Raw genomic sequence first — 72089 nt, forward strand, 5'->3', positions numbered from 1 at the left:
CAAAATGTACATACCAAATATAACTACCGTTGACAAATTCTTGTAAAACATGTCTTACATTGCTTACATTTTAACCACAAAAGACTACCACAAAGTACTGCCCAAAATATTACATTACTTAAGCAAAATACTACCCAAAAGATTAAAACACTACCCAAAAAATTACACTTCAATCTACTACTTAGAAACCACCCAAACCATCGCACTTCAATCTACTTCTTATAAACCAGAACAAACACAAACAACATCCAATTGCATAACAGGTAACACTTGAGTCTTGTGTTTTGTGACTTCAATTTGTTGATTGACCTCAGCAGCCCAGGTATAATAGCTTTTGAACGTGCACACATTAGACCATCAAACCACCTAATAAATCGGCATTTGGATCGCTTCAAGATTGAAGAAACAAAAGAAGATTGTAACATGTAATGAGAGATTTATGTTGAAATAAAAAAAACATTTGCGTACCTCAGTAGGGCATCCCCAGAAGCGTCAACCTGGATTTTTGTCAATCTATGCGGTGCGAACTATGGCCATTTTACCACAAAAACAAAGCACCATTTTTTATTTTGATTTCTTGAAGAAATCGAAGACGATCGCTTTGTTGAAGAAGGCACAGCTGAGAACGATGACAAAGCAGGATTGGGATTCGTTCTTATAAGACTCTTTTATTAATATAAAATAAGGGGCATAAATACGGAATGACCAAAATACCCCTAAAATGACTAGTCAAAGATAACTTAACAGAGGGAAATAGACGGAAATTAACCATTTGGACCCAAGAAGAAAGAAAATGAAAACATTGAACTTGTGGCGCTAGCTCAAATTTTTCTGAACAAAAGTGGCAGTTTTAAGCAAACGACATGGACCATTTATACAGTTTTCTCAATAACAGAATGATTAAAAAAGGTTTTCGGTTTATAGAAACGTCCATAAGTAAAGTTGATCATTATCTTAATATTCGAATGCCTATATATAAACTTGTGATATTAATTGAGTCAAAGTTGACGTGTGCTATTATAGAAGGTATTTCATATTGTTTGTTTACAATGTATATTATGTTATTGTCTTTTGGTATAATCAATAAACTAATTTGAATGTTTAGATTACATACCGTAATATTTGGTTATTGTGGTTTGATATTGCTTATACACAATTTTGATTAACTTATTTTAATTGAATTTATTATATTATTTTGATTTTAATTTGCTACTTAAATAAATATTTTAAGTATATTGATTATACAAAATAATTTATTTAAAATGCAGCTTTTTATATTATTATATCCTACTTATTATATTTTCGTACCATATAAATTAAGAAACATTATTAAAAAAAATTGTTTTTAATAAACTAGGTGTAAAACTCGTGTATTATACAAGTTGATTAAATAATTAAAATATTAAAATGTAAATAATAAGTATTTTGTTAAAATAAAATTTTAAAATAAAGAATAAAGAAATTCCATTTATTAGAAATGATTCGTAGACCCATGTGTTACCGTATATCCAATCTAGTCTAATCTAATATGGAATATAATAAAACTTTTTGAAATTGGAAAAGGGTAACCTCATTTTGACGCGTGACCAAGTGAAATTAGTGGACTTTATTAAGTGGGAGTAGTGGCAATTGCTTGATATTATATTTTTTTAAGGTAAAACTAATAACTAATTTCTTATGCTTATTTTAGTTGCATTTCAACCAAAAATGACAATTGAGCAACCAAACGTTTATATTCAATCAATTGAATTAATCTAAACATCATTTAAGACAATAAAATTTCTAGTTATGTATTGTCATCGAACCGTTTATTTTTTCAATACTTCAAAAATAGTGCACGTGTTTGCATTTTTCAGCAAGCTAGTCAAAACCTCTTAAAAACCTAAGAAAGTCTCTTTCTTCAAGTGTTTATATATATATATATATATATATATATATATATATATATATATATATATATATATATATATATATATATATATATATATATATATATATATATATATATATATATATATATTGTTTTTTTTTTGTCCAGAAAAACTTAAAATGTTTATTTTATCCTTTTAAAATTTTTTTCCTATTATTTTTAATTGATTTACCATTTTTATTACTAAAAAATCTTCCACTCCTACCCATTTGTTCCCCCTTCCAAGATAACTCCCAAAACCAAATCCTTTCATCTTATCAAATAACCAATCCAGTCCATCACCTTGCTTGTTGCCGAGATCTATGATGATACGACCGCTGATTTCCGCCACCAGCCCCAACCACACATCAAAACCTTTTGCTAACACCTCGAAGCATTTTAGAAATGGAACAAGGGTACTATCGGAGCATATCCCTTAAACGCACACACTCATAATTACAGTTGATTAACAATAATAATCTAGGTGCAATTCATAAACCTGGAACTGAAAATCAATATACCAACAATTTCAACAAGGAAAAAAAACAGATGCATTTCATTTTAAGCAAATACACCCGATTAACAAAAAAAGCATTCTCAACATCAACTTACGTCTACCTTGATACCATCTTAAAACGCAAAACACACATGATTTCTCTTACCTCTACCTTTATACCCAAACTTGAATGATTACCAACTACTCCAAACTAGAATGATTTGAGCCCTAAAAATTGTTGGTGGTTGCGATCCATGTCAAAAATCAGAAATCAAACTAGTGTTTCTTAATGATATAGACAGTAGTGAACATCTACCAATATTTCACTGTACCCAATAACACACGATGAAAAATGTCATTTATCAACATACAATTCGCAAAAGCTCAATGCTACAATTGATGTATAAGGTAATATTATAAGTTATCAATTTCATACAATTGATGTATAAGGTAATATTATAATTTGGATAATACGCGTTAGATGTCTAACTCTCAGCACATAAGAGTAGCAAATCTCATCTCGACTACATAAGACATTGGCATAGTTTACACCTCACTTGAAATAGCCTTTATAACTGTCCGGTTAAGGATCAACATTTAACCACATCAAAGAAGAACACTCTCCACACTTAAGTCCCACTATGTATCCTTTTATCAAGTTTCACTCACGCCAACGATCCATGAGGTAATCTTGATGTGGGTCTGTCCAATACCAGTTCTTTAACAAGTACCTATGAATCTTGGTTACAACCACTTTCCTACTTTCATCTTGTAAATGTCAACTAATCTAATTCATATTAGTCTTACTTCATAATTTTTCCCATAATTTATGACCGACTATGAACTTTTAGAATAATAAGATTATTCATAGATTAAACTGTTAATATAGAAGACAACAAATATTAATGTGATGATCATATCCCTATATATCAAAACAGTACAATAGTTTTTGATACAATATTCCAATATCAAAATACAAAATCTAAATCAACTCTCATTTCTAGAATAACAAAGTTCGATAGCTCAAGTGTGACCATTCATGCTTAACTTAAAGGAAGGAATTTCTTAATAAGTTTGACTAAATTTAATGTTTGTGAATTATACGAATACTATCATCTCCATGTTTAAGCATAGTTAAATATATTGGAGAATATGATTGGTGTTCCGATGTGATTTATAGTATTTTTAGCTTTATTAAGTACACTCTTGAACTTATAAGAGATTTATAAGTCGTCCTTGAATTGTAGGATTTGACTTATATTTTCAATAAACTCATTTATCTAATCAAATTTGATTACAATTTCTGAAGCAGTAATGTATTCTGGTTTTGTAGTAGATTGTGCAATTATGTTTTGCTTGGACCTCATTCCAAAAAAAAAACTCACCCTTCATAATGAAGTCATAATCCAATTAATATTCATAATTATAATTATCTGTTTTGAAGTTAGAATCTTCTATAGCTCTTTTTATAATGATCTTCTTTTAAATTGATTAACTGATATACATTCTTTTACTTCTTCTTAAGTACTCTTAGATTGTCCTTATAGTCATCCAATAATTTTCCATGTATCTAATTTGTATCTTACGATATGTTCATAGCATGATTCCAACCTTGAATTAGTATGTCTCATTCATATAAGATTAGTAATGTCATGGTTGCTCCCACTAGTTCTTAGTAAATACATATGTTATCTTTATTTTGATATAAAACATATGTTGTGTTTTCATATTAAAATAATGATTCTAACCTTGAGATCTTTGCTTTATCTATTCAAATGGATCTTAAGGCTCACATATTTTGTTAGGATAACTTATATTAAGAAAACCTCAAAACTAAGCTATATAGACATCTTCAAGTAGGTGTCTATTAAGAAAAGTTGTTTTTTCTTGAAAACTATTTGTCATATATCATAATTAGAATATGTAATTATGGTAAAAAAATATCCTTGTTGATCTAATTAGCACTACTTGAGGAAAGTTTTGATCATAGTCATTTACATAAGTGTGGTTAAAGCTTTTAACAAGTCTTACTAATTGTGTATACATTTTCATGTATGTATTCTTTCTAAAAAATTATTTACTCACTTTGGCCTTTCTATACGAAGGAAGATTAATCAACCCATATCTGATTATTATGTTGGGAGTACATCTCAATTTTCATGACTATAACTCCATAATTCATTTATCAGGTTCGAGATATGATATATCATTTTGGTAATTGATGGATTTTCCAAAAAAACATCAAGAAGAAATCATCAATGAGAGATTCCATGTTTCACATAAATTTGCATTTATAAATAACTATTATTCATGTTTGACAATTTCTTTTTAAAACTAGTGGCAACTTGTGCTACATCAAGCTATGGTTCTTGAGGAACTTTAAGTCACATGTGCCTCCCACTTTCTTTGTCATTAGAAGCTTGCTTTCAAATAATTGGTAGGTTTGTATATAGCTAAAAGTGGAAGGACTAAAGGTGACAATGTTCAAAATTTGAACATTGAGCAACTATATAATGTCCCTAAGGGGGAAGAAAATTCTAGAGGAGTTATAGAGTTCTGGTGCCTTTCTTGGGCTCTAAGGAAACTTGGAAGGAAAGTAAAAGGATAAGGCTTATCCAAGGAAACCTGCCTTATCTAAGCCCCCTTGATCACCTATATAAACCCTTCATGATGTTCATATTTTCGGCCACCCCCTATACAATGGAAGAATAACAAATCCTCTCCCCTATCCTGTCTTTAATAGCCTCCAACTTCTAGTGTTTGGGTGTGACCCATTAGAGGCACGAGATTTCTGGTGCTGACTTTCTGAAGTTCTACAAAGAAGGAATTCAAGTTTATTTACAACAACAAACTTAATGATGCATTTTTATAATAACCCTTATCAATTTTGAAAATAGAAATCTACTTTAGGGTTCTTGAATTCAAATTGTTGTTTACGAATCATAGAGAGAACATAGATCCATTAGGGTGTATCAACCTTAGGGTTTTATTTTTCCGCCTAAAAATATGATTTTTTTATGTACAAAACCCATCAGTGGTATCAAAGTGTATGTTCTCTGTGATCTTGAACAAAAATGAACTAGATCAAAAACCCTTTTGATGATTTTCCATTCGGGAAAGGGTTTTAGAAACCCCAGTCTCCTTCTTTGATTTTCAAAAAATGCTAGGGTTTTGGTAGGGTTTCCTTGTTTTTATAGGTATTTGTTTTAAATGTCTTAAAATTGGATAATTATAAATTTGGTAAATCTCAAATCCTAATTTCGAAATTAGAGGGTATTGGATTAGGATTAAATTTACTTGATTAATTGATTAATAGTAGATACAATGTTTAATCCCTATTGGTTTAATTTAAATTGAATTTATTTTATTTATTTCGAAATTTATAAATTAAACCTAGTATTTTGAAAAGTTTCAAAATACACCTTATACCATATATAAAACTAAGTTTAATAATTACTATATGTATACTAAGTTAGTCAAATCGCTAGAATGCCTCATTCACGAAGCATACTATAAGGGGAGTTTAAGGAAGCGACCTATAAAATGACCGTCATTGGGTATCCATTCTTACCCATCGTTCTCTTGTATGGTGGAGGGTCGTTAGCCAAACTGATTTCATAGGATATAACCTCATTCATAAGTATAATCGTATTAAAGTAACCAAAAAATCTTTTTATAAAATCGCACTCTTAGTTACTTTAGGAAAATATGAAAAGTATTCTAATCGATAAAATTGCACATTATACTTTATAGTAGTTACTGGAGCATATGTGTTTAACCGGAACGCTAATAGTGACTATAAAGAGTAATAATGTGCATCTCAAAAATTATTATTGATTAATGGAGCATGTGTGGTTAACTGGCATGTTAAAATGCGATGATAAATGACAACAAGAGTGCCAAGCATATTTGTATGTTTATTCACATCTAGTTTTTGATCCTCGGTATCCCAATCACATACAATAGAGCATAATTTGAGATTAAACATGTCATTATAGACTCAATGAATCTCAAAAGATCTAGGAATTTCATAGTTTGAAACTGGTGAATTGTTTTTACCTACCTTCATAAATTTGCAATAAGATTATGACATCCCTCTTCTTAGTTGTGAATTGTTATTTTGGATCCTAGCTCTAATCATTTATTATGGGTTAAAATATTAAGGATAATTGTCATCTAACTAAAAAAATTCTTTTTCTCTATAGATGTCCAGTCCTGTTGATGCTTTTGCTCCACCATCTTTAACCTACCACTCAAATTTCTCTCTTCTTTCTATCGTGTCCAAAGTAAGTTTTGATGGCTCCAGTTACAATGATTAGATGTGCTGCATAATAATGGATCTTCGATTTGAGGTCAAAGAATATGTCCTTGAAGAGAAACTCGTTAATGTCAATGAAAACACTTCTACTCCTAAACAACTAGCCTCTTACAAAAAACACTGCGATGATGGAACAAAATTTGCTTGCATCATGGTAACCACAATGATTCCTGAATTGCAGAGGTTCTGTGAGGACTACTAGCCATTTCAGATGAACAATGACCTTGTGGAAATATACCACAAGAGAGCTTGTCAAGAGAACTTTGATGTGGTCAAGTCCTCTATGGCTTGTAAGATGAAAGAGGGAGAGTCTATCTGCAACCAAGTGTAGGGAATACAAAGATATGAGGGGCACCTAGTTAAGTTTAATATGCACTTTTACGAGGAGCTGGCCATTAACATGGTCTTAAACTCCTTGCCAAGTTGTTATGATCAGTTTATATTAGCTTATCATTTGGACATTAAAGAAACCACATTGGCCCAACTCCATAATTTACTAAATACTATTGAGTCAAGATTGAAGGGGAAGAATAAGGCCCCCCCTGATAATGATGCCATTCTCACCATTGAAAAGGGAAAAGGGAAGAAAAGGAAGGCTGCTCCTAAAGCTATCTGAAAGAACAAGGCTGATGCGGAGTCATCAAGCATTGGGTAAAAGGTGAAGCCCAACTCAGACATTCCAACTGTTAGTAACCCCAAAGACGCCACTTGTTACTATTGCAATGACAAGGGCCATTAGAAGAGGAGCTACACCAAATACTTGCAAGACATCAAGGATGGCAAGGTGAAGCCATTTTTGCCAGGTATATACACTATTCAACCTAATAACTCACCATCTACTCATTCTTGGGTCCTTGATACAGGATGTGGTTTACACATTTATTCTAATTTACAGGGCTAAAATAAAGTGAGGAGGTGGAGCACCGGAAGATGAATCTGATCATGGGAAATAGGTGATATTCTCCTATTACCAAGATTGGGACTTATCATCTTGTGCTTAGTAGTAATGTTAGGATCATTTTCATTGATTTTTGCTACTCACAGAAATGACACAAAACATTATTTCTTTTCATGCATTATTTAGATAAGGTTTTTGCTACTCTTTTGATGATTGAAATGGTTCAATTCTAGTGTATAAAAGTTGTGTTTTATATTTGAAGCTTTACCTTGTAATGGTGTATATGAAACTACGACTTGTACTGATAGCTTAGGTAATAGTGTATTTCATATTGATTTTTCTAATGGATTAGAAAAGGCACGCTTGTGGCATTGTCGTCTTGGGTACATTAAGAAGAAATGCATCACCTAACTCCAAAAGGATGGAGTTTTGGAATCATTTGACCTAAGGCCAAATGATGAATGTGAATCTTGTCTTTTGGGAAAGATGACAAAGTCACTTTCATCGGATGTTGTGAAAGAGGTGAAGGTTTGTTGGATATCATATAATATGTGTTTGGGCCCTTTTAGATCTACTACTAAATATGCTAATCGGTTTTTTGTAACGTCTACAAATGATTATACTAGATATGGTTATATCTACTTAATCAAACATAACTCAAAAACCTTTGTAAAGTTCAAAGAGTTTAAGCACGAATTTAAGAGCCAATTAGGCAAGAAGATAAAGATGTTCTAATATGATAGAGGAGGAGGGTATTATAGTATCGAGTTCCACGACTACCTCAAGGAATGTGGAATAGCTTCACAATTGACTCCTCCTAGGACACCACAACTTAATAGTGTGGCTCAGAGGCGTAATTGAACCGTTCCGTTGGACATGGTTCGTTCCATGATGAGTCGAGCCACTTTTCCCATTTCCTTTTGGGGGTATGCCTTAGAGATAAACACACATATCCTTAATCTTCTCCCTACTAAAAAGGTTGACAAAACACCTATCGAGATGTGAATAGGGAAGGTTCCTTCGTTGTTACATATTAAAGTCTAGGGTTATGAAGCTTTCGTTAGATGAGAGACTCATGAAAAGATACAAGCTAGAAGTTAGAGATGTGTTTTCATTGGCTACCCACAAACTTCACTTGTTCTATGGACCTAGTAAAAATGTGGTGTTTGTAGCACGAAGAGGAGTCTTTCGTGAGAGAGAGCTTATATGCAAAGAGGCCAGTAGGAGTACAATTGACATTGAAGAGATTCGAGAGTCAACCAATGAAGGATCCTTAGAAGACACTAGCACTCAACTAGAGGAAGAAATTCTAGTCGAGTCAACTGACAATTCATAACCTCTTCGTCGTTCAAGTAGAGTTAGGATGCCACCTGATACATCTATCAGTGATCAAACAAGGCAAATGGTGATACCTCTATCATTGATCAAACACTAATAAATTTGGATAAACCAGTTAACTACAAGGAAGTAATGGTAGGTCATGAGGCTGCTAAATGGTAAGAGGAAATGGGCAGCGAGATCAAGTCCATGTATGACAAACAAATTTGGAATTTCATTGATCAACAACCTGGTCGAAAGATGGTTAGTTACAAATTGATCTTTAAGAAGAAGAGCGACATGGATGGAAATGTGCGTAGTTTCAAGGCATAACTAGTTGCGAAGGCTATACTCAAACCCACATGGTTAACTATATTGAGACATTCTCACCAGTGGCTAAGATAAAAGGATAATGGTATCCATAGTTACATTTCATGATTATGAAATTTGGCAGATAGATGTCAAAACCGCTTTCCTTAATGGGAAGTTAATTGAAGAGTTTTACATGAGTCAGCTAGAGGGTTTTGTTGATACAAAGTTTATCAATATAGTGTGTAAGCTTGAGAAATCCATCTATGGATTGTAACAAGCATCTCCCAGCTGGAATCTTTGCTTCCATGAAAAGGTAAAGAATTTGGTTTTTTTAGGAGTGTGGATGAGTCTTGCGTGTATGTCAAAGCTAGTGGGAGTATATTAACTTTTCTAGTGTTGTTTGTTGATGACATACTACTCATGGGAAATGCCATTCCAACCTTGCAATAAGTGAATCTTAGCTTGAAAAGCATTTCTCTATGAAGGATCTAGGAGAGGCTGCCTATATTCTCGGGATAAGAAGTTTGAGTGATAGAAAGAACAGACTAATTGGACTTAGTTATAGTACATCCTTGGATATGGTACTAAAACAAAAATTACAAGAAAGGAGAATTACCTATTCAAAGTAATGCCAAGTTGAGTAAGACTCAAAGCCTAAGTACGGATGAAGAGATAGCTGATGTAAGTCAAGTCCGTTATGCTTCGGTTGTAGGATCGATCATGTACGCTATGACATGTACTCGACCTGGATATGTCCTTTGCTTTGAGCGTGGTCAGTCGTTATCAGGGAAATCCTAGAAGAAGACATTGGACAACAATTAAGAATATTCTCAAGTATTTGAAAAGGGCAAAGGACATGGTTCTAGTCCTTATTGGTAGTGATATGTCAAGAGTGACTGGGTTTAGTGATGCTAACTTTCAAAAGGATAGAGACAACTTTCATTCTCAATCTGGTTGCATATTTACATTAAATGGAGGATTAGTTACTTGGAAAAGTTCCAAGCAAGACACAGTGGCTAATTCTACTTATGAATCGTAGTATGTAGCAGCAAGTGAAGCATCAAAGGAAGAAACATGGTTGAAGAACTTCATCAGAGATCTTGGAGTTGTTCGAACCATTCAAGAACCAATGAAACTTTTTCGTGATAATGAAGGAGTTGTTGCTTTAACTAAAGAAACAAGAGATCATGACAACTCAAGAGATATCGACAGAAAATACCATTATTTCAGACATAGAGTTTAAGAAGTTCATATCATAGTGAAAAGAATGTCGTCAGAAGATAATCCTGCAAATCCTGTCGCAAAGGCTTTGAGTAGGAATAAGTACAGACATCATGCTAGGAGCAATGGATTGAGAGATGACATTAGTTTTTAGTAGTTAGATGATTAGTTTGAAACTTGAAACAAAATAAATGTAATTGACTTTTGGTGATTAAATAACAGAGATTATTTATGAGATTGGTTACTGCCTTTGTCAATTATTTATTCTTGTGTTTTGCTTTGCATTTTTACTTCCCGAATAATTTAGTTATTCAAATTCCATTGTCACTCATACTTTGGGAAGTAAGGAATGAATTAATACTGTCATGCATTGGATTGTAGATTGTCTAAGGGAGTTAGACATAGTAATTTTACTGCTACAACATTCATGAATACTTAGAAATGGAGATATAAATATTGGATAAACCAATGCTCAAAGAATTACTTCATGGAGTATATTACGAGTAATTCTGAGATGATAATATCTTATATTCTTGAAATGGAGATACATGAGTTGTACTTTATAAGTCGGTTCTGCATTGGTGTTGCACAAACACATCAATAACATGATGTTATAAAACACAGTGTCATGTATAATTTCGTGAGTAAAGGATACAAGCATATAATTCAAAGTTTATTCGTTCCTTTTTCCCTAATAGGAAAAGCAATATATTTGGGCCTCTTGGTCATTTGGTGTTGACTTATAGCGTTGGGCCCAACCAGGACTCAATTTATGTGTTCAATTTGAAGTCATGTATCGTCATCACAAATCGGGAAATTAGGTAACAAAATTTGGACAATAAGATTGATTCTAATCCATGTCTCATATCTATATGATATCTAGTAGAATATAGGAATATTCGATCATTTATCTAAGGACCAATGTCTGTTTAAATCACAGTTTGGCGGTTGCTTTAGAAAGCACACTTTGATGTTTAATTTGGAAGTTTTAATTTAGTTATAGACTTATCTAAGTGAGAGACTGTTAGATTAGTTGTCTAAGACAGTAACTAAATTATTATACACTTAAATTATTAACGATGTCCTTTTGGGTTCCCCTCAAACTGAGTATGAGGCAAGAATGGTATTTGAAGAGAGAGACTGATTTATTAGTTTAATATATGATTAACAACTTAATTAGAAATCAAAATAAATAGTTTCTTAATATGTTTTCATAAAAATATATTAACTAGAAAGTATATTGTTTAATTATAAATTAATCAGAAATTAATTCGAATTAATTTTAGGATTAATTAGAATAATTAAAAGTGGAAAGATTAAAGGTGACAATGTTCAAAAGTTGAACATTGAGTAACTCTAGAATGTTCCTAAGTGGGGACAAAAATTCTAGAGGAGTTCTAGAGTTTCTAGAGCCTTTCTTGGGCTCTAAGGAAACATATGGGAAAGGAAAAGGAAGAACATAATGAGAACATAGATCATTTCGGGTATATGGGCACTAAGGAAACTTAGGGTTCTTGAATACAATTTGTTGTTTTAAAATCTTAGTAAGAGCATAGATACTTTAGGGTGTATGCAAACTTAGGTTTTTATTTGTCCGCCTAAAAATGTGATTTTTGTTATTACAAAACCCTTCAATAAGATGCTAGCTAGCCTTTTAATCTTTAAGATGAAACCAAATGTGACCTAAATATAGTATGAAATCATGTAGAAAAATAACTCTAACACTTTGCAAGAGAAACATGAGAGAGAAATTGAGAATATGTGCATACAACTTCAACCAAGGTGAATGCACCCCTAATGAAAGCCTCCAACTAAGTCTATTACCCATAAGGTCTTAGAACTTTAGAGATACCATGTGCCTAGTCACCCATACTCCATTAGGTTGTCCATGCAAGCCTTTTTAGGGTGGGTTATTTTAATTAAAAAATTCAGTATCCCTTGCCTTCACTAGCTTTCTAGTTCTCGACAATCACCAAAAAAAGAATAAGAAGAAGTTTATATAAATCTTAGAAAACATTTATAAGTTACAAACCATAACCTTTGGCTAAAAGAAAAAAGCATTTCTAGTCCAAATGTTACACATGACTCAATAAATCATACTATATGATATTGTGTTATTTTCCATTGAAATTTTTTATATCCATGATATAAATAATTTCCTGTTAATTATAAGAGTTTATAAATATTTATTGAAATTAACTTCTAATAAATAATCAGTTGTATCGTGTTGCTTTTGGTGTGACCCTTTAGGATAATATGTTATTTAGAAATATCATTCTATTATGACACTTGAGCAAACAAGATCATTCAATCTTCCACATACGCAGGACTCTTATTAGATTGACAGAGACAATGGTGAACGTCTAGAAACAATTAATTGCCCCCAACAACATATGAGTTTGTGCCATTCTATCAACATCCAATTCCCCATAAGCCTAAAACTAAATCTGTTCTATAAGGTAAGTTTCCTTTTATCCCTTTATTGCAAACAACATGTTGAACATGAGATATGAATCTTGGTCAATCTCATTTAAGTGTTCAACATTAGATAAGGCCTTAGATGTCTAAATCTCACTGAATAGGAGGAACAGGTCCCATCTTGACTACATACGCCTCTTGCATGGCTTGCTTCATAAGTGGCAATAACTTTTATATCTATATGCTTAAAGAACAACATTTTATTACATCAAAGCATAACACTTCCCATACTTAAGTCACACACACACACACACACACACATATATATATATATATATATATATATATATATATATATATATATATATATATATATTGTTGAGACAAAAACTTTGAGGAACACTTGAACAAACGTTAGTACAAGATAATAAGTTGCTGAATAAGTTAATCTCAATGATCTTGTTAGCACAAAAATAATAAAAAGTTAGAAGTTAGACTATTAGATGCGTAAATGTAAGGAAATATAAATGACAACAAGTTATATCAAGTATACACTAAGTTGCTTCATAACAAGGTTTGCAATCAAACACAAGTTAGTAAATGTGATCAACATAAAATGAATGGGGACTCGGTTTATCGAAAGATAATAGATAGTGATGAATGATCTTTGTATTTCAATGATAGTTCAGAAAGATCGTGAAGGTGTGTTTGATACAATAAGAGGGAGTCTCTATTTACAGAGTCCTGAAAAGTTACATTGACAATAAACAAATACTATTCTACTGACTTTGGTGACCATGCGTGGTTCACTAGACAAAACAGAGTAAACACACTAAGTCAGTAAAGTTACAAGAAAGTATTCATCATTCATCTCTTCTATAGTAGTTGCGATTGTGGTTGCGGTTCGGACAAAAACTTTTTCAACTACGGTAGTTAACTCCTATCGTGGTATCACCAACAATTTTATGCTACGGTTCCTTTAGCTAAAACGTGTCACTTTCTGTATCAACAATTTCCCCCAAATTGACCTCTTAGCTATCTTCTTCATTTTTGAAATTTGAGGAACTCAATAAGAATCCACCAGAATTTTCTAACTTCGAACAATCACTGAATTCTTCTTGATATTTAAAATCTGCCATCATCCGTAGTATGCCTTGATCTTTGGACCGATGCTAAAGTGGTGTCTAGTTGCTTCTTGGTGAGTCGATGGATTATGGTCACAAAATGAAGTATTTCAGACTATATTGAGCCCTTTTGTAAATAAATCCTAACTGTGGATAGTTCGTTGCACCAAGTGACATTTCTTGAAACCCGTTAGTGTATGTTGGTACAAGCTCGAGTTCAGCAAAATCAAATTTCTTGGGTAGGACTGGATGAATTTCTGCATAAATATTTCTGAAATTGCATACCAAAGCCTTGAGAAATTCACAAGCTCTTTCACAAGGAATCTTCATCTTAGGATTCTTTTTAGCTTTGACATGAAACACTCGAGCTATGAAGAAAATTTCCTCCAGGTTCATGTTCATAAAATCTGCTTGAGTTCGGATGTATTCATCCCCTCTTCGGGTCAAGGCATACTGGTAGAAATCAGCCTTCATAAACTTTCTCACTTTGTAGCTTTTGCCCCCATCTGGTCTATCATTAAACCAGATTTTCTCGAACTCAGAAGCTTTCTTGGCATGGAAGAGGTTTAGGCACTCAAACTCCATTGGAAGTCTCTTTTCATTTGGAAGACTAGAATCAAAGGATTGGAAGACCATAAAGAAATTGGAGTTTAGGGAGATAGGAATGTCCCAATAGTCGTCTGAGGGAGGTGCAATGTAAGTGAGAATTGGCCTGTAATCATCATCTAATATGTCGCGGGTAGGGTTTACCGACGAGTTGACTAAGGATTTATCCATCATCGTATCGAAACCATGAGCTCTCTAAAACTGCTCAACAAATTTTGCTGCCCTCCAGTCACGTTTTCTTTGGGCTGTAGCTGAAAAGTCATCACAGTGCATCTCATGGGCAAGGTTCTTGAAACGTGGGGGAGTTTGTTGTGGAGAGCCTTGAGAAGTTGATTTTTATGGGGACTTTTGCGGTGAAGATCTTGGATTTGATGGTTTGTTGTGCTCTTCGGTAGGAGAAGGTTGAATTGGAGTTGGTAGTTTGTTTTACACTTCGGTTGGAGAAGGTTGAATTGGAGTTAGTGCTTTGTTGTGCACTTTATTAAGAGAAGGTTGAATTCTTACAGGTGTTTGATGTTGATGCACTGAAGGGGTCTTTGATCATGAAGGATCTTGTTCTTGATGAGTTGAAGGATCTTGTTCTTGATGAAGTGAAGGATTTTGTTCTTGATGAATTCTTGGAGGGCTTTCACTTCCCCCCTTTTGAGGAAGCAACCTCCTGTTGCTCCTGAAACCATTACTTGAGCCCATCAATATTGGAGAAGGTTTCATTTAATTGGTTCTTCATCTGTTCACACACTTGTTGATTATTCAGGATCTCCTTATTGAAGAGTAGTTGACAAATTTCCTTTGTAAGGCGAAGGATCTCATCAGCACTCAAATTGGCAGTGAGTGATCGCCATAACCCATTAATTGTCTTTTGTAGAACCGCAAGGCCAAATTTGTATGCTATGTGGGTCTCGTTAACAAGTTGCTTAGAATGATTTGCTTGTTTTTCAAGTGCTTGATTGAAATCATTCATCAGTGCAGTATCTCCTGGATGAGTTTTCCAGTAGTAGAGATGAACTCCTTGTGATTTGTAGTTCTTATATTGTCTAGGTCTCTTATACCCATTTCAACCCTAAGAAGCATTCACTCTGCGACCATTCTTTCCCTTGTTTCTGATCGTCTAACGAGTGACTGTGGGGTTGCAAATTCAATGCTTAGTGGTTGATTGTTAGATATTGCAGCCAAGATTTGGTCGATTTTGTTTTGCAGACTAAGAAATTCTTTTCTGGACACCATAATATTTTTATTCTTCTTTTTCTTTGGTTTGGAGGTCGATTGTTGAGATCCACTCGATTCATCATCATCTAGCATCATTATGAAGTCATCTGAGGGAAGGGGTTGATGAACATCATCAAAGTTATCTTCATCAAGCCCAAACATCAGTTTCTTCTTCCTTTGAATCGTGATCTTCTACATTTTGAGGGGGATTTGAGGTGCCAACAGTATTCTCTAGTTGATGAGCTTTTTAAACAGTTGCCTCCATGGTAGACGTCCATTGTTGAATGGAAACAATATCATGAACTGTTTTAGCATTGATGACGAAGTTAGCCCGATACTTTGCTACGGTTTGAGTTTCTTTCTCCTTTTGTTGTTGTTTTTACACTTGTTGCGCTTTGAGTGCTTGCACAACCCGCTTGAATTCCTCAAACTTCCTTATGCTTGATTCGGTATTTGGACAATAACGGGTGCAAGAATCGTCTGATCTGTAGCCGTCAAATCCTTGATTCGCCAAGGTGTCCCTTGGGTTCGTGGTTCCATGCATATTTGTGCTCCCCACGCCTAGACCACTTGTTCATAATGTCGATGTAATAGGATTTCTTGAGCTTCCTAGGTATCCTTCACCCAAAGTCAAGTATGGCCCCGGCTTAGTTCCGGCTACGGTTGACAAAGAAGTGCCCTGTAGTGCAACTTGTGTATCCAGTGTTTATATGACACAAAGTAAAGTGGACTCAGCTCCTTAGGATCAAGTAAGTGCAATCGTGATGCCCTGGAGACCATAAGGTGACTCGTAACAATTGGATCCACTTGGGTTCCAACTGGGGGCATGTGTCCATGATGTGATGAAACAGATACACTTTCTGTACCTGAGTGGTGAATTTGGGTTTTAGAGGGTGAGTCCGTGGTGACTCGAACGACTACCGGAGTCTATTGAGAGACTTCAATATGTTCGGTTTTGTACACATCCCATACACTCTAAACTAGGTAGGGAAAAAATCAAAACAACGATATACCTAAGTGTACATGCATCCTATGGATCTATGGTTTCATGCTAATTACGTCAACCCTAGAAAACAAAAACATAAGTAAGAAAACATACCTCTTATGTAGCCCTTGATCTCCATGCTTGAGATCTTGAACCTCCATGAAGTTGCTTGGATGAAAGGACCCAAACCAGAATCCCTCTAATGGTATCACGCCCAATGACACCAAAGAGTAGAATAAAAATAACTAGGAGAAGGGTCAATCTCACAAACCCAATGGGGTTAGAAATCATCCCTACGAAGGGGAGGAAGAGGGGTTGGCGAAACTTCAAGCCAAGGTGCAAGGAGGAATGAAATCCCTAAGGCCCTATTTATAACCTTGGATGCCTCCTTAGGTTTAGTACTCCTCCCCATATGGGATTGGAGCATAACCACGAAATTTCACTCCTTTCCCATGTGGTATGGAGTGATTTTCATCCAACCCTAATCCCATAAGGGTTCTGGAATATTCCTGATTAAGCAACTATTGATTGATAAACATTCAACCTTTTAATTAATTAAATTGTTAATTAATTCCCATAATATATTTTCAATTAGTTTGTAATTAATTATTAATCATAATAATTAATAAACCAATTTCTCCTTTATTTATTCTAATCAATTTGGGTCTTGAGGGCAACCCAAAAGGACCATGCTATTATTAGAAATATTCCTAATAGTTAATGACCTTGGACACTATACCAACAGTCTCCCAGTTGGACAAGTCATCAATTATATGAGGACAAAGACTTCTCTAATAATCAACAGAGAGTTAGCCATCCAATGCAACTACCGAACTCTTGATCTACTCAAGATTCATCCCTTAGATAAGTGATCAACTAGCCCTTCGTTCTATGATATATGTATGAATTTGAGACATGGATAATGGTTAATCTCAAGAATTCAAGATTATGTTTCCTGATATAGGTTTGTGATGACTGCATCTGACTAGTAAATTGAACACATCTATTCTTGTCAGGACTCGGCCTAGCACTTTAGATGTCAACACCAAATCATCGAGGGTCCCATAGATATCACTTCTCCTATTAAGGCAGAAGGAACGAATAAAATTCGACTACATAGTTTTTGTGTATTTCATCATGTCATACATGGACATACCCTTTATAACTAGCAGTTATGGTTAGCGTTGGAGTAGACCAATGCATAACATAATCATAAAGCAAAATCCCACATGTATCTAGGTTTGTAGAATAGAAGATATTATCGTCTTAGATTTACTTGTGATTGAGTCCATGAAGTAATATCTAAGCGTGGGTTGGTCCAATACTTAAATCTATATTAAGCACTCATGAGTGTTAGCATAATCACTATGCTATGTCCGATCATTATGGACAATCCACCAACACTCATGACAATCTTGAATCACTACTTACTTCCAAGAGTATGACAAACTGTGGATGTTTGAGTAAATTAATACTCGGGAAGTGGGTTCCAAACATGCAAAAGTGAGAACACAGTGATAGGCTAATTGAAATGATCGAAATCCATCATATATTAAGATCACCACTTAATAATCGCCAAATCAAATTTAAACTTATACCGCTTAAAGTTCTCGGGGTTTAAAGCAAACCAAACTAAGAGTTTTAAAGCCAATTCACTTGCAAATCTAATGCCTCTCGACTTTATCTAAGTGTCAGACTTGGTCAATGACATCGGCTTAGGAATGGATCGACAAGATTATCGTTCGATATAACATATTGACTATGATGTCATTACATTTGACTCACTGTCAAATGTGTTGGTACTTACTGAGTATGTTTCGTCTGAGCTTGTGTGACTTGGGATCCATACTCGAGGTAAGTTCACCCAAAGTCACAAGAACCTTCATAAGGACCATCAATGATTGAATTTCAACAAAGATGCCACTAATGAATCTCTTTTAGCTACATTGTCCACTTGGCAATTTAACCAACTGCAACATACTCTAAGTATGCTAAATCCACTATGGTGTATTACTTGATACTCTTTCAAGCTAATATATCACTATTCAGTAAAAGCATGCATTCTGAATGCAAACAGAATTGCATTTTTTTCAGTATGGAGCTTAGCATCAATGTAATTCTTACAATGATCTCTTCCATACTATCAAGATGATCCTTTCTGTCCTCTAAGGACACTTAAGATTGTTCTTGATCTCGATTCGTTGATTCTTGCCTAATTGATCTAATCTAACTTGTCATGCTCAAGACATACGAGTCATCAGATTTGGTACATATCATGGCATATATGATCGATCCCATAGCAGAATCATGTGGGACACGACTCATAACCTCTAGTAGAACTAGGACATTAGCATTGCTCAATGTCATGCCATATTAAGCACAAACCTTTCCAAGTTCTGCATGTAAAGTTTCCTCAAGATTTCATGTACTTTGGCTTAATCAAACGAATCACTTTGATCTATCTTCATAGATCCTTATTATGTACGTGTTTTGTATCTCCCATGTATATCATAGTGAAACAATTCTCATACAAATCCAAGCTTTTACACTTGCTAAGTTAGAATATAGTTTCATATGAATCGTACATAATCCATGTACAATACAAGGGTAACTACAGTGCTCCCACTAGCACTGACATATATATGGCTTATCTATGTTTCTCGAAATTCAAACTGCTTGAACTTTGTCATTGAAACAAAGATTCCAATTACTCCCACTAGTTTTGACATATATATGGCTTATTTTTATTTCTCGAAATTCATAAACTTTGAACATTCTCATTGAAATAATGATCCATCTTGCGAGATGCTTATTTTGGTCCATAAATGAACTTGTTAAGCTTACACATCCTTCAAAACCTCGTGGTTTAATTATGTGTTTGTTCCTATCCATGACTGTCTCTTCTTGAAGATCCACTTGCACTTAAGGGCTAAGGTGTAGTGCTTGATCTACCAAATTACAACATACATGGATTCAATCTCGCTTTCCATTGCCTCCTTCTATGTTGTAGCCTTCAGGGCCTACCATAGCTTCCGATAGTTGGTACACTCTAATTGCTATTTACCAGTGACTCATATACCTTAGTAATATAAACTCTTATATAACTAGGTCCATGACGCCGTCTATCAAATCTATAAGGAAAATATGTCGGTTTCCTTAATAGCTCTTTCAATTCCAAATTGAATGATATCTCCAACTTTAGGCTCTTCATTGGTTGACTCTCGAATCTTATCAAGGTCAATGGGGATCCCACTAGGCCCTTTGGAAATCAGCTCCCTCTCTTGGAAGACTGCCCTTTGAGAAACATACACTTTGTTCTCAGAAGGTTGTTAAACAATTATCCAAAATGCTTGATGGGTTCTCCAACGAGATAACACATCTCTATTTAAAGTTCTAGATTGTCGAGCGCTTCACGACAAGCGTAAGCCTCATAATCGTAGACTTCCATATATGGCAATGAGGATAGAATCCCACTTCACATATCATAGAGTGTTTCAAGAACCTACTTAGTTGTCACAAGAACAAAGGACTTCTTGTAACACTATTCATGGTACAATCCGTGAATTGTTAGTATGCATAATTCGACTCATCTAGTACAAAATAGATGAACGATTTGTTTCTTTATCCAACTAACACTTCCTAGTGGAAGTGTTTTGGGGAAGACAGATCGTGAAAGTCTTTCACAATTACTTAGATGATCGATAAAGTTTGGACTGAGATTCTCACTATGAGTGTCTCATCCTATTGCCTAATTGATTCTCAACTTCTCTTTATGGGAGCTCTGAACACCTGAAAGGTTCCAGACTCACATTCATATGAAGTTGGTCTCACCATGTATCTTGGTTAATCTGAACGGTCTATTAGAGAGAACTAATTCCAACAGATATTGACATCACCTAGTGTTGTATTCATCATCTATCTTGATAAACAAGATTTACATTTATCATAAGACTCGAGGCCAAATGATATCCAAAATCCAATCCAACTGGATATTTGGTAATGCATTTCTCATTTATGTATCGAAGCTTATGATTCCATAAATACATTTCACCCAAACCTTTGAATGTATTTGAATAAGTACATATTGTGATTAATCTGAACGATCCATTCACAGAAATACACCTTATTCGAATATTTGAATCAATTTTGAACTATTGTTACCATACTAGTTTCATAGTATAAATAATTTCAAATTATAACACCATAGACTACACATTTTGAAAAGAGTTGTCTTTTTGATCCTACGAATGTAGCAAGGGCTTGGTATTCATGATCAAATTATCTTCTCCATGTTTTAGTCTTCTTACTTCATTTTAGTAATTGCACATTCTTGCAAATCTTAGCACTAATCCTTAGTAAAATACTCAAGGTTTAGAAGTAATGTTTTGATGGCATTATAAATCCATATATTTGATTAGAAACTAAACATGGAAGAACAAGTTATCTTTTTGATCCTATGCAAAGTAGCACGGGCTTGTGATCCACGATCAAATTTAACATCTTCACGTTTTAGTCCTTTCACCTCAAATATACATTTGGGCAAGTTTGTTTTCTTAGTCCTTTTCTTGTTAAGGAAACCAACAGCTATCTGAACATGTCGTATAACAAGCCTTCTTTTGTCCTAGGTATTAGGGCCTAGATTAGGTATACTAATTGCCTTTTAAACCATGGGCAATTGAATTTCTTCTTCTTGACACTTCTATTCATGATAGTAAATTATGGGAGTGTTTTGAAGTATGAGTTTCTTTGATTGCCATGTTAGTTCTAAAAGGAAACCTCAACATGTTACACAACTCCTTCATCGCCATTCCATGTTATTCATATCAAAATGAAAATGAATTGATTATATGCACATGTTAGCTAGTTGACTAACCCTAGTCACCTTCTAACTCAAGGAAATTCCATTTTACTTCAATATGTCATTTTACAACTTACATTTGACAATTGCTCTTTCTAACACTTTAGAATGCAATGTTTGAAGTAACCTAGGAAGAGCTTTAACAAAGGCATGATCTTTCATTTCGTTTATGAGAAATATTCCCAAAATACGAATTTGACAAGATTGATCATCCTCATAGCTAATCCTTACAAAGGTTTTATATTAGTAGATTTTAGTGGATAAGGTTATAGACATCATTCAATAACAAATTCCATTATAGTTTGTTTTACTTAACCTTAGAAAATAATCACCATAAATAAAATTATTTTAAAAGGCTAGGATCCATATTTGGCTCCACGATGTGTAAAAGGATGCCGTAAACACACCATAAAGTTATTTAGATAGGCAAAGCCCTTTGCCAATTTCGATCAACACAAAATTCCTAGATCTTTGAGATTCATTGACTATCAATGGCATGTTAATCTTGGATTATGTTCATCTCAAATTCAATGATGGGGTCGCCGCAGATCACTGAACAGATGGTGAATCGACCATACAAAATCGCATGGTCCCCGACTCAAGTTACGCTTGAGATTTGTGAGTTCCACATCATTCTCTACCTATACTCTCCAATTGACGTGCCAGTTAACCACACGAGCTACATCAACAAGTTATAAAGAGATTGTGAAACTTGTATGGATAACATAAGATTCACATTAAATAGATTGAGAATTAACCTTGCAAAATCGCATGGTCCCCGACTCATGTTACGCTTGAGATTCGCGCGTTTTGTATCATTCTCAGCTATACTCTAGATTAATGTGTCGGTTAACCACACGAGCTCCATCAACAGAATATAAAGAGAATGTGCAATTTTCTTGGATAACATAATCTCACATTCTATTAATAAAACAGGATTTTGTTTTATACTTGTATTTAGAATACTTTTAGATTGACCGTTATCACTATCAAACCGTTTTCGATAACTCCATTCTTAAAATGCAATTGGGTGGTGAGGGTGGTAAGTGCGAAGCATATTAAAAATCTACCTCATTAGGAATCAAAGAGACCTCCTTAAACCCCTACATAGAACGGGTGAGCCTAGTCGAGGTAAGACTGACAATGTCAATATTTAAACATGCGAGGGCACATGTTGTAACTTTCTTATACATATAATAGACACAATTTTAATATATATATATATATATATATATATATATGTGTGTGTGTGTGTGTGTGTGTGTGTGTGTGTGTGTGAAAACCTGAAATTTTATTCCGTCACTATAACCCTTTGCCGCTAATAAAAATAATTTTTATTAGTATTTTTCGTTAACATTTGGGTTAGGCAAAACAATAAATGTTTTATTTTATTTTATTAGTGTCATAATGAAATAAATGAAAACACGTGAAATACCTTCCAATTTATTTGGAAAAAGTTTTTAATTACGACCATTTAATCGGGTAAAAATTTTAAACTCCGTTTAACATCGGTATGGGGTGGATCCCCACCTGGCTAGCAACTCAAGCCCTATATAAGGGATGAGTGGCTCTTTCCCATGAACTTTTCTCACTCTAAAAGCTTTCTCTCTCTACTTTCTCTCTCTACAAGTGGTTTTGTTCAAGAATCACCTCATTCAAGCTCCAAAATCGTAAGTAATACTCCCTAGCTTGCTGTTTAGCTTTGCATTCATACAAACTCGAGATTTAATCACCCAAACACCTTAAAAACTCAAGTTTATGGTTTGGGAACACTTCCCAAAACCGTAAACACCCTTAAGGGGGTTTTGAAGCCCCAAAATCCCTCCAAAACTCTTCTAATGCTCATCCTTGACTTAGAAACTTACATGCATGAAGTTAGGAAACCAAAATTGTGCCTTTAGGAGTGTAAACATGAGTTTACGGTCCATGAATATTCATGAACCATAAACACCAAAACCGTAAGCACCAAAAAGGGTGTTTTGGTGTCCCTAACTCCTTCCTTAGCATGTTAAATGGACTGGAAACTTGTATGATTGAGCTTAGGATCAAGAAACATGAAGGGAATAGTGTGTTAAAGGGTTTACGACCGTAAACCCTAGTGTTTACGACTGTCAACTCCCAAGGAGTGGTCCAAGGACCGCAAACTCCAAGGGAGTGGCCATTTTGAACCCTAACCACTTCCCAAGGCATGGATTTAACCTTAGAACCCTTATTGGTGATGCAAGAGACTTGAAAACACACAAATACACTCCTCCCATGAGGTCATGACTGTAAACACATGGGGGAATTGGTCCCTCAAACGTAAACTCAACGAAGGTGAGTATTTGAGGAGTAAACTCCAAAGTGAGGCCTTACACTCCTTCCTTGCAACCCAATGGCCTCCTAGCACTTAAAACAAAGCGTTTTCATGATTTAGGGTGTAATTACTTACTTATTTAGTGATTAGATAACTTATTAGACACCATTATGTGTCACTACATGTTTCATAGGATCCGTGTGAGTGTTCAAATCCTCATTTGACACCTAGCATTCTACCGGCAATTCCATCCCCTCAACTCACTACAGGTGAGTTCATACCCCTTAATTAACCTTTTCAAATGTTTTTACATGTTTTAGGGGGGGGGGGATACGAGTAAATGCAACAAGTTTTAGAATCAAATCATATGTGATTCATAACTTACAACCAAAAAGGGGTTTTCTATACTTTTAGCTATTTGTCAATAAAAACTGTTTTAAATAACTATCAAATGCATTTTCTAGGTTAAATTTTTGTTAAACTATTTTCAAACTGTGTTTAAATCTACTTTTCTTTTAAACTATATCTACACAATATATTTATATAAGTAAGACTTGAATGACTTATGACTACTGCTCGTTACCTTTACTACTATGATACTCACTACCATTACTACTACTATGAGATATTGCACATTGAAGAGAACACTCTATATACTATATTAAAAGTTTACTATGCTATAATACAAGAGAATACACTAATCCAAAACATGACACACTATCCCTCTATACGGCACTCTACAGCGCAAATACCATGTAACCAGGGCTTTCTGGAAGGAAAGCAGCACTACATGTATAAATCTATACAGGACAGATGCTATTACACCTCGACTGTTAACTAAAGTCCGAGCCGACTAGGCCTAGGGGTGGCACTACATCACTACACTACGTATGATCGGGAAGGTCATCGGGCTCTCTATTATCACTCAGTTTGGGTTACATGAGGAATTACATCCATATTCAGATTAGCACACTAAGAATTAAAGTCCAAATTAACTTCCTGAAGTAAATAAATACCTAATACTAATTGAAGTTTGGAACACTACTACAGCCAACTAGCAATACTTTTCCTCATCTACGTTACTTGTATGAAATTTATTACCTTATTTTTATAACTGAAAGTTTCAATGAAAATACTTTTACACACTCGAAGGATTTAACTTACAAAAGTACAATTCTGGAAAATATAGGATTTTCTAGGGATTTCTACTACTCTCAAACATTAATTTCAGCTGTTATATTACACGACTGTAAACACTTTTATACAAACAATGACACTAAAATCTTATGAACTCACCAGCTTTATGCTGATATTCGTTTTCAAAATAACTTGTATCCTTAGGTCAAAGATAGACAGGTACTGGTGCAGCTTTTAAGAAGATGGAGTGTATACAAGACCCATTTTTTTTGTTTATACTTTTGGTGTCTATTGACTGTACAGAACATGCTGGTATTTTCAATTACTATACTAATGAAATGGATGTTGTTGCTTGTTTTTACAATTATACAATTGTTATGATACTGTACATGACGTCTCCACCCAGAATGTATTCCGCCGTTCTCGGTTTTGGGGTGTGACAGATTGGTATCAGAACATTGTTTATAGTGAATCAAGTATATCAACCCATAAAAGATATACGAACTATAAACACTTCGGGACTAAAACACTCTGACCAAGAATATATACTTTTAAATACTAAAATATTTAATTAAGTATATATACATTCACCAATACAAAGGGGTCAATATCATACTAGAACAGAACAAAAGTATTAAGATTGTTGAACAACACAATTAGGCTTAGAGACATATAGTCACATCTGGGTGGACGTAGCCTGATCAACTACATTTTTCCAAGAGTGACTAGCATGTGCCTAAGAGTGATTGTGGTGTTGCAACAAGTCTAATAACTTACTAACACTACCACAAGAACACTAGAACAAGAATACTATAGGAGTATTCTGCATTCTACTAACTACATATGTGATAACAAAATGGGTCGTTACTAGTAGGGCAATAGTTGCTAAGTGGATACACCACGATTACATGTGACTAGGGCTCTATAGACTTAGAATCTGTGAACTTTGCTTCATTTCCTGTTCTTGTTTGATTAGGGATCTGGAGTTAGGGTCGCTTATTCGAAGGACTATCATACTTCGGTTACATGTAATTGGTATGCACTATGCAAGTATCTGGTCAACTAATAACGATCATCCTATAAGTATCCTAGATTAGTACGTCTATTAACCTTTCCTTCCCCATTCTCACATAGATAGCATGGCTGGCTTCCACCTTCCCGGCGATCCATATTATCTGAACCAAGGCAATGGAGGATGGCTCGATGAGGAACCATAAGATGATCACCCGATCCCTTTGGATGATCACCGTGGTGAAGGCTTTTTGGATAGCTCCGACTCCGAACCAGAAGTCAACAACCTACCCCCTGTAGCTCCAAACCCTAACCCCCATCCGACATTTCAAGGCCCCACCCCCATGTGGGCAATAACCTTGAACCGATGGAGCGATGAGCAGGGTCAGCCTGTACCTTTCGACGGAGACCAAAGCTTCTACAACATAAGCGAAGGAGGATCAACGGACCGAGTCTTGCCCATCATGGTCCGTAGGATTGCCAGGAACACCGAACAACGTCAAGCAGCCATCGGCAGAGTCGTGGAAATTGATGCCAACTCCAGCCTTAACACTGCCCGCATCCGCCAACTGGAAGAAGCCATAGATAGGACTAGGAGGACCAACGAGGCTCTTCCGCAACAGCTGGCTGCATCCCGAGCCGAGGTTAGGGAACTCCGAGCACATCAGAGGGTTCAGGAGAGACAGCTTCAGGAAGTCGTGCGCCAACTGGCTGATCTGAGGGTTCACCCAATGGACACCCGTCGCCAGTAGAAGACGTCTACTTATATTTCCCTTTTGTTTAAGGAATAGCCGTGTCTTTTCTATGCTCAGTAGAGCACTTGTCTGTAAACATTTCTAGCTCTGAAAGTACCTTACCTAGACTCCTAAGCTGCCAACATTTTCCCTTATGATTTGATGTAAGGCCTACTATTAGGTCACTTTTCCCGAACTCATATTACATCATTAATATCAGTAATATTGGCAGTTACCTACTTTGTTACTATAACTCTATCTGAAAACTGGACTATGATGATTTAGTCCATGAAATGCTCTCATCATATATGCAATTGATTCTCACTACTGTCATTATCCCTATAAACTTTCAGTAAAAGATGCCTCCCCGCAAGCGCCCGAACAAAGGCAGACCTGCAACTTAAACTCCACCTCCACCACCTCCCCCTCCACAGTTTGACCCTGTGATGTTTCAAACAGCTGTAACTGCATCTGTAACAGCCGCTATGGCTCAAATGCATTCTGGTGATGCCAGTGGAGCTGGAATAAGCGTCAAATCAAGACACGGTGAAATTCCCTCACGTACACAGGGGTGTACTTACAAAGACTTTATGAACTGCAAACCGACATTCTTCAATGGGACCGGAGGAATCCTTGCTTTGTCCCAATGGATTGAAAGGACTGAAGCTGTCTTCGAAATGTGCTCATGCCCCGAAGAAAACAAAATAAAGTTTGCTGTTGCCACTTTCACTGAGAGGGCCTTGACATGGTGGAATGGCCATGTCAAATCACTCTCCTTGGTAACAGCCAACGCTATGGGTTGGGACACACTGAAGGACCTACTGATGAATGAGTACTGCCCTAGGGGCGAAGTTCAGAAACTCGAAGAGGAACTTTGGAATCTCAAGATGAAGGGGACTGATATAATAGCTTACACTGCCAGGTTCTGTGACCTGGTAGCTATGTGTCCCAACATGATCCCTTCTGAAAGCAAGAAGATAGAACGATACATCTGGGGTTTAGTGCCTCCGTATCGAGGGAAAGTGTTGGCATCACGCTCTACGACTTTTGACAGTGCCAAGGAATTGACCCATAGGTTGATCGATCATGAAACTCCTCCTACTCCATCAACAACAACAACAACTGCCACTGGACAACCCAAGACATTCGACAACAAGAGGAAGCGGTGGGACAAGAAGAAGGATAAGAAAGCTCATCCCTCTTCCAAAAACCAACATATAGTGGCTGTTCATGCTGCCACCACTCCTGCTACTCCGGTACTAGAAAAAACCTATGTTAGAAACCTGCCCAAGAGCCCCAAGTGCCCTTTCCATCACAACGGCCCCTGCCGTGATTTGCACTGCACCAACTGCGACCGGAAGAGCCATACCGTCCGGTTTTGCAAATCCCAACCCAAACCTATCTCCCAAGTCTCCAGTTCGGGAGTAAGCCAGACCTGCTATGGCTGCAGTGAAGTTGGCCATTTCAAGAAAAACTGTCCGAAGGCCGGGAATACGGGAGGAACATGAAGACTACTCGCTATTGGCCACAATGAAGCAGTAGCGGACGCCACAGTAGTCACGGGTACGTTCCTTCTCAACAACTCTTATGCTTGTGTCTTATTCGATAGTGGTGCAGAAAGAAGCTTCATAAACCAAAACTTTAAACACTTACTTAAGCAATCCCCACAACCATTAAAAGAAACATTCGTCGTAGAAATGGCTAACGGGAAAACAGAGAGCTCTAACGAAATCTACATAGGTTGCACCCTCACGCTAGATGATCATTCATTCCCAATCGACCTCATACCAGTATCGATGAAGAGTTTTGATGTCATTGTTGGCATGGACTGGTTGAGTCTCTATCGTACGGATATCCTATGTTTCGACAAAGCAATCCGTTTGAATCTACCAAATAACAAAACTTTGTTAATCTACGAAGACAAACCCAATACGATCCTTCACATCATCTCGAGTATTCAAGCCCAGAAATACTTGCGCAAATAATATCGCGCATTCCTTTCACACGTTGTCGACACAATCCAGAAAATGAAAGATCTAAAAGACTTCCCCTTTGTATGCAATTTCCCCGACGTCTTTCCAGAGGAGCTACCAGGGTTACCTCCCAAACGTGAGGTTGAGTTCAGAATCGACCTAATCCCAGGGGCTACCCCCATAGCTAAATCTCCCTACCGTCTAGCGCCTGCTGAGATGCAAGAACTGTCCGGTCAACTTAATGAACTGCTCAGCAAGGGCTTCATAAGACCAAGCTTCTCACCTTGGGGAGCACCGGTCTTGTTCGTGAAGAAGAAGGACGGATCATTCCGTATGTGCATCGATTATAGAGAGCTCAAAAAGTTGATGGTCAAAAATCGCTACCCTCTTCCCCGTATAGACGACCTATTTGACCAACTGCACGGGGCGAGTTACTTTTCCAAGATTGATCTTAGATCCGGGTACCACCAGTTACGAGTGCTTGAGGAGGATGTTCCGAAAACAGCCTTCCGAACTCGTTACGGACAATACGAGTTCGTAGTAATGTCATTCGGACTGACCAACGCGCCCGCAGTATTTATGGATTTAATGAATAGGGTGTGCCGTCCTTACTTGGATCAGTTCGTCATCGTCTTCATTGATGACATACTCATCTACTCTCGAAGTAAGGAGGAGCATAGCGGCCACCTATGACAAGTCCTAGAAACCCTACGATCAGAGAAGTTGTATGAAAAGTTCTCAAAGTGCGAATTCTGGATCCGAAGAGTTGAATTCTTGGGACACGTGGTTAGCGAGGAAGGAATCCACGTGGACCCATCCAAGATCAAAGCTATTGAAAACTGGTCAGCACCGAAGACGCCTACATAAACTCGTTAATTTCTAGGCCTCGCTGGCTACTACCGCAGATTCATTCAGAATTTCTCTCAGATTGCGAAACCCCTCACCACGTTGACTCAGAAAGGCGTGACGTTTGATTGGGGAGAGAAACAAGAGAAGGCATTCTAAACCTTGAAGCGAGCCCTATTCACCGCACTGATACTATCCCTCCTTGAAGGGACAGCAGACTTCGTGGTATACTGCGATGCATCAAATCAGGGGATTGGTTGTGTTTTGATGCAACGAGGTAAGGTCATCGCCTATCCCTCAAGACAGCTGAAGATACATGAGGTCAACTACACCACGCACGACCTCGAATTAGGAGCGGTTTTGTTCGCCCTAAAAATCTAGAGACATTATCTGTACGGTAGGAAGAGCACAATATACACCGACCACAAAAGTCTACAACACATATTCAACCAGAAGAAGCTAAATATGAGACAACGACGGTGGGTCGAGCTACTCAATGATTACGAATGTGAAATTCGTTATCATCCGGGTAAAGCCAATGTGGTAGCGGATGCCCTAAGCAGGAAGGAACATTTTGTTCGAAGAGTCAAGTTGTTAACAATGACTATCCATTCGCATCTCTCCGCACAGATCAAGTAAGCTCAAATCGAAGCGTTTAAGCCTGAAAATGTGGCGGGAGAATCCCCGCGAGGAATAGATAAGAACTTCGAAGTCAAAGGTGATAGAGCCTTATATCTCATGGACCGAATCTGGACACCGCGTCACGGTGACTTCAGAGACTTGGTCATGAAGGAAGCCCACAACACTCGATACTCCGTCCACCCCGGATCAGATAAAATCTATCTGGATCTTAAAAAGTCATACTGGTGGCCTAACATGAAAGCAGAGATTGCTACCTTCGTAAGTAAATGCCTTACTTGCGCCAAGGTCAAGGTCGAATACCAGAAGCCATCAGGTCTTCTCTAGCAACCAGAGATACCAGAGTGGAAGTGGAAGCGGATCACTATGGATTTCATAACTAAGCTACCCAAGACAACGGGTGGGCTTGATACCATATGGGTCATTGTCGACAGATTGACCAACTTAGCACACTTCCTGCCCATCAAAGAAACAGACAAGATGGAGAACTCACAAGAACATACATCAAGGAGATCGTACGGCTGCATGGTGTCCCTATATCTATCATCTTCGATAGAGATAGTAGGTTTACTTCGAGATTTTGGCAATCACTGCAAAACGCATTAGGGACGAGGTTGGACATGAGTTCGGCCTACCATCCGCAGGCCGACGGACAAAGTGAGAGAACTATCCAAACCCTGGAAGATATGTTGCGTGCCTATGTGATCGACTTTGGTAAGGGTTGGGATACTCATTTGCCCCTTGTCGAGTTTTCCTACAGCAACAGCTATCACACGAGCATCAACGTAGCTCCATTCGAAGCTCTCTACGGCCGAAAGTGCAGATCCCCCTAGTGTTGGGCCGAAGTGGGTGAGACTCAGTTAGCTAAAGGACGAGTTCATGAAAGCGCTCTCATAGGTCCGGAAATCATTCGAGAGACGACCGAGAAGATTGTTAAGATTCGTGAACGACTAAATGCCGCTAGGGATCGAAAGAAAAGCTACGTAGACAAACGAAGAAAACCTTTGGAAGTGCAGGTGGGAGACCGAGTCCTTTTGAAAGTCTCACCCTGGAAGGGCACGATACGCTTTGGAAAGCGTGGAAAGCAGAATCCAAGATACATAGGGCCTTTCGAGATTCTCGCTAGAATCGGCCCCGTAGCTTTCAAACTTAACCTACCCCAGGAACTCCGTAATATACACCCTACCTTCTACGTCTCGAACTTGAAGAAGTGCCTATAAGACGAGACTCGTAATTCCAGTAGATGAGATCGAGATCAACGAGAGCCTCAACTTCGTGGAAGAACTTGCGGAGATCATGGACCGGTAGGTCAAGCAAATGAAACAAAGACGCATCTCAATTGTGAAGGTTTGCTGGAACGCCAAGCGAGGACCGGAGTTCACTTGAGAGCGCGAGGATCAAATGAAACTTAAATATCCTCATCTCTTTGCCTAGTTGTGAGTAATAACTTAGCTGCTAAATCCTAAATTACGGGACGAAATTTACTCTAACAGGGGGATGATGTGACAACCTGAAATTTTATTCCATCACTATAACCCTTTGCCGCTAATAAAAATAATTTTTATTAGTATTTTTCGTTAACATTTGGGTTAGGCAAAACAATAAATGTTTTATTTTATTTTATTAGTGTCATAATGAAATAAATGAAGACACGTGAAATACCTTCCAATTTATTTGGAAAAAGTTTTTAATTACGACCATTTAATCGGGTAAAAATTTAAACTCCGTTTAACGTCGGTATGGGGTGGATCCCCACCTGGCCAGCAACTCAAGCCCTATATTCCCATGAACGTTTCTCACTCTAAAAGCTTTCTCTCTACTTTCTCTCTCTACAAGTGGGTTTGTTCTAGAATCACCTCATTCAAGCTCCAAAATCATAAGTAATACTCCCTAGCTTGTTGTTTAGCTTTGCATTCATACAAACTCGAGATTTAATCACCCAAACAACATAAAAACTCGAGTTTACGGTTTGGGATCACCTCCCAAAACCGTAAACACCCTTAAGGGGGTTTTGAAGCCCCAAAATCCCTCCAAAACTCTTCTAATGCTCATGATTGACTTAGAAACTTCCATGCATAAAGTTAGGAACCCAAAATCATGCCTTTAGGAGTGTAAACATGAGTTTACAGTCCATGAATATTCATGAACCGTAAACACCAAAACCGTAAACACCAAAAAGGGTGTTTCGGTGTCCCTAACTCTTTTCTTAACATGTTAAATGGACTAGAAACTTGTATGATTGAGATTAGGATCAAGAAACACGAAGGGAATAGTGTGCTAAAGGGTTTACGACCGTAAACCCTAGTGTTTACGACCGTAAACTCCCAAGGAGTGGTCCAAGGACCGCAAACTCCAAGGGAGTGCCCCTTTTGAACCCTAACCACTTCCCAAGGCATGGATTTAACCTTAGAACCCTTCTTGGTAACGCAAGAGACTTGAAAACACACAAATACACTCCTCCCATAAGTTTACGGCCGTAAACTATTGAAGGAATTGGTCCCTCAACCGTAAACTCACCTAAGGTGAGTATTTGAGGAGTAAACTCCATAGTGAGGCCTTACACTCCTTCCTTGCAACCCAATAGCCTCCTAGCACTTAAAACAAAGTGTTTTCATGCTTTAGGGTGTAATTAATTACTTATTAGTGATTAGATAACTAATTAGACACCATTGTGTGTCACTACATGTTTCATAGGATCCGTGTGAGTGTTCAAATCCTCATTTGACACCTAGATTTCTACAGGCAATTCCATCCACTCAACTCACTGCAGGTTAGTTCATACCCCTTAATTAACCTTTTCAAATGTTTTTACATGTTTTAGGGGGGGGGGGATACGAGTAAATGCAACAAGGTTTAGAATCAAATCACATGTGATTCATAACTTTCAACCAAAAAGGGGTTTTCTATACTTTTAGCTATTTGTCAATAAAAGCTGTTTTAAATAACTATCAAACGCATTTTCTAGGTTAAATTGTTGTTAAACTATTTTCAAACTGTGTTTAAATCTACTTTTCTTTTAAACTACATCTACACCAATATATTTATATACGTAAGACTTGAAGGACTTAGGACCGATAACTCGCCTTATTTCCTGTTCTTGTTTGATTGTGGTCTTAGGGTATATTGTTATCCGTCTGAATGTCGTTGATTTCTTAGTTATATATCATGTATATTTGTGTTAGATATGAAAGTCTTCATCTTATTCAATACCTTTGTAAATCCAAGGCATGCAATCCCACACTCTATTTAACTATAATAGGTATAGTTAAGACTACTGCTCACTACACTACGTATGACCGGGAAGGTCATCGGGCTCTCAATTATCACTCAGTTTGGGTTACATGAGGAATTACATCCATATTCAGATTAGCACAATAAGAATTAAAGTCCAAATTAACTTCCCGAAGTAAATAAATACCTAATACTAATTGAAGTTTGGAACAATACTACAGCCAGCCAGCAATACTTTTCCTCATCTACGTTACTTGTATGAAATTTATTACCTTATTTTTATAACTGAAAGTTTCAATGAAAATACTTTTACACACTCGAACGATTTAACTTACAAAAGTACAATTCTGGAAAATATAGGATTTTCTAGGGATTTCTACTACTCTCAAACATTAATATCAGCTGTTATATTACACGATTGTAAACACTTTTATACAAACAACGACACTAAAATCTTATGAACTCACCAACTTTATGCTGATATTCATTTTCTAAATAACTTGTGTCCTTAGGTCAAAGATAGACAGGTATTGGTGCAACTTTTAAGAAGATGGAGCGTATACAAGACCCATCTTTTATTTTGTTTATACTTTTGGTGTCTATTGACTGTACAGAACACGCTTGTATTTACAATTACTATACTAATGAAATGGATGTTGTTGCTTGTTTTTACTCTTATACAATTGTTATGATACTGTACATGACGTCCTCCACCCCAGAATGTATTCTGCCATTCTCGGTTTTGGGGTGTGACAATACATACATACATATATATATATATATATATATATATACATATATATATATATATATATATACATATATATATATATATATATATATATATATATATATATATATGTATATATATATATATATATACAGTACACGGTTGTATTTACAATTACTATACTAATGAAATGGATGTTGTTGTTTGTTTTTACTATTATAGAATTGTTATGTTACTGTACATGACGTCTTCCACCCCAGAACGTATTCTGTCGTTCTCGGTTTTGGGGTGTGAGATATATATATATATATATATATATATATATATATATATATATATATATATATATATATATAAGGGGGTAAATTTAAAACTCTTTAAATTTAGTTGTCTATTATGAATCCAAATTAATTACAAGGATGCAATATCACAATTAATAAATCATGAGGGGTTACTATTCAAATTTATAAAACTCTATTATAAATAATATTAAAATAAATATTCAAATTTAAAATATGATTAAATAATATTTATCCATAAATATTCAAATTTAAACAAATACATTTAAATAATATTTAATTTTCCAGATCTAGTCTAATTAGGTATTTATCCATGCAAGATAATGCTTGAATTCGAAAAGTAAGCCAGATAAAATTTCGATAATTCTGATCTACTGAGTTCACGTTGTGAACCCAGATCAAGGTTTCACATTAAGAATTTTTCAATTAAAATTTCAACATTCAGTTCCAAAACAATATTTTCAGAAAACATGGATGTAGGGTGATAATAACCATGAACAAATGGCTCTGATACCACTGTTGGGTTTTCTACACATTAAATACCCTCTAAAGTAAGCAGCAGAAAAATCGAAACAACGGTATAACTAAGTGTACATGCATCCTATGGATCTATGGCTTCATGCTAATTACATCAACCCTAGAAAACACAAACGTAAGTAAGAAAACATACATCTTATGTAGCCCTTCATCTCCATGCTTAAGATCTTGAACCTCCATGAAGTTGCTTGGATGAAAGGACCCAAACCACTCTAATGGTATCACACCCAATGACACTAAACAAAAGAATAAAAATAACTAGGAGAAGGGTCAATTTCACAAACCCAAAGGGGTTAGAAATCGTCCCTAAGAGGAGGAGGAAGAAGGGTTGGCGAAACTTCAAGCCAAGGTGCAATGAGGAATGAAATCCATAAGGCCCTATTTATAACCTTGGATGCCTCTTTAGGTTTAGTACTCCCTCCCATGTGTTATTGGAGCATAAACACGAAATTTCACTCATTTCCCATGAGGGATGGAGTGATTTTCATCCAAACCTAATCCCATAAGGGTTCTCGAACCACAATCGGAATCTGTTGAGAGACTTCGAATGGGTCGTGGTTCGCATATGGTTATGATTGAGGGTTAACTTGAGTTTCTTCCTTCTAAAAACATCTCCTAGACTCGAAGACTCAGGATGAGTGTCATCAACGACATTGACTGGAGGGTCAAAGCATTGGAAGGAGAATGGTGTTGTAGTAGAAGAATCGACGGTCTTGGCTTTTCGTTTCAGAGATGGAACAACTCCCTTTTTCACAATTTTCTTGGGAGTCTTCCTTGAGACAACAAGAGGTTTAACTCTTTTGGGTTTTGGTTGTGTGTCTTGGTCTGCGGTAGTCTGAGGGTCCTGTGTTGTAGTAGGGGTTGCGGTAGGCTGACTGGGTCTTGGCGGGGAATAGTGATATGGGGCAATATCACTCGTAGCTATGATGTGTTTAACTATCTCAATGTTTGTGAGTCCAATGGCCTCCAAAATGTACATCGGTAAACATCTAATGGGTCCAAAAATGGTTTGATCTTTAGAAGCAGTGTACCTTTTTGAGATTACAGGTTGAAAACAGTTTCGTGTCATTGCGCATACTCAGCTTGGCCTCCTTGTGAAGATAAAAAATGCGAAGTGACCAAAATCGAGCAAAGGTGAGCTCGGTCATTCCTTCTCTTGGGGCATCTTTGGAGATGTATTTCAAAAAATCATCCCATAAGATCTGACCATAGTTGACCACATTGCCCGTGTATATACTCCATATGAGCTCCAAGAGCTTGATTCCCATATTCTCAGTACCACCAGTACCTCTAGAGAGGCACCTTATCACAAAATGGCACACAAACTATCAGACACCTTATTTTGGTAACCTATTTGATACAGAGTAGACAACACGTCGTTTGTGCTTGGGGGATAAAGCTTCGTTGATGATAAAATCCTATGATTGATTGCATTTAGAAACTTTTTCTTCGTTAACACCACCAGAGAATCATTCACCAGGTTCATATGAACTTCTTGCAAATTGTTTTTTTTGAAAGAGTACTTCGTGCAAATTGTTGCTAGGTCAAAATGCTGAGGAGGCGTACTTGAACAATACAGACAGAGGAACAACCTTTGTGAACGAATCGAAAGCGCAAAATAGTGTATGAGAAGGGAGAAACTTGATCATCAACTTTACAACTTCATTGTAGGATGGATGATCTTTGAAGACTGCTCTGAAATTTCTTGAAGAAATCGATGGTGTTTGATCTTTGATTGTGGACTCTGGACCGACTGGATGGGTTGAACCAGATGCTCTTGATTGTTTCTTGGAGATTCTAGACTTCACCATTGTTGCACAGAAATGATTTTGAGAACTTTTAGAAAATGTTTTTAACAAGAGGATGGAGAAGATGAAGATCGTCGAGAGTGTACAGATAGCGTGAAAGCTATCTTGGGAAGAATTGGGGCTTTTATACCTCCAAATTTCAAAAGACATTGAAATCACTTTAATTATAGATGTTAAAGTTAAAAATCCTTCGGTTTTTACCATTATCAATTGAAAGTAAAATAAATCAAAATTAAATTATTTTCGGGAAAAAGGAACATTTAATGCATTTGCAGTACCATCATTACATGCCGGATAAACGTGGGGTGGGATGTGCCATTATCTGTTGTAAACTGGGGAAGCAAAACAGATTAGACATTGTATGTCCCAAACAAAGAACCAACTAGTGATCAACAATAAAACAAATGATGAATCAAGCAAATTAGATCAAGAAGAAAGCATGTAATCAATCCAAAGGCACACGATTTTGTATTCAATGAATCGTCTAGTACAAAGGATCTTGAATTAGCAGCCTGACAGAAAACGCTCTAACCTAGATCCATCAATCTAGGACTCTATATATAGGGTACACAAAGAACATACATGTTTACAGCCGAAAACACCAAGGGACCGAAAACGGAACGTTTTCGGTCCAACCAACCGAAAACCCAATTGATGCCCCAAAAAGAACAAACAAAGCCTAACAGATAAATTCCTAGCACAAACAAACATAAATAGGTCCTAACAATCTCCCCTTGATTTGATGCTAGCTTGAACTCATGGCTTGTCAACGATCATCACATCTGAATCTTCCAAGGCACCTGCCCACATCCTCTTGTTGATAATTTGACTAACCATTCCAGTGAATTCTTTTGCAGCGATCTCTAGAATTTCATCGTTGACCACAACTTGATGTCTTGCCAAAGTACGAATATCACGATCACCAAAATGATGGAGATCCTTTGCTTCAAGAAGACGAATAACCCCAACCCGGATCATGATGATGGCGGTGGCTATGGCCTCATCAAATACCCAATATTCCATATTCTGCATATAACCATCAGGTAATTGTGGAATAATAGGAATTTGTTTCTTCTATTTAGTAGGAGGCCACATCAAGTTTTTCACAGTATGGTTGGTGTTGGGATGAAATACGCCCTTGGCTTTCTTGACAAAGGAATCAACAGTCTTCATTGCATCAAACTTTCTCTTCACTTGGTTCTCCAAGAAGAGCTTCAAATTAGTCCCTCGAGGATTGTTCGATGAGTTGTGGAAAGGATCATCAGCAAGTTCTTTAAGTTCTACTTTAGTCCAAGAGAAAAAATCATTTTGGTGCTCATAATACTCCACATTTCCACTGTTCCTTTTGACTGCCCATATTTTCTTCTCGGCATGAAATCCCCACACCTTTATTCTTGAACGATCTTCGTACTTGGTTTTGAACCTCTTTCTGCCAAGCTCAGTGACACTCAATTGCAGACGATCTCCACAAATGTTTTGATCAGAAATTTTAATGAAGAGCAATTTTCATTTTTCTTGAGATTTGACTTGCCTCTAAGCTTGTTTGAAATTATTCTGGGATCAGCTGAAGCAGGTTCTTTATCAAAACGATCAACAATACGAGTTCCACTGGTTTGGTGAGAAACATCTTGAGAAGCTGGAGCAGGTACACTTGGAGATGTACTATCTTGAGAAGGCTCAGTTATAGATGTTTTGAACTTGTCGCTAAATTCACTGATTAATTTTTTTTTAAATCAAAGTATCCAGCTGTGATAGCACCAAGATTAAGTTATAGATCAGAAATCCGCCTTGTCTTTTGAGCGTTCTCTCTCTCAAGCTTGGAAACTCTGATATATAGAGTTCCATTCAGTACGTCTTCGTTTTAAAGGTGGTTGGGAGGCTTGAGTCGCACCCAGATCACTACTCAGGGAGGAATCCTCGCAGTTGAATCCAGTTAAGCAATGACATCAGCCATCTGAGCGGGTGATTGAGATGGCAAGTAGAGAATGTTGGAGTCTCCCTCCGTCTTATTTGGAGAACTCCTAAAGTCATTGACATCATCAAAATCAAAGAACGAACTAATGTCATCATTACTAAGTTCAAAGTCAAAAGCAAAATCTTCATCATTGAAACCCATTGCATCATCTCCTTTATCAATCCCTTCTCCTTCATCCTCATCAACATTTTCAACATCATCATCATCATCATCATCGTCATCATCAACATTAAGAGCAAGCGCATGCCCCTCTGCCATAATTGCCACTGGGGAAGTGACAGCAGTAATAAATTTAGGACCAGAAATGAAAATATCCTCATCTACATCATTTGAACCATCTTCTGATTTTCAAGCTTCTTCTGTCTCAACAAATCTTCCTAACTTCACCAAAGGACTCGTCCCCTTAAACACAACCTTTGAATCCTTGCAGTTTTGCTTCATCAGGCCAAAAGTTTTTGGACCCAAGGATTTCAAATCCAAAGTATCACTTTTTCTTTCTAATTATGAATATTGATCATCAATACGTCCTTCTTATTCCATTGTAAGTTGTTCTTCATCTCTTTTAATACAAGCTTTGAAAAATTGAAGTCTAAGTCCATGATCAGAGCAACAATGGCACTGGTAGATGATAGAGAGATCTCATCTGCTCCTCCTTACCTGCCTGAGATACATATAAAAAAAGAGTGGACAAGAAAGCGCCAGTAAGGAGGAAGTATCTTCTTTATAGTTGGAGGAAAGGTTCCTTCATAACCCATTCTATCAAGAACCTCCGTGATCTGATCAATAGGAATTTCAGTTGGGGAGCCTGGCTGATCCCTAAATTGAAGCACTTATCAGATGGTCTGTTTGGATACAATAATTTTTCTCCCTTTGATAATTGATTCCACAGTGCCTTCTCCATTTGCTCCTTCTTTGTTGATGGAAGCTTTATCCAAAAATTCACTCAGTAAATCCATATAAATGATGGGATTTGATCGAAATGCGTGAGTAAGCCTGTAGTTGTTAAGTCCATGAACAATGGACTTAAACTCTTGATGGCTTTGAGGTGGATTAGACAAGCATGCAACAATGTTGTGATTTTTAGAAAACTTCATTCCAGCCATCTATCTACACCAAACGAGCCATGTGAGAAAAACAATATTAAGCAACTAAAGTCAATTTTATCAAAATGGTAAATTCAATTAAAGTTAAAACAGGTTTGAATGGCGTAGTGAAATACATCAAAATTAAATTTATTTTTACGGGGTTCAATTTTCAGTTAGATTCAAGTTTTCGGCCTAAAAAAACTAAGTTTCACCAAAAACCAAAAACCCTTGAATTTTGAGTTTTCAGCCAAAGTCATTTCACCAATGATAAAAAACATTCAATTTTGCATTTTCGGCTGAAAATGTTTCATCGAAAATAAAAAACTCATTAAATTTGGGTTTTCAGCCACAAACGTTGGGTTTTTCGGCCAAAAACAGTTTACAGTCATCGATTTTGACGTAAACTTCCATCAGAATCGCGTTTTTGCCACCAAAACCTGCAAAAATTGATCAAATCGAGTGAGAAAATAGTGTACAATGCTCGCCATCTGATTACCTTGAAGAATCAAAGATAAATTTTCTATTTAAAAACGAAAAAAATGATGAATCGACTAGATGATAAACAGAAAACGTGAATGAATAGGAGAGATCGGTGTTCTAAAAGGCGCGTCATGGAGCACACCAAGGCATGCCATGGCATGAGGCGTGGCTTCGCCGTTACGAAAAGCCCCATAACGTTGCTATTAGGTGTGACGTGTAGCAAGGCGTGATATGGCACGCCATGGCGCGTTATAGCGTGTTATGGGGCGTGTTTTTTCGTTTGAGACATGATTTTTTGCTCTTTGTTATATCTTTTATAATCGGAGATACAAGTATTGTGGTTTTTGTTAACTTTTTGTTATTGGTTATTGATCTAACACTTCTAAAAGTAGTTATATTTAATAAAAAATTATATTTATGTGGTAATATAATTTTAAATTAACACAAAATCACTGTCTTACATCACGCCTTGAAAAATGCCATGACTCGTTAAGCTTGAGGCTTGGCCTTGCTGCCACGACATGCCTCACACCATTTAGAACCTTGGGAGAGATAGAGAGAGAACAAGTATTTGCGGTTGAAAACATGGAAATGAGGTTAATGGCCAAAAACTCATTCCTTTTATACCCTAGTTCCATTTTCAGCCCATATTATAACCAGGTGTGCCTTCACCAAAAATCCATTTCCATTTTAAAAATAACCAATTTCCAAAATGAAATATTTTGAAGACTTTAAAATAAAATGAAATAAAATCTAAAATTTTAAATGAAACCAAATTTTAAATTTTTAGAAAATAAAATAAAATAAAATTTAAAAATAACACTAGCTGTCTTCAAATTTAAAACTTTAACATTTTGGGATCATAAGTTTTTGACACAACCTTAACTTGTTTTTCAGTACCTTAAGTCTCTTGAATAAATTTGGTCAATCACTAGTATTGTGGTCCACCTAAACACGAAGGATATTGACATGTTGGACATATTATAAATGACAAGATATTGTACCTTTATTCCTAAATGGACCATTTAGCTGACGATCACCAAGGATATTGTCGTCCACTTAAATTCAACAATGAGATATACATACAACCTTTTAAATAGTTCAATTTTAGATGTCCTAGAACGTGTTCCCCCCTTCCCAACATACCCCGACAATAAATAACTTCCAAAGAACTCCTTACTTTAGGTGAGTAGACAATCATTAAGAGAGAAGTCAGATTCGGAAATCCATAAGTTGTATACCTACGTCAGATCTCTTCCAATCACGCAGAGGGAACAACATATGACTCACCAGAATTGAGGGGTTTAGAGGTAGAATGTTGCATATGATGTGTTCCAGGTCGGATTGTTTCCAATATTAGAGAGGAGACAACATATGACTAACAGATAGAAAGAGTTTCATATAGAAGGAGATGCATAGAGATAGAGTTGCATATGTTGCAGTCCAAGTCAGATCTATTCCAATCACACAGACGATGCGATATATGACTGACAGAAAGAAAGCAAGAAAATAATTTCTTATAGACCTACTTTATCAGAACCCCCAGTCGCCCTATCCGTACAGGAATAAAGGACATGATTCCATACATCGAGGAAAAGTTAAGCCACAATTCTAGATACATATGACTTTTACAGTATCCCGTAGGTTCCCAGGTTTATCTCACTCTTCAATCTACCCAAGCGACGTATTGTCAGTACAAATAGAACTATCTAAGTCCAGACTGTCAGGTTCCTTCATTGTCAATCTACGTCTAGTCCTTTTAAATCCTTCGTTCCTACCAGCGCATTAAGCATAGAGTCTAGACAATGCAGATTTAGTACATTACACTTGTTTCAATTGCCTGTTATCACTTTCTCTTGATATCACTTCCCGATAATACCTACAATCAAAAAAACCATAAGAACATATTTTTGGATATTTGTTTTTATAATGTTTTGTATTTTGATTTCTCCCCATAAATTTGTACATAGGAGAGAAGAAAATAAAATAAAATGTGCAAATTTAAACTAACTAAAAAACTTAGTTTTCAAAACTAATCATTTTAAGAAAGCCCACAAGCACATCGAATCGAGGTTTACTCAACGGTTTGGTAAACAGGTTTGCCACGTTATTATCAGCATGGATCTGGTCCAAACGGATAAGCTTAAGCTCGTAACGGTCTCGAATAAAATGAATTTTGATGTCGATGTGCTTGGTTTTGGAATGCATGGGATTTTTGGCAATTTGAATCGCAGTATCATTGTCACAAAATATGGAGGTGTCAAGAAAGTTTAAACCATACATCGGTTGGTGTTGAATCTAGATGACCTGAGAGCAGGATGCTGATGTAGCGACATACTCTGCCTCAGCTATTGAATTGGACACTGTCTGCTGTTTCTTGCATTGCCAAGACACCAACCTCTCTACCAGAAACTAACATCCGCCTGATGTTGATTTCCTGTCAAAATCACAACCTCCATAGCTGCTGTCAGCAAAAGCGTATAGGTCAAATTTTGAATTTTTAGGATACCATAACCCTAATTTAGCACTACCTTTGAGGTATCTATAAATCCTTTTAACAACAATCATATGAGAGAGTTTAGGATTAGCCTGATATCGAGCACATTGATAGATGGCGAACATGATGTAAGGTCTGCTGGCAGTCAAATACATAAGAGATCTGATCATCGATCGATATTCAGTTTGATCAACGAAATCTCCTTCTGGATTAAGTCGCAGCAAAGGTCTTTCAGGCATGGGAGTAGAGGCAGGCTTGGAATCTTTGAACCCAAACTTTGCAAGCATATCCTCCACATATTTTCCTTGATGTAGCAAGATTCCAGAAGAGCCTTGACGAACTTGTAATCCCAAAAACGTCGTCATCTCACCAAGCGAGGTTATTTCAAATCGTTTCTTCATGATTGCTTCAAACTCGTTGCGCAGCTCAGGACTCGTTGACCCAAAAATGATGTCATCCACATAAATCTGGACGACAATCAAGTCTTTATTCACATGTTTTAAGAATAGTGTTTGATTGATTAAACCTCTTGAGCAGCCATGTTCCAACATATGATCTGTCTAGGTAGCATACCAAGCTCTGGAAACCTGATGTAACCCACACAAAGCGTTATCTAACTTGTAGACATGATTTTTAAATTTTGAACTGACAAACCCTAGGTGTTGATCAACATAGATCTCCTCTTTCATGACTCCATATAGGAAGGTGGTATTGATGTCCATTTGATAAACAGTGAACCCCATGTAGGAAGCATAAGCTAAGAAGATATGAATAGCTTCCAAGCGAGCTACAGCAGCATACACCTCATTATATTCAAGAGCCTCAATCTTTCAGAAACCAAAAACAACCAAACGTGCCTTGTTTCGCACAATCATCCCGCTATCATCTTGCTTATTTCGGAAAACCTTGCGAGTATCCAATGACTTCTTTCCTTCAGGTAGTTCAACCAGCTTCCACACCCCCAACTTATCAAATTGGTTTAATTCCACATGCATAGCGTCCACCCATGTTGGTTCATTAAGAGCCATGTCCAAATTTTTCGGCTCTATCTGAGATATGAAGCAAGAGTAAAGACATGAATTGACATCTCCACTTTGACTTCTTGTTTTAGCGCCTTCAACCAGTGGACCGATGACATTTTCTATTGGATGATCTCGTTGAACTCTGGTGGGGATTTCATGGTTGATGTCACTGATTGAGACAAGCAGGTTGTTGATATTGATGAATCTGTCTTCTGTTGAATCACTCGCCTTAGACAATCTGCGACCGTGAGAGGTACTTACCACATATTTATTTGAGATAGGATCAGGAAAGAGAAGCACCATTAACGATTGTGCAGCAGCAAAGGTATCCCTAGACATAATTTCTCTTTCTACAAGGGAAAGGGGAGTGACTTGAGCGTCAGAACATATCCTTTGACTTGGGGAGACACATGAGTCACCAAAGATGGTCCGTGCACAACTTCTTCCTGTTCATCTTCAACAATACCACTTGTACCTAAGCTGGAGCCAGAAATAGTATCACAAAATACATTAAAGGATTTAAACAATGATGCATAATCAAACAACCAATCAGGTCCAACTCGAGCATCTTTCTAGATCTCTTCCAGCCAGCGCATGTCGAATGACTCCACAATCTTCTTAGTGGTCTTGTTGTATACACGATATATAGTATGCCAGAATATCCCACAATAGCAGTCATCGACTTTTAAGTTGAACTTGGGGGTGGATTCCAGGTGAAGGAGGGTGCAAGGACATCTATAGATCATGAAGTGAGCGACCGATGGTTTGTGATTGTATAGAATTACGTACAGGGTCTTCATCTGAGATTTGTTGATCATAACTTGGTTCTAGACATAGTATGCAATGTTGATGGATTTAGCCCAGAAGAAGACCGATAACTGGGAGTCACAAAGCATTGTCCTTGCAGCGTCAATTAGAGAATGATTTCGCCTTTGGCAACACCATTTTGTTGAGATGTCCGAGCAGCACTGTACTGACACAAAATACCCTTTTCGGCACAAAAATGATCTAGAATAGCATTCTTGAACTCCGTGCCATTATCTCTTCGAATTGCTTTCACCTTTGCATTGGTCTGATTTTCAATCAACACAATGAATTTCTTTATTAGATCAGCAGTCTCACTCTTGTTGGATAAGAAGAAAACCTAGGTAAACCGTGAGTAATCATTAGTGATAACCAAGTAGTGAATTCTTGTTAATGCTGAGAACATTGATCGGACCGAACAAATCCATATGTAGTAGCTGAAGAACAGAGCTGATTGAGTTGACATGTTTTGGAATATGTGGCTTGCGATGATGTTTTCCTTGATTGGTAAATCACACACGATTTCATTTTTTGCAAGACGATTGAGGTTCTTCGCATTTGCGTGGCCAAGTCGACGATGCCATAACATAGCGTTGTGTTCAAAAACCTTGGAGAAAAGAAAAGTAACTTGCTCGGGAATGTTATGATCCATGTTAATGATGTAAGCATATCCGTTCCTTTTTAACCTTACCAAAAATCCAATCTTCTAGAATGATGATTCCGGGCTTCAGAATGAGACATTCTTTGTTCGTAAAATTAGTTTGATAGCCTTTATCACAGATCTGAGATACACTCAGCAAACAGTGTTTTAGCTCGGGAGCATAGTTCACATTCTCAAAGCTAAGCACGCCATTAGTTACAGTAACCTTTTGAGTGATCTTTCCACCTTCTCCTCCCGCAAAGGAAACATAGCCCCCATTAAAGTTTTGAATGACGTGCAGTTGGGAAATGCCTCTTGTCATGTTCCCGGAACAGCCACTATCGACATTCCAAGGTCTGACGATAGTCCTCCATAGCTGTTCCTGCACGATACACATGATTAGTTAGATTTTGGAACCCATGCCATAGAAACACTAGGTTTACCTGTTCTATTAACATAATTAACTTTTTCACTTTTAAAGTCAGGTTGATTACCAGATTCATGCAACAGACTCTGAGGTGATTAGATTGATGAGCTTTTAGGAACCCATTGTAATTAGGCTTAGAAACATTAACAGGTGATTTTGATTTTTTTTGATCTTGATCGTTTGGGTGTCTGTTTATGACTAGATGAAGATCTAGACGATGACTTTGGCGAAACTGATCTTGGTTTAACCAATTTCGGTTTCGTTAAAGTACCTGTTGAATTTTTGTTCAAAACCTATTTGTTCTTGTAAAGTTTGGTAGCCTGATTACTATCCTTATTAATGTTCCAATCACCATCAATTGAATGAGATCTTGAGGACTTTCTTGTCACACCCCAAAACCTGAACGGAGGAATCGTTCCGAGGCGGAGGACATCATGTACATTATCACAACAAAGCATAATAGTAAACAGGCAACAACATCATCCATTGCACTAACAATATAATTTAATACAAGTGTGTTCTGTATAGTTATAAGACACCAAAATATGAATCAAAATCAGAGACGAGTCTTGAATGCTCTGTCTTCTCAAAACCTGGCATCGGTACTTGTCTACTGATGACATGAGAATACAAGTTATTTAGAAAGAATTCGTCAGCTTTAAAGTTGGTGAGTTCATAAGCATTTTAGTGTCATTGTTTGTATGAAAATGTTTGTAAATGTTTGATGTATAAGTTTGTAAATGTTTGATGTATAAGTTTGTAAATGTTTGTAGTAAATGTTTGTATCTCCTAGAAAATCCTATATTTTCTACTAAAAAGTAGCCTTCTACCAAGGCATCAAATGTTTTGTATGTTTGTTTCTTGTAAAAGTGTGCCTTTTACCCAAATGTGACTATCATTAACAAAATATAGTTTTTACATTACCGTTTATGTGAAAAGATCACAATGTGAATGAAATGGGAAAATAATAAAGTACCATAGTGTTTTATATAGTAACTACTGTTGTACTAACAACCTTAAACCAGTTGTTAATTAAGGTATAATGTGATATGATTGTAACCATACTTGATCAACTAGTAAAACACGACGCTCAAAGGCGTCGAAATGGTATGACATTCGTCACCCGTAGACCTGCAGGTCCCATTGTAGCTAGCAGCCAGGTGTAGGACGTTCAATCCCGTATAGATCTATATACAAATTCAAACTCTCCCTCCAGGAGACTCTGGTTACAAAACGAGCCATAACAGTGATGCCATGCCTCGAAGTAGTGGCTCACATTTATGTTATAGTATTCTTGTATATGTATTGTGTGTACTAGTGTAGTGTATGTTCTATCTATCTAATATGCAGTATGTTCTCTAGTGTATAGTGTGTAGTATGTATTATTTCTCGTTATAATATTCTCTATTTGTTTCTCTTTATAGTGAGTATTGATTCTCGTTATAATATTCTCTATCTGTTTCTCTTTATAGTGAGTATTGTTTCTCGTTATAGTATGTATTGACTCATGTATGAACTGACTCTTTGTATGTTTCATTGTACTAGAAATAGTGAGCAGTGACTTCCTAAACTATACCTATTATACTTTACTTGTAGAGTTGTTTGTATGAATGAGTATGTTGACCTGAGATAAAAGCTTTTAGGTCTATACAGATATACATAATAGATAACTAAGGATCAAATGACACTCGGACAAACAACAGGGTACTCTAAGTCCACAACCAAACAAGAAAAAAAAATAAAGTGAGTTATCAGTCCTAAGTCGTTCCAACCTTACTTATATAACTCTATATGCATTAAACATGGTTTTAACAATATATAAGTTTAAAAGAGAGTTAAGAGAAAGGTTTGGCATATAAAAACAAGTTTGATAAAGAGTTTAGTATGTAAAAGAGTTTGGTAAACATTTTGAAGCATTTGAAATCCATATGATTGATAACAGTTTGAAAGTAATAGAAAATCTATCAGTTTGTTCTAGTTATTAATCACATGTGATTGATATAATAACTAGAATGTATCCATTTAATGTATATAACCACTAATGGTGATAGGGAGATGCCTTAGGGACATAAAAACACTTAGAATTAAGTGTTACCAACACATATGGTTGCACATAAGGGGTGTATGGCCCTATATTGGAGTGTAAGGCCATAAAAGCATGGGTTTTATGTGTGTGTGCGGCTAGAGTGTGCGGCTACAAACTCACTATGAACTGTGCCAAAAATGTGTTTCCAAGCCTTAGGAATGTTCTAGGGAATGCGTTTTAACCATTTCTTATCTTAAATAGGAGTTTAAAACCATGTTTGAGCCTAAAAAGATTGTGTGCGGCTGTACACACTTGTAGATAATATGAAATGGCATTTTCATGCATAAATTCAAGGGTCCTTAGTTTATATCCAACTATTGCAAGTGTATACTTGATTTAGAGGCTTAAAAGTGTAGTTAAAGGCCAAAAAGTAGTGTGTGTTCTTGGTGTTTTTGATGATCTAACACCAAATAGGTGTTTTCATGGATCAAATTAAGGGGAAAGGCTAGTTAGAGCCTTGTATTAATGATTCAAGGAAGCAACACTTATTTCCTTTGAAGGTTTAAAGAGAAAAGATGGTTGATACTTGAGACAAAACGAGTTCTAGACTTGAAGAAGTGGAAAAAGTGTTCAAAAATGACCAAGGACCATATATATACATGGGAGTGTGCGGTTATATTAAGTGTATGATTGGGTATGCGGTTGGGATGGGTTTGTGGCCGCACACACCTTGTGTTATTGTGTTTGGCTCATTTTGCAAGGTGTTACAGTAACAAATACTCATACCAAGACCCATACCTAGAGTATACTAGGCTTAGAACACTCAAATAGACCATAAACTGCACTAAAAGATAGCAAAACAAGTCTAACTTTGAGAGATTTGAATGTTTGTACAAGCTAGAAATTTCTGGTTGTCACATCATCCCCCCGTTAGAGAGAATTTTGTCCCTAAATAAGAGTTTAACCAATTAAGTAGTTACAAATAACTAAGTAAAAAGATGAGGATATTTCAATTTCATTTGATCCTCGCTCCCAAGTGAATTCAGGTCCTCGTTTGGCGTTCCAGCGAACCTTCACTATCGGGATACGACTTTGATTTGTTTGCTTGACCTCTCGGTCCATGATCTCTACAGGTTCTTCCACGATGTTGAGGCTCTTGTTGATCTCAATCTCGTCGACTGGGATTATAAGAGTCTCGTCAGATAGGCACTTTTTCAAGTTCGAGACGTGGAAAGTAGAATGTACGTTACTAAGTTCGCTGGGTAGGTTGAGTTTGTATGCTACTGGGCCGATTCTAGCGAGAATCTTGAAAGGCCCTACATATCTTGGATTGAGCTTCCCACGCTTTCTGAAGCGTACCAAGCACTTCCAGGGTGAGAGTTTCAAAAGAACACGGTCTCCCACCTGAAATTCAAAAGGTTTCCTTCTCTTGTCAGCAAAGCTTTTCTATCGGTCTCTAGAGGCTTTCAATCGTTCATGAATCTGAACGATCTTCTCTGTCGTTTCCCGAATGATCTCCGGACCTGTGAGAGTGCTGTCAGGAACTCATCCTTTAGGTAGTTGTGTGTCACCCACCTCAGCCCAACACAGAGGGGATCTGCACTTCCGGCCATAGAGGGCTTCGAATGGAGCAACCTTGATGCTCGTGTGAAAACTATTGTTGTAGGAAAACTCGACAAGGAGTAAATAAGTATCCCATGCCTTCCCAAAGTCGATCACACAGGCTCGCAACATGTCTTCCAAGGTTTGGATAGTTCTCTCACTTTTTCCGTCGGTCTGTGGATGGTAGGTTGTACTCATGTCCAGCCTCGTTCCAAGGGAACTTTGTAGTGACTGCCAGAACCTTGAAGTGAATCTACTATCTCTATCGGATATAATGGATATAGGAATACTATGTAGTCGTACGATCTCCCTAATGTATGTTCTTGTAAGTTTCTCTATCTTGTCAGTCTCCTTGATGGGCAGGAAGTGTGCGGACTTTGTTAACCTATCAACGATCACCCAAATGGTATCGAGTCCACCCGTTGTCTTGGGCAACTTGGTTTTGAAATCCATGGTGATCCGCTCCCACTTCCATTCTGGTATCTCTGGTTTCTGTAGTAAACCTGAGAGTTTCTGGTATTCGACCTTGACCTTGGCGCAAGTAAGACATTTACGCATGAAGGTAGAAATCTCTGATTTCATGTTAGGCCACCAGTATAGCTTTTTAAGATCCAGATACATCTTATATGAACCTGGGTGGACGGAATAGCTATTGTTGTGCGCTTCGGTCATGACCAAGTCTCTGAAACCACCGTGGTTCAGTCTCCAGATCCGATCCATGAGGTATAAGGCTCTGCCACCCTTGACTTCCATGTTCTTATCCATCCCTCTCAGGAATTCACCCGCCACCTTTTCAGGGTTCAAGGCTTCGAGCTGAGCTTCCTTAATTTACGTGGATAGGTGTGAATGGATAGTCATGGTCAATGATTTGACTCTTCGACCAGAATACTCTTTCCGACTTAGGGCGTCGTCTACTACGTTGGATTTACCCGGATGATAACGAATTTCGCATTCGTAGTCATTGAGTAGCTCGACCCACCATTATTGTCTCATGTTTAGCTCCTTCTGGTCGAATATGTGTTGTAAGCTTTTGTGGTCTGTAAAGATAGTGCTTTTCGTACCATACAGGTTGTGTCTCCAGATCTTCAGAGCAAACACAACTGCTCCTAGTTCAAGATCGTGTGTGGTGTAGTTTACCTTGTGCGTCTTCAACTGTCTCGATGCATAGGGAATAACCTTTCCTCGTTGCATCAGAACACAGCCGAGCCCTTGGTTGGATGCATCACAATAAACCACAAAGTCATCTATCCCTTCAGGGAGGGATAGTATAGGTGCGGCGCATAAGGCTCGCTTACGCTTTTTCTTACTTGTTTTCCCAGTCAAAGGCCATTTCCTTCTGGGTCAATGTTGTAAGAGGTTTCACAATTCACAAGAAGTTCTAAATAAATATGTGATAGTAGCCAGCGAGGCCTAGAAATTGATGAATTTATGTAGGCGTGTTCGGTGCTGACCAGTTCTCAATGGCTTTAATTTTGGAAGGGTCCACATGGATACCTTCTTCGCTAACCACATAACCTAAGAATTCAAATCTTTGGATCCAAAATTTGCATTTAAAGAACTTCGCGTAGAGCTTCTCTGATCGCAGGGTTCTTAGGATCCGTCGCAGATGATCACTATGCTCCTCCTTACTTCGAGAGTAGATAAGTATATCATCGATGAAGACGATGACGAGCTGATCAAAGTAAGGACGACATACCCTATTCATTAAGTCCATTTATACTGTGGGTGCATTGGTCAATCCGAATGGCATCACTACGAACTCATAGTGTTCGTAACGAGTTCGTAAGGCTATCTTTGGAACATTCCCCTCTAGAACTCGTAACTGGTGATACCCGGATCTCAAATCAATCTTCGAAAAGTAATTCGACCCTTGCAGTTGATAGAATAAATCGTCTATGCGAGGTAAAGGGTAACGATTCTTGACCATAAGCTTATTGAGTTCTCTATAGTCGATGCACATACGAAACGATCTGTTTTTCTTCTTTACGAATAAGACCGGTGCTCCCCATGGTGAGAAACTTGGTCTAATAAAGCCCTTGCTGAGCAGTTCATTAAGTTGACTAGATAGTTCCTGCATCTCAGCTGGTGCTAGACGGTAGGGCGATTTGGCTACTGGGGTAGCTCCTGGGACTAAGTCGATTCTGAACTCGACTTGGCGTTGCGGTGGTACTCCTGGTAGTTCTTCTGGAAAGATGTCGAGAAAGTCGCGTAGTACTGGGATGTTCTTCAGGTCTTTCGTTTCTTGGCTCATATCGATAACGTGAGCAAGGAATGAACGATATTCCTTACGGAAGCACTTCCAGGCTTGAATACTTGAGATGATATGAAGGCTTGTGTCGGGTTTGTCACCGCAGATAATAAGGGTTTCGCTAGACGGAAGGTTAAGACAAACAACTTTTTCGTAACACATGATGTCGGCGCGATGAAGACTCAACCAATCCATGCCGATAATGACGTTGAAACTTTTAATTGATACTGGCATGAGGTCGATTGGAAAGGAATGGTTATCTAGAGTTAGAGTACATCCTATGTATATACTACTAGTGCTCTTAGTTTTTTCGTTAGCTATTTCTACAGTGAATGGTTCCTTAAGTGCGCGAGGTTGTTGTTTAAGTAAGTGAGCAAATTTCTGATTCACGAAACTCCTCTCCGCTCCGCTATCAAATAGTATGCATGCATAAAAGTTTTCAAGGAGAAACGTATCAGTGACCACTATAGGGTTGGCAGCTGCTTCCTTGTGGCCTATAGCCAAAACTCTCCCCACTCCACCGGCATTCCCCATCTTCGGGCAGTTTCTTTTGTAGTGCCCCACCTCGCCACATCCATAACAAGACTGGCCCACACCAGCGCCGGGGACCTGGGTGATTGGCCTTGCCAAAGATTGGCAGAAACGGGCAGTGTGCCCCCCTGTTACAGTTAGAGCACTGCATTTCCCAGCAGGTTCCAGTGCGGTGGAAGTTGCATTTGTTGCACTTCGGCAAGTTTCCAGCTTACTGCTTTACCAGAGCAGCAGCGGCATGTGTTATCGCAGTGTGAACCACCACGACCTGCTGCTTTTTGGCAGCTTTTTGCTTCTTCTTGTCATCCCAGAACTTCCGCTTGTTATCAGCAGCCTTGGAGGGTTCTAAGATGGCTAGCGTTGTTGTTGTTGATGGGCTACGGACCCCATGGTCAATGAGCCGTTGTGCCAATCGCTTGGCACTATTGAAGGTAACGGGGTTTAAAGCGAGTACATTCCCCTAAAATGGAGGCACCAGCCCCTAGATGTACCTTTCCACCTTCTTTGCTTCAGAAGGGACCATTCTCGGACATAACGTTACCAGATCGCTAAATCTGGCAGTGTAGGATACTATGTTAGAGCCAATTATGGTTAGACTCTAGAGCTCCTGCTCCAGCTTCTGAACTTCTCCCCTCGGGCAATACTCCTAGATTATGAGCTCCTTAAAAGCATCCCAACCTATAGCATTTGCCACTATAGGAGATAATGACTTGACATGGCTATTCCACCATGTCTAAGCTCGGTCCGAGAAGGTACAGGCGGCAAATTTTACCTTGCTCCCTTACGTACAGGAGCAGATCTCGAAGATCGACTCCGTTTTCTCGAAGCATTGCGAGAGGGCAATAATTCCGCCAGTCCCATTGAAGGCCCTAGGTTTGTAGCTGGTGAAGTCTTTATACGAGCACTCCCTAGAGCGCACTGGAGCTTTGACAACAGTGGGAGGCACAAAAGTTTCACTCCCACTAGTACCAGTCGAGGTGAATTGTGCTAAAGCTGCTCTAACAGCCGCATTTACCGTAGCTTAGATAGCGGCCAAATTATATTGTGGAGGAGGTGGTAGTGATGAAGTTACCGGAGGATCGCGTCTCGTTGATCGGTGCGGAAGCATCTTTTAACTAAAAGTTTACAAAGATGAACATGATTGTAAGAAACAATTATAAGTATAGTGAGAGTGATCCTTGGGCTAAATTTCCATAGTCCAACAGTTCAAATGAATGTATGTTTGCAATAGAGACACAAGAGTAGAGCTGGAAAATACAAGAGCAAGGATTTTCCAACAAATTAGATAACTGTCAATATTACTGGTATTATTGATGTAACAAGTTCGGGAAAATGACCTAACAGTAGGTCTTACATCAAACCATAAGGGAAAATGTTGACAACTTAGAAGTCACATTATAGTGTTTGAAAGACAGGAATATATTACAGAAGAGTGTGTATTAGAGCACAGATAAGAAAGGCTATTCCTTAAACCAAAAGAAAAGATGATTCAGACATCTTCTACTGGTGACGGGTACTCCTCGGGTGAACCCTCAAATCAATCAGTTGACGGACTGTGTCCTGAAGATGTCGCTCATGAGCTCTCTGACGCACTCGAAGTTCTATGACTTCAGCTCGAGATGCAGCAAGTTCCTGCTACAGAGCCTTATTGGCTCTCCTAATCCTTTCCTTAGCTTCTTCGAGACGGATAATGCAGACCGTGTGAACGCCTGAATTGGCGTCAATTTCCATGACTCGGTCGATAGCTCCCCGACCTTACTCAACATTCCGAGAAATCCTACAGACCATGATGGGCAGGACTCGGTCAGCTGAGCCTCCCTCGCTTACATTGTAATAGCTTCGATCTCCATTAAAGGGTAAAGGTTGACCCTGTTCATGACTCCAATGATTCAAGTTTGTCGCCTACAAGGGTGTGGGGCCTTGAAATGCTGGTCGGGGGTTGAGGTTTGGGATTTGAGCCTCTTAAGGTAGGTTGTTGACTTCTGGTTCGGAGTCAGAACCATCCAAAAATCCTTCTGTGAGGTGATAATCCAAAGGGATTGGATGATCCTCTTATGGCTCTGCTTTGAGCCATCCAACATTGCCTTGAGTTGGGAAGTACAGGTCGCCATGTGGTTGGAATCCGACCATGATATCTACGCGAGAGAAGGGGTATAAGAATCTTATATATAAATAGACGTAATACCTAAGATAATTATAAAATGATCCTTACCAGTTACTTCAACATTTTCATAGTGTGTACTAGTTATATGAAATCAAAACAGAATAGACCTTCGAATAAGTGACGCTAATTCCAAATCCACAACCAAACAAGGAACAGGAAGTAAAGTAAATATCATAGATTCTGAGTCTACGACGCTTTAATCAAATATAATCTTAGCGTACCCACTAAGCAAGTATTGACCTACTAGTAAAGACCTTTTTAGTTCTCAAATAAGTAATTATAGTAACACAAAATACTCCTACAGTATTTTAGGTTTATGTTCTGTTCTAATGTTCTCATTGTAGTAGTGTTGGTAAGTTTTTAGAGTTGTTGCGACCTCACAACCATCCTTGAGCATATGCTAATCACTTCTCAGACAAACACAGTTGACCAGGCTATGTCATTCCCAGAACTGACCATACATCTCCGAGTCTACTTGTGATGTTCAACAATCGTAATACTTTTGTTTTGTCCTAGTGACACAACTTTTAGTATCAATGCAGGTATGTTTACTTAGTTAAATATTTTATTAATTAAAAGTATAAACTCTTGGTCAGAGCATTTTAATCTCGTTGTTCTTATAGTTTGTATATCTTTTATGGGTTGATATACTCGATTCACTATAAACCTGGCTCTGATACCAATCTGTCACACCCCAAAACCTGAACAGCGAAAACATTCCAGGGCGGAGGACGTCATGTACAGTATCACAACAAAGCATAATAGTAAACAAGCAACAACATCATCCATTGCATTAACAATATAATTAATACAAGTGTGTTATGTATAGTTATAAGACACCAAAATATGAATCAAAATCAGAGATGAGTCTTGAAAGCTCCGTATTCTCAAAACCTGGCATCGGTACCTGTCTACTGATGACCTGAGAATACAAGTTATTTTGAAAGAGTTTATCAGCTTTAAAGTTGGTGAGTTCATAAGCATTTTAGTGTCATTGTTTGTATGAAAATGTATGTAAATTTTTGATGTATAAGTTTGTAAATGTTTGTATCTCCTAGAAAATCCTATATTTCCTACTAAAAAGTAGCCTTCTACCAAGGAATCAAATGTTCTGTATATTTGTTTCTTGTAAAAGTGTGTATTTTTCCCAAATGTGACTATCATTAACAAAATATAGTTTTTACATTACCGTTTATGTGAGAAGATTACAACGTGAATGCAATGGGAAAATAATAAAGTACCGTAGTGTTGTATATAGTAACTGCTGCTGTACTAACTACCTTAAACCGATTGTTAATTAAGGTATAATGTGATATGATTGTAATCATACTTGATCGACTAGTAAAACAACATGCTCGAAAGCATCGAAATGGTATGACATTCATCATGCGTAGACCTGCAGGTCCCACTGTAGCTAGCAACAAGGTGTAGGACGGTTAGTCCTGCATAGATCTATACACAAATTCACGCTCTCCCTCTAGGAGACTTTGGTTACAAAACGAGCCATAGCAGTGATGCCATGCCCCGAAGTAGTGGCTCACATTTATGTTATAGTATTCTTGTATATACATTGTATGTACTAGTGTAGTGTATGTTCACTCTGTCTACTAGGTGTTAAAGTCCAAAAAGTAGTGTGTGTTCTTGGTGTTTTTGAAGATCTAACACAATAGGTGTTTTAATAGATCAAATACAAGAGGAAAGTCTAGTTAAAGCCTTGTATTAACGATTCAAGGAAGCAAGAGTTACTTGATTTGAAGATTTGAAGACAAAAGATGGTTGATACTTGAGAGAAAATGAGTTCTAGACTTGTAGAAGTGGAAAAAGAGTTCAAAAATGACCAAGGACCATATATATACATGGAAGTGTGCAGTTGTATTGAGTGTGCGGCTGGGATGGGTGTGTGGTCGCACACTCGGCTGTGCGGCTGCACACACCTTGTGTTGGTGTGTTTGGCTCATTTGCAAGGTGTTACACTCGCAAATACTCATCCCAAGGCCCATACCTAGATTATACTAGGCTTAGAACACTCAAATAGACCATAAACCGCACTAAAAGATAGAAAAATGAGTCTAACTTTGATAGATTTGAATGCTTGTAGAAGCTAAAAATTTCGGGTTGTCACATTTCTCTTAAGAGATCTTCTTCATGACTCATTCTTCCTACCTTGTGCATAATAAGGAACATATGCATAGTTTCTACAATTTCTTGCGAGATGTCAAGGAGTTCCACAATGGAAACATGTCTGTTTATTCATATTAAAGCTGGTACCGTTCGATCTATTGTTTCCACAAGCACACGTGCATTGTTTAATCCGTTTAGTTGGCATAGGTGGCTTGTATTTGCTAGTGACTGGTTCATTACAATTAGTTTTCTCAACCACACCAACACATTTATTAGAAAACAACAGAATTATTAGTTTTGAAAATAGAATTATCAAAAACTACAACATCATTTTTCAAAGTAGTATAAACAGAAACATAATTGTTTAAATCAGAAACATCTTTCACAGAATCAGTTTGCAAAAAAAAATCATTATCAAAAACACTTTCTTCAGCTGCCTGCTTGCCTTGAACTAAGGATGAATATGTATATGAAGTATAGACATTAGTATCATTCACCCTAGAGATATTTTTGCTCATAACCACAATAGGTTTACCATATTGAAGATGTGCTTCCATGTCTAATTGTTCTTGTGTCATAGGGATAGAGGTGTAGTTATGATTAAAAGGAGGAGGATCACTATCAAACCCTAGACCCTTTTGCTGATTATCTTTAAATTTCAATTGATTTTCAATCATGGACTCAACTTTGTTGCTTAACACATCAAACTTTTTGAAATTAAAGTCTACATTTTCAAATGTATTTTTCAATGTGTCAAGCTCGTTAGTCAAGCTAGTAAGCTATTTCTTAACATAGTTATAATTCTCACATTTGTTGCTATATTCCTCTTGAAATTTTCAAAAGTCCTTGGTTTTGGCCTCTAGTTGTTCTTTCAAAGGTTTTTGACTCTTCTTAAGGTTATAGCCTTCGTACTTTAGGTCCTCATTTTCTCTACGTAATAAATCAACTTGTTTGAAATTTAATAGTATCCATACATTTTTAGAGCAAGAAGGTTTACTGACCTCTTTCGTTTCAGGAGTGGTGGATATCATAAAGGCAAATTGCAGCTGCATCATTTCCGCCTCTGCATCTTCTTCAGCATTTCGATAAGGAAGCTCACTTCTCTATACCAGGTTAGCAGTCTCAGGCCTTGAAATTTTCAATGCCTGAATCTGATATTCCCAATTAAAATTATGAACCACTACTACTAGGTTTGAAGTTTCACTGTTGGTAGCAGCTCCTCGATTATTCCCAACTGGCACCATCGTCCTATCATGGTTCACTCTTCTGTCTTGCTTTGGACACTCACGAACAAAATGTCTTGGATCATGACAATTGAAACACCTCGCCTTGCCTCTATTAAAACTAACCTTCTTTTCCCCATTCATACCCCAACTATTCTTCCCAGTCTTCTTAGCAAACTGCTTAGCCCTGAATACAACCATTGCAATTTTCCATGTGATATCCATTTCTTCCACATCTTCTAGGTGAATTTGATTAAGATCTACAAATGAGATTTGAGGAGGAAAATCTCCAGCTAGAAAAGCATTGTAATAATTCACGAGGCCAGAAGCTAGGGCCATGTTTTCTTCAGCTTCCTTAGGAGTTGAGATTGGGACATATGCTTTTGAGGAAGCTGAATGTTATTATGTTGTTGCAAGGGATTTTGAGGAGGAGGTAGAATGTTGATAAGACATAGTAGGTGGAATAGCTTGGGTTTGTGGAATAATGAATGCTTGAGTCTGTGGAACAGTGAATGATGAAAAAGCATTGTTTGATGAAATTCCGAGGTTTGATGTGGAGTAGGAATTCACATGATTTATCTTACGGTACTTATCATCCAAATCACAAGCTTTGATGATAGCTATAGTATTGGAAAGAGTAAGTGATCATTGGTCTTCTTAATTATTGAAACATTCATGTCCCATGATTTGGGAAGAGAGTTCAACAACTTCTTGTTTATCTCCGAGCGTGGTACAGAAATTCCAGCAGTACTCATTTTAGTAGTAAGAGTGATGAATCTCTGCAGTTGGGCATCAAGAGTCTCCCCAAGAACATGGTTGAACATGTTGAACTTTTGACGGATCATGTCCTGTCTGCTTTTTTTATATCATCATTTTCTTCGTAAACCTCTATCAAGGCTTCACAAAGTGCTTTTGAAGAATCATATTCGTTGAATCCTTGAGCAATGCTAGGGGATAGAGCCATAGTCAGAGTTGCAAGTGCCTTTTCCTGATCCTCAATTTTCTCAAAATCCTCATTAGTGTAGCTTTCCACTTCTTTGTCAATTATAATTGCATTTTCCAGCGTAGTGGTAATTCTAACAGGGCCTCTATGTATGCTTCTCCATATCTTAAAGTCTTTCATCTTGGTATATTTCTCAATCTTGTATTTCCATTCTGGAAACCTATCGGCTGATAAAAGTTGTGGAATTCTCGTAGTAGTTCCCATGATGGAATCCAGTTCTTGATGCATTGAACTTTGTTGAGGTTCCATAATTTATGTTTTGTTTTTGTTTTTTTGTTAATTTTTTATTTTTCTATAAGAAATGGCACACTAAAAACACAAAAAGTCAACAAACGAGATTCGCCGAAAATGAGTTCTCTGTTGAAAATATTGTTTTGGCCGAAAACGTGTTTGCTGTCAAGAATAATGATTTCAGCCGAAAATTATGATTTTGGCCGAAAACGGGTTTTCTGCCGAAAATGGAAATAAAATACACTCCACCGAAAATGCCCAAATTTACGATTTCAAACAAAATTTTCGAATTTTTTGCTTTGAATCTTCGATGAACACCAAGAACACAATTGTTAGACGATGAAAAATCAATTTCCAATAACAAAATCCAACAATCTTGATCACAGTTGACACTAGTTTGGCTCTGATACCAATTGTATGTCCCAAACAAAGAACCAACTAGTTATCAACAATAAAACAAATGATGAATCAAGCAAATTAGATCAAGAAGAAAGAATGTAATCAATCCAAATGCACACGATTTTATATGCAATGAATCGTTTAGTGCAAAGGATATTCAATTAGCAACATGACCGAAAACGCTCTAACCTAGATCCAGCAATCTAGAACTCTATTTATAGGGTACACAAAAAACATACATGTTTACAGCCGAAAACACCAAGGGGCCGAAAACACAAAGTTTTCGGTCCAACCAACCGAAAACCAAATTAATGCCCCAAAAAGAACAAACAAAGCCTAACAGATAAATGCCTAGCAGAAACCAACATAATTCGGTCCTAACAGACATCCAACGGCCGTGTGACATGACTCGTTAAGAAAAAAATTTCTTCAAAATATTGTGTTTTATGGAATAACGATTTATTTGAATTTTATTCCAAAATGGACCAAACCGAGGAAAGCTTTTTGAAAAAGAATGAAATATCATGTGAGACAAAATGAATGTTTTTGAAGAATGCTTTTATTAAAGTCCATTAAATACCACACAACAACTTTTAAGGGGCTTTTATGAAGTAATGACAGTAGGCTCATTTGATTCAACTACGGTAGGATTAAAGTAACTATGGTAGCATGCGATATGACTGATATACCATTAGCTGAAAACAAACTTAATCATGAAGGATATAAATAAAAGAAATAATAGCCTCGAATAATGTATTGATCATATATGATTTCACTATACAAATTATACTAACAAAATATGAAGAGTATATTATTTAATTCAGAAGAACTGTAGTGAAGGAAGTGCTTCAAGAGTTTTATTTTAAAAGAAAAGAAGCAGTTCATTTAGCCTTGGAGACTTGATATGGTGCACGAGACTTATTATTTCAAAAAGAACTACGAGTCTGGGTTCATCATTCCTAACATTTCCAACAATCCTTTCATTTTTGTAGCATCGAGTGCTTTAGTGAAAACATTAGCTATTTCTTCATGAGTGGGCACACAAATGAGTTCGAAGTTAACTTTGAGGATGTGGCCTTTGATGAAGTGGTATTGTAGTTTAATGTGCTTCGTCTTTGAGTGATGAATAAGATTATGAGAAATCGATATTGCACTCTCTGAATCACAGTAGATTGGCACCCGCAACATCCTGTAACAGTAGTCCATAAGTTGAGTCTTCATCCAAAGGAATTGGGAACAACAACTGGCTGCGGCCACATATTCCGCCACTGCGGTAGAAAAAGAAACACAATTTTTTTCCTTATAGACCATCTAACTACTCTTCTTCCTAAGAACTGGAAACCACTAGAAGTACTTTTACGATCTAATATACACCCAGCATTATCCACATCAGTGAACATTGAAGATTGAATTGCCCGTAGGGTACCAAAGGCCCATCGCTTTACTTCCCTTTAGATATCTGAAGATTTTCTTGACTGCGGTTAAGTGAGATACTTTAGGGTCAACTTGTTACCGAGCACATAAACCTATTGCAAATACAATATCTGGTCGACTAGCAGTGAAGTATATCAATGACCCAATCATTCTTTGGTAGGTTTTGTGGTCAACTGACTCTCCGGTAGGGTCAAGTAACTCTCTGGTATCAACGACTGTATGGCCTTTTGGCTTTGGTACCAAACATGTATTCTGGATTGCAGGTGATCTGTGGTTGCGGTACCAAACATGTATTCTAGTTCCCACTCGATTTGAGAACAACCCGCAAATGAGTCTTGGTTAGTTGAAATGGGGTCTATGGTAGGTAAAAGAAGTTCCCCTGGATTGATGACATGAGGTCCCCCTGAACCATAGATGGTTCCCCCTAGACAAGTGATGTTGGTTCCCCCCGAATTGATGAATGATGAACAATCCTTGGGTCTCTTCTTGTATCTATGTTTTCATTCTCTTCTTCAGAGTCTTCAAAAATGTTTGATTGTGTGGTCGGTATGCGGTAGGGAACTAGAGCATTATCTTCAAGTACTGGATCGTCGGCACTTGTTACTTGCAAAGGAACCGATCTTTCCCCCTCAACAGAGGTGGTGGAAATATTGAGTGATGTTCCTTCAGACAGGATAGGTCCAGATACTACACCATGTTGTTTCTGTGCTACCATAGACACCAGGATTTCTGAAAGGTGAACTGTCTCTGCTGGATCGAAGAGATCAACATAGTTGACTTCAAATATGTTCAAAGGATCTGAGGATGTCAGAATATGACTTTCCATGATGTATTTGGTTTTGGTAGATGGAGCAGTGTTGTGTACATAATAGTCATCAAACTTAACATCAAAACTTTCAACTATTAGGCTGGTACGTCTCACTAGAACCATGTATGCAACTTTATTGCTTAAGTAACCAGGAATATGCCTTCATCAGACTTCAGTGTAAATTTTTTAAGATGATCAGTGTTGTTGAACATACACCATCTGCAGCCAAAAATGTGAAAAAAGCAAACATTGGGTTTGCGGTTGTTAATAACTTCATTGGGAGTCTTGTTGAGGCGTTTGCAAATGATGCTTCTATTCTGAACAAAGAATGCAATTGTTGCTGCTTCGGCCCAGAAGTAGAGAAGTAGGTTGGAAAAGTTTAACATAGATCTAGCAGCTTTGACCAATATGCGATTTCTTCACTCTACTACTCCATTTTTATAGGGTGTAGGGTCCCGAAAATTTGTGGCTGATGCCCTTTGAGATCAAGAAACTATTTAATAGTTGATTTATGAACTCAGTCCTGTTGTCACTTCTTATCCTTCTGACAGGAAACTTGATTTGGCGCTCTATTTCCTTGATGAAGTTGATCTTGATCTGTTGTGTCTGATTTGAGTCTCAAGAAGAAGACCCAAGTGAAGCGAGTAAGGTCATCCACTATAACTATAATGTATTTTTTATGGTGAAGACTGGCTACGATAGATGGACAACAAAGATCAATGTATAGAAGATCCAGAGGTTCAGCAATTGAAGAGTCGATGATCAGAGGATAGCTACATATAGACTGTTTGCCACATTGATAGGCAGGGCACTGAGTATCATTGTTGTACTTGAGAATTAGTAGACCACGAACCAACTCGTCGGTGACCAGCTAATTGATGTATCTGAAGATAAGATGAGCTATTTTCGGTGCCACAACCAACTCACTTCAGACACTGCTTTTGTGAGAAAGCACAACCATGGTTTCCCGATGATTAGAGAAACATCTAGTGGGTACATCGTCCCTTCGGCCTAGATTTAATGAAGCATGTGATTCAATCACTCGTCATAATATAACAATACTCATTGTCGAATCCAACCCGATGGTCTGCTTTACACAACTGCCCAACACTTATTAATTTTTCCTTGAGTACTTAACATAAGCAAGTCACTGAATTGATAAGCTCCCCATAGTTAATATTCAATATCCCCTGATGGTTACATTTGTGTTGTTCCCAAAGGTGAAATATCTACCACCACTGATTGGCCTGAAGTCTCAAAGGTATTCTAACCTTCCCGTCATGTGCAAGGAGCAGACACTATTAATTGGCCATTCTTCTTCTTGGTCCTCCTTGCACATTGCCTACAAATCAGAGGGTTAGTTTGGGCACCCAAAGAAATCTGGAGCCTGGTGTTACATGAGAACTTTTCTTAATGGATGCGTACACATGAGACTTAGGAAGATATTGATTTTCAAATTTTGATCCTAGTTCAGGGTGTTTCACAACTTTTGGAGTTTTACGAGGTTTGATTGGACATGATGTTTCTATTGGGTAAAATCCAAAGGCGAGATTTTTATCATTTATCTAGACACCATATTTTGTCAACGGTTTGGAGGGTGTGGTTGGGGTCTTGTGACCGGTCCTTGGGCGATATTGAGTTGTGGTGCCCTTAGGAATTGAAAAGGTTTGTTTTGTCGGAGTGGTCTTGGAACCCGAGAAAGTTTTGTCATGAGGTTCGGTCCTAGAATTTGACTTTATGATCGACTGAGGTGTTTTAGACATTTTTGGTGTTGGCAAAATATCCTTCCAATTTGGATTTGTTAAGGTATTTTGTGAAAGTGATCTGACTTGTTTTTAACCTTTTGCAAGATTATTACGAAATGATTTTGTAACAGTGGTTTTTTTATCCCTCGACTGCAGTCATGAGTTTTCCAAAATCCTTTGCGTTTGACATTGGATTTCTAAAATTCTTGTTTTTGACCATAGTTTTCCGCCTTTACTTCCGGATCTGATTTCTATTTGAAGAACCATTTTTGCTTGGTATTTTGGTTATACCATATCAAAAACATTTAATTGTGGTTTTTTGAGATTCTTTGATTGAGATGAAAATCAAGGACTTGAGTCATCCGAATACAAGAATAAGTGTTTTGAGAACACTGGCCAAATTCAAAATTGTTAATGAGCAATTTTGAATTTTGTTGTGGACTTGACTTGAGTCTACGGTAGTGAAGATTGGAGTACCGTAGAGTAAGTCAAGGATGACTTTTGAACTGAACAAGTCTTGGAGGACAGTGGTGGACAGTCTGTAGTTAGTTCTGGTCCTTCTAAGATAATTGCTTCATTAACAATGGAAATTGATTGGGAGCTAGGAAAAACTATGTCAGCAATGGGTATGGATTCATCTAAATTACCTGAGGATTTAGGAAAAATTTCCTCAATGACACAGTTGTTGCTAAGTTCACAAATTCTACTGAAGTGACACTGAATGTCTTTAGGATATGTCTTACTATTGACTGGGAATTGAAAAGGTCTATCCATTCGGACATATGGACGTTCGACATTGATTCGGGGAGAGGAGGTCTCAGTGGCTGAGAACCCAATGGACCATCCCCAATTATAAGTGTTGTCTACGGTCCCATTGTTTACAAGATTTTCAATAGCCTCATTTTCAGTAAATAACTTTCCAATTAAAAGGTTTAAGCATACAATCTCCTTGCGGGCAAGATCCCATTGATTTAAAGCAATATCTAGTTGAGTTTCCTTTAACAACCTAGCATCATTTTCTAAAACTAAGTCATTTTCTAACATGGCGACCTTTAGCCTTTTGTATTTTAGTCTTCCTCTCACATGGTAAAGTTCTTGGAACGTTATATTCTTTTCGTCTAGGGCTTTGTTGTAGTCTGAAAGGATGGCAACACAAGTGTTATTAAGCCTTTAAATGTAAGGCTCACAATCATGCATGCTGTAATTGTTAGATTGAATCATGATTTTTTACTTTTCCATGATGTTGAGAGTTTTGTCCTTGGCCATGTAGTAGTAATTATTCTGTAGTTTTGAAGATCAATCTTCATCACTTTCTGCAATGATGCAAATTTTTCCTTTGCTGCGGTAGTCGTCTATGTCTTCTTATTCATCTCTCGAGGACCAAACTTAGTGATCCCTTCTTACATGAGCAATATATGCTCTTGCTTTCCCCTTTTCACAATCCTCTACTTCTTGAGCCATTCTAAGATAGAATGTTTTGTCTCTTACCACATTTACTTTGCATTCTTTAGCAAAGTGGTTTTCTTTGTGACATTTGTGGCAGATCAGAACTTCGTCTTTGACTTCAATAGGAGTACCAGAGTCTGAGGTTTGATTGATCTGCTGAGTCTCTTTTGTTTGTGGGGCATTTTGTGAGTGATGAGGATTTTTAGGATATATGGGATGGTGAATTTGGGAATTGAAGTTTCGGTTGAAAGGTGGTTTGGTGAACTGTTGATTCTTTCGAAAAGATGGCAGTGGGAGTATATTAAACTATTTGTTGAGAAGAGAAATGGATTTCTGGACCTCTTCCTCGTCATCTAGTTCAACATCGGCTTGATATGACTGCGGTGGATTGTCATATGAGTGTTGGTATGATGATTCTGTGATATATGGGTACTGAGGTGGTTTGAAGCGTTTGAGCCATCAAAGAAAGTGGTCCTCCGAAGTCTCCACAGTCTTTTGACACCGTTGACTCCTGTGCTTGTAGTTCACCGTAGAGCTTGAACAAAGAAAGAGTGGGGATTTTTTTGTCTCCTTGGACTATCATTTTGGTAGTTGTCTAATGTCTTCCCAAACTATTCAGAAACTGTATATTTATTTTATGATTACTTCAAACAGTACCAGCATTTGACAGCTTTGTGACAATGAGGTTGAATCTTCTTAATGAATCTTCAATACTTTCACCAAGAAGAGCTTTAAAATTGTTAAGCTTGTTGAGGTCAGTGGTGAGCTTTTTTTTTTCTTGAGCTTGTTCTGATCCTTGATAGAGGTTCTTGAGTACATCCTAGATTTATTTGGCAGATTTGTAGTTGATGATGATGTCAAAGTTATCTGGAGCAACACCACATGATATTTAATAGAAAGCTATGGCGTCTTTCTCTATTTTTTCAAGATCATCAGTTTTTAGTCGATTCATAGCTACCTGAGCTCCTCCAATTCGTTCCTGAGCACCATCCACTTAAGCAGGAGTTAGAACTAGAACATGGGTTCCTTCTTCCACAGACCTCCATACATCCCTACCGAGCCTCTTAAGATACCTTGCCATTGTTTGAGACCAATGGTCGTATTCACTTGTAGCAATTATTGGAGCTCTATTAGAGCCACCAACGTTGTTGGAAACATTCAATGATAAATCTTGTTCCATATTTCCTTTTTTAATAAAAATGAGCTTTAGTGGTATAAAAGGTTTTCTAAAATCAGAGTTTTGTTTAAAAAACAACCACTTTGGCTCTGATACCAATTGTTGAGAGAAAAAAATTTGAGGAACACTTGAACAAATGTTAGTACAAGATAATATGTTTAAGAATAAGTTAATCTCAAGGATCTTGTTAGCTCAACAATAATAAAAATTTAGAAGTTAGATTGTTAGATGCGGAAATGTAAGGAATTATAAATGAAAACAAGTTATATCAAGTATGCACTAAGTTGATTCATAACAAGGCTTGCAATCAAACAAAAGTTAGTAAATGCGATCAACTTAAAGTGAATAGGGACTCGGTTTATCGAAAGATAATAGATAGAGATTAATGATCTTTGTATTTCAATGATAGTTTAGAAAGACCGTGAAGGTGTGTTGGATACAAGAAGAGGGAGTCTCTATTTATAGAGTCCCGAAAAGTTACATGGACAATAAACAAATACTACTATACTAACTTCAATTATCATGCAAGGTTCACTAGACGAAACAGAGTAAACACGCTAAGTCAGTAAAGTGAAAAAAAGTCTTCATCATTCATCTCTACGGTAGCAGTTATGGTTGTGGTTGCGGTTCACACAAAAACTTCTTCAACTTCGGTAGTTAACTCCTACTATGATATCACCAACACTTTTAGGATGTGGATCCTTTAGCTAAAGAAGGTCACTTTTTGTATCAATATATATACATCTCAGGTATTAATGATATATATATATATATATATATATATATATATATATATATTACTTTTATCGAGTATCATTCATGACATCGATATATGGAGTGATCTTGAAAGGGTCTATCCAATACTTATTCTCTAGTAACTACCTATGAAACTAGTTACAATGCTTTTTCAACCACTCCAATTCATATTATTATCACTTCATTATTTTTCCCATAGTAATGTCGACTATGGATTTTAGAGTGAATAAATTTACTCGAGGAGTACACATGTTAATGTGCATGGTCTTCTTATGTGATATGGGTTCTTTGGCCAATGCAATAGAAGCCTCAATGTAACAAAATATTTCTAAGGGATCCTAAATGGAAGTAACAACACTTTGATCTCCAATAGATTTCTTCATCCGAACAACTTATTGTGCAACTTATGAAGAAACGATGTATTCTAACTCTATAGTGGTGATTGTACTACAACACGTTGCTCCGCATCCCCATTAATAATGATAACATATTCTGATTTTGACTTACAATCATCTGGATCTGTATTGAACAAAGAATTAGTGTAACACTTTAAACATAAGTTTTCTTGCATACCTCTATAGATGAGGAACATATCTTTAGCTCTTTGCAAGTACTTAAGGATGTTCTTCACATCTATCCAATGCCTCTCCCCTAGATTTTTTTGGTACTTGCTTGTCATAATCATTGCACAAGTACGCACAAGTCTAGTTTAATTCCTAACATACATGATGGATCCAACTGTCAAATCATATGAAACATCTTTAATCTTGTATAGCGCAAACTTTCTGCTAGGACATTGAGATGAACTTAGTACATTGCCATTGGTAAGTATCCTCTTTTGGAGATTTTTATCGTGAACCATTTCAAGACTTTGTTAGTTTATGTACTGTAGCTTAAACCTATTAATCATTTCGATATATCTCTATAGATCTTTATACCAAGAATGTATGATGCCTCACCAAGATCCTTAATTGAGAAACACTTTCCAAGACAAGATTTTACACCTTGTAAATTCGGAATATGATTTCCCTTGATAAGTATGTCATCCTCATATAGGACCAGGAAGGCCACCAAGCAACCATTAGTTCTCATGTGAAGACAAGGTTCATCTTCATTTCTAAAAATCCACACTTTGCGATTTCATCACCGAAACAATGATTCCAATTTTGAGATAATTTCTTTAACCCCTAAATTTATCTCTTGAGATTAGACACCTTATTATGATGCTTTTGATCAATGAAACCTTTAGTTGGAACCCGATAGACATCTCCTTCCAAGTATCCATTTAGAAAATTTGTTTTGACTTACATTTTCCATATTTCATAGTCATAATATGTTGTTTCAGCAAGCAATATCAAAATAGATTTAATCATAACGACTTGTGATAAGATTTAATCATAATAAACTCCTTGGGTTTAAGTGAATCCTTTTAAAAAAAGTCTTCCTTTGAATGTATTTAAATTGGCATCCATGTTAGTCTTCTTCTTGAAGAATCACTTACTTCTAACAGTCTTACAATGGGGAGGAAGTTCAACCAAATCTCAAGCTTGGTTTTCCCTCATGGATTGCATCTATGCGTTCATGGCTTCAATCCATTTGTTAGATTCAGGATCTACCATTGCATATCACTAACCAACAGGCTCATCAACATGCATCAATGATGAATCCATATCTCTCAAGTTCCTAATGAATTCAACCAGATTTGTGAATGACTTGTGTTTCAGTAGGTTAAAGGATAATGATATATTCATTTTTAACAAGCTAATGTTTAGTAATAGTGCCAACTTAAGTTACATCAATTTGTGGTTCTTTATCTTCCTCAAGTTCCACGCGCCTCCTAGTTGCCTCATCCATCAGAAACTTGATTTCTAAGAATTCATCTTTTTGTGAAATAAAGATGGTATTCTCATTAGGGATGTAGAGGTAATATCCTAAACAATATTTATGATATCCTAAAAAGATGCATTTTATAGACCTAGGTTCTTGTTTTCTTGAAGTTTCATGTGATGGGTTTTGAGCATTCTAACACTCCTATGGTGTGCAAGCAACCCTATGTGCTTTGTGATGGGTTTTGTGAAAACAATCCTATATGTGTAAGCAACCCTAGAATTGAATCTATGTTTTCACTATTAGATACATAACATTATGAACACATATAGAAACCCTAATATGCCCTAATATTTTCGAAATACACATAGAAGGTTAGATCACATACCTCTTGTTGTTATATTGCAATAACAACTTAAATCTTCAAACCCTAAGTCTTGAAAGCAAGCACCACAAGTGTAGTGCCTCTAATGGCTCACAAACACAACAAGCAAATGGAGAGATAAGAGAGAGAGGGAGGAGGTATGAAATCGGCCCTAACAACCCTTTAGGAAGGCATGGACGACATCTTATGGCCTTAGGGGTCTTTATATAGGTGTAGAGATTAGGGTTTCAGTCCTTATCTTTATATACTTGCTTGCCCACCAAGCAATCATAAGATAAGCCTTGAAATCCCTTATCCTTTATCCTTTGGATGATTTTAAGGATATCTTATCCCTTGAATTCGTCCAACCCATATCAAGGATAACCATTACCCTATTTTGTAACTATCACATAATTACAATTCAGCCCCTCTAGTTTAATTAATTATAGTTGATCACAAAATTAATTCTTAATTAGTTATTGAACAATATTAATTAAACAAATATGATTTCTCCTTTCATATATTATTCTTCTAACATATTAATAAATCATAATAACCTCTTTCTCTATTATTTCTCCACTCAAGTTGCTTTGGTGAAGGCAACCCAAAAGGACCATGCACAATCGGGTCAAGTACTTACCAAATATGGTTACGGGCTTAGACACTAATCCAACAGTCTCCCACTTGGATAAGTCTAGTAACCAAAAATGCAAGTACAACTCGATTAGCAATCGTACCTCTCAAAGACGTTGTCGAACTCTATTGGATCATATATTCCTCCATTGTAGATATCGTATAGACGTGAGACATGGATTGAAATCATTCTCTCAGTCTTTGTGTTGTTTCCCGATTTCCGATTTACATCGACTGACTAATTGAACAAATCAAATTTAGCCCTAGCCCGGCCTAGCATTTACGTTTGTCATCACTAAATCATCGAGGGGCCCACATATATCGATTTTATCCCACTTTGGGTAAAAGGAATGGATAAACTTCGACTTAATGTTTGCTTGCACTAACTCACCAAATCACACACAAAAATATGTTTTGTATCACCAAGTTACTGGTGCATTTACATATTATCAATGTGCAACCGATTCGCAAGATACAACTCACACATCTTGGTTTCAAGAATACAAGATATTATCATTTCACCAATCGCTCGTGATAAAATCCATGAAGCGACCCAAGTGAGCGTGGGTTTAATCCAATGCTCAAAATCATATTCATAAACACTCATGAACGTTGCAGCAAACCTTTGCTATGTCCAATACACTTTAGACAATCTACAAATCAATTCATGACAGTCTTCATTCATACCTACTTCCAAGATATGAACGACTGTGGACCTTTTGAATAATTCGATTATTCTTAATAAACTCAATTATTCTGGAAGTCAAAACATGCAACGAGAAACACAATAATAATACTAATCCTATATGGTCCCCAACCGTTGAGTATAAATAAAACACTTTTTATTTATCACCATATCAATTACTCATTATCCATTGTTTAATGTTTCAGATAATCAACTTTATAACTCAAATCATAACCACAATTGTCCCATGCTCCAAGCATGCACACTTTGGTTTCCTATGGTCCATACTTTGTGAAATATATCAATTAAAACTTTTCAAATGAAACTCATTTCACAATCCCCAATCTTTATAATTAGTGTAAGAATACCAAATCCTTGCCACCTTTTCGAATATGTCAAATTCTAATATTCTATGCAATGATTCTCTTGTGAAGTCACGACACAAAAATCACAAAGACTCGGCCAACGAAATCACAAGGTACTCTATCAAAAAAAAATTACATAACAATTCTCGATGTGATGTCTCTCACTCAAAGTACATTCCTTTGAACATCCTTTTGCATAAAACTTTCTAATCTAGACATAAATTCTTAATTTCCAACTCCCAATTATGGAAACATTTCCATATTTACCATATGACAACTCATTCTTAATAGAATCTTATCTATTCATAATAATGTCGATATGGTCCATTCAATGCCATACTTCCAACTACTCGCAAGTGACCAATCCTCAACGAACTTTGGATTGTCCTTTCATAGTTGTTTAATTATCTTAGTCAAAACCGATTCTTATCCTTTTTCCCTCTTAATGCGCTAGACATTTGGAAAAATTTAAGAATGGTCAAATATTATAGCACTTGCAATCGATCCTTTACCCGAAGCGTATGGGACACGATGCATAATGTCTTACATAAAGATATGATACTCTATCAATCTTCTGCCAAAATATTTTATGTGTCCCGTTCTTACAATTTGAACTATGAAGAGGGATACCGTAATCATAATCGAAATTTAAGAACACACTATGTATCACTTGACTAAATTTATTAAAATTTCTCAATCTAAGCTTTAGATATTGAAACGATGTACAATATTCTCTCCCTTAATTATAGCAAAACAACTTTTCAACCCTTACGACTTTGCTAAGCATAACACTTGTTTTCTATAATTAATATTGCTAACTTGCAATACTTACCATAATCATGCTCCCACTTTACATGATGATTATTTCTTTACCAGCATAACACTTATGCTCCTACTAGCTTCGACATGTATTTAGAAATCAGTTGAACTTATAGACAATAATTTCTCAAGTTCATATTTCTAATACTAGATGCTTCGATAAGACTTTATCTAAGCTTCTCAAACTTATACACTTTTCCTTGGACAACTCATATGTATATGTCTAAACGATTCTAGGACTCATATCAACAAGTTTAAGATGTTCAGACCCATTTTCCATTTCCCACAATTCGAACTATGAAGAGGTATGTCATAAACATAGTTGAATTTGAGAAACCCAAATTACATAATGCTATCTTCAAAATCTCTCTTAGTGAAAGCGTTTCCTCACAATCACTCTCATGAATGAAAGAAACTTTATGACACTTAGATTTTGTGGTGTATACGTTCCCATCCATGTGAATTCGTCATAACCATAATCACAAGATAATGTCATTGACAAATCCAAACTCTTATGGATAGAACTTGTTCTTCTTAATTTCTTGCCATCAAGGGTCCCACCATTACTTCCAAGTTATTGAGCAACCCACCCCCTTCATTTCAATGTACTTTCCATTGAACAAGGTGTCTTGCCCCTATACAA

Source organism: Lactuca sativa, chromosome 8 (assembly GCF_002870075.4).
Source record: "Lactuca sativa cultivar Salinas chromosome 8, Lsat_Salinas_v11, whole genome shotgun sequence".
NCBI lineage: Eukaryota > Viridiplantae > Streptophyta > Magnoliopsida > Asterales > Asteraceae > Lactuca > Lactuca sativa.